At 30.3% G+C, this 72089-nt stretch overlaps 2 protein-coding genes across 5 annotated transcripts in view; one reads left to right on the top strand and one right to left on the bottom strand.

Annotated features, from left to right (window-relative positions):
• The window catches only part of LOC109806530 (GRF1-interacting factor 3), a 4392-nt gene extending 1949 nt beyond the window's left edge, over nucleotides 1-2443 (bottom strand). Inside the window, exons 1-3 of the mRNA XM_020368963.2 lie at nucleotides 2266-2443; nucleotides 2048-2154; nucleotides 1789-1920 (exon numbers count right to left, since the gene is read on the bottom strand). Coding sequence (XP_020224552.1) covers nucleotides 1789-1866 — 78 coding nt within the window. The 5' untranslated portion in view covers nucleotides 1867-1920; nucleotides 2048-2154; nucleotides 2266-2443. The remainder of the gene's footprint in view (nucleotides 1-1788; nucleotides 1921-2047; nucleotides 2155-2265) is intronic.
• A 60533-nt stretch (nucleotides 2444-62976) lies between these two features.
• On the top strand, nucleotides 62977-70830 carry CIPK9 (CBL-interacting protein kinase 9). 4 transcript variants are annotated; one of them, XM_020367909.3, is made up of 15 exons: nucleotides 62977-63300; nucleotides 63497-63559; nucleotides 66667-66738; nucleotides 66899-67006; nucleotides 67152-67226; nucleotides 67492-67545; nucleotides 67644-67769; nucleotides 67848-67937; nucleotides 68140-68262; nucleotides 68412-68519; nucleotides 68735-68854; nucleotides 69414-69470; nucleotides 70097-70171; nucleotides 70411-70485; nucleotides 70598-70830. In XM_020367909.3, the coding sequence occupies exons 1-14, from the start codon at nucleotides 63121-63123 to the stop codon at nucleotides 70471-70473; spliced, it is 1314 nt and encodes a 437-aa protein (XP_020223498.1). In that variant the 5' UTR covers nucleotides 62977-63120; the 3' UTR covers nucleotides 70474-70485; nucleotides 70598-70830. The 4 variants fall into 4 exon arrangements, with proteins under 4 accessions (XP_020223498.1, XP_082931002.1, XP_020223497.1 ...); XM_083074876.1 differs by having other exon boundaries at nucleotides 70411-70515; XM_020367908.3 differs by having other exon boundaries at nucleotides 62978-63300; nucleotides 70595-70830.
• Nucleotides 70831-72089: the final 1259 nt, after the last annotated feature.

Below are 72089 nucleotides of genomic sequence, written 5' to 3'. Positions count from 1 at the left end.
AAGATAAGGCGTTCAATTTATGAATGTGAATTTCCTGGTCTTTTCAAGGAAAGTGTAAAATATAGAGCTTACTTAAGAATAGGTGATAGAAATTTTCCAGAGAAGAAAGGAAACAAACATGAGCCTATGTAGCAAATCAAAAAGGTAACCTAAGCATCACTGGCAAAAGATTAGTTTAACAACCATCTCCTTTGCTCACTTTAAAATAAAAAAATCTCCATGTAGAATCACAAAATAGAGCCCTTTCCAAGGATTTCTCTCTCAAGTGTCTATGGAAGATGACTGTCATTGAATTAGAAAAATTGCACACAAGTCTCAAATTAATAATAGGTCCTCAAGATATGCTGCTCATCATACAACTAGCCAATCTGAATATTTAAATAAGTTTCACATTTTAAAAACTCATACAAACTATGACAAAGCCAGCCTGATAAGTACAATAGGAGATGGTCAAAGAATGGTATAAATTTATTAAGATATGCCTATAGGCCACTGACAAATAATCAACATCAAGACATAGTAGTTAGTCCCGGATTGTGGCACAGAGTAACCAACCCCAAAAATGAGATAGCATGATGACCGCTATTCTAATACTTTTATTTATTATATAGATGTGTGCGCGCGCATGTGTATGCTTAACAACTTAAGGTAATATAAAGAAAAAACAATGCATTAAAGAAAGAATCTAAAACAAAACATAGATCCTACTTTCCCATGAACATAACACACCCCAAATGATGTAAACAGAGAAACGTGTCTCAGTGTTTCACAGTGTGTAGGTTTGGCCAGAAAATCTTATTGGTGTGCCATGGGTTTGCCGGAAACTCCATCAGAATACCATGAGTTGGCTGGAAACATGGTTGGGATGTCTGAGTCAAATGGTTCATGTCAAAGAGAGAAGAGACCTGCGCCAGTTTCCCTTCAAAAGGCGTGAGTGGGAAAACAGGGTCAGATAAAATGAAAGGGGGTGAAATCCCAAGATTGCCCCACTACAACATCACCAAATGTAGGCGGAAAAAAGGAGAGATTGCCCCACTTAAACAGCACCAAATGTCGTCATTCAAGAGGACAAAAAAGGCGAGATTTCCCCACTTAAACAACACTAAATGTCATCATTCCAAGGGTGAAAAAAGGTGGGAAAAAGGGGGTTAGTATCTAAGCCAGTAGCAGCCGTTAATGGCTGCAATAATGCTACAATTCATTCTACTCCAAGCGCAACACTAAATTGCGATGGAATCATCAGAGAAAGACAGATGAGACTCCTTTGTCTATATATTCATTAGTTGTGAGTTTTCTATTTGAAATGGCCTAGGCGCTAGAAGCCTAGAACATGGCTCTTATCAAGATGGACATAATAATCAAACGATAAGCTACATGATTAAATTCGTTGCAGAATATCACAAATCCAAATTATTCTCACTTATATTGAACAAATGTCATCCCTCAACTTCCAGAACAACAAAATAATAAGACCAATGTTAACAACACACTCTCTTAACATAGTTTTTAAAATAATTATAAATAAAAAATAAAAATAAAAACTTTTTCTGCAAACTAAAATTTATTAGAAATAACAAAATTGTGAGAACCCTACTCCCTATTAGAGTAATCACAGTCACACTCTGATTTCGGGATTTGCAATAAATTTCAACCAATAATAAAAAGTGAGTTACTCGTTGCTACCAGTCCTCTACGAATGATAATAAACCCAGGAAAGACAAAGAAACCTTAAAGTAAATTCAACAATTAATGAGGAAAACAATGGGATTAAAACAGCAAAAAGCATACTTTTTGAATCTGCTCGGTGGTTATGTTTGTAGGTGGGAATGAAGGCATCATAGGAATCATTGGCGGTGTCTGCTGCATCTTCTCAGCCTCGTTAACCTCACTGAAACTAATTAAAAAGGAAAACCCAAAACCCTAATTCCCCCAAAATCACCAGAATCAACAGTTACCAAACCCAAAACCCCAAAAGAAAAATGTTACAAAAACTCAAATGAAAAGGGGAAAAGACAATAACTTTGGCAGAAGGAGAGAGAAAGAGGACCTGGGTATGGTCCGAAAGTGGGTGAGTCTGAAACACGCTGGAGAACAAGGGTTTGTCTCTGCGGAGATCCTTGTTCGATCTTCTGGGGTACTGTGCAGACGATGTTACTGGAATTTGAAGACAAAGCAACAACATAAAAACAAGGAATAGATTAAGGTAGTTTAGCAGTGTGGAAGAATAAAAAATGAAAATAAAAATAAAAATAAAAATTACCATACCAAACAAAGTGGCTAGTTGCTAGATTTGGGGGCGTGTGTGGTTCGGCTTAGGCAGTTCCAATTCCAAACTAACAAAGACAAGGCACAAGTGTTCACTATTTATAGGTCCTCGCGTTCTCCCTGTGTTGAGTTTGACTATTGGTGCTGCGTTTTGAGGCCGGTTCGGACCATTGTACTGTTGCACCACATGAATGGGATAAGCACAATGTCTTGTTATTAATTGTTTTTTGTTTTTTTTGGGGTGGATTAGAGTACTGTACTACCTCCTTATTCAAAGCCCAATTTTAACTTTGCAGAAAATTAAAGCTGGGGCTCACACTCGGGTTTCAATTCCACTCAATTAATTGGGGAGAAGTGTTTAAGTGTTTAGGTTTTTGGTGGTGGAATAGTGACTTTTATAATAGGTTACTGTCCACATGTGTACTAGTTAGGAGAATGATAAAAATAGAGCAATTAATATTTGATGAAATGGTAATCGATGGTGATCTATTATATATAATGTATGTATGTATCATAAGAAGATTTTGTCACATAGGTAAATGTCATGTCCCAATACCATATTATTTTTTCTTGCTGAATTATTTTTTATTTTTCATTTCATGGAATATATAATTATAGTAATTACATAAGGGTATATTCTGATATAAAATAAATCAAATAGTTAAAGAAATTATGATCAACATATTGTGATTATGATATAATAACTAGTAACCGTATCCGTGTTATAGTAAATAATAATATAATTAAATTTTAAATATATTTTTAGTGTTTATAAAATAAGTGAGTTTCATTTATAGTTTTTGAATTTTTTTTAATTTATAAATATTTTTTATTTTTTTTAATATAATTAAGCTTTAAATATATTTTTAGTCTCTAGAAAATAAGTGAGTTTCAATTTTGTAAGAACTACACCCACAAGTAGTGTTTTAAAAACAGGATCGAACTAGCCGGTCGGACCAGTTGGACCGGGAACCGGTGGTCCAGCCGGTCCGAATCTTAAGTTAGATCGGTTATACAATCGACCCGTTTCAAAACGGATTGGACCGGTCAATTTTCCGGTTCAACCGGTGAACTGGTAGGTCAAACCGGTTCAACCACACTTTTTTTTAAGGGACTATAAACCACAAAAATAATAATGAAAATTAAATCTCTTAATGGAAGAGCAAAGAGTCTTATTAAATATAACAATGACTACTTGTTCTAATGTATTTGTTTTTTTTTTTAGGGAAATGTATTTGTTTGTAATATATATAACTTAAATAACTTTTATAGTATATTATTAATTTTAAATTATATATTTAATAATATAATATCTATGTAGATATTACATATATTATTTTGTGATATCAATTGTAAACATATTATATTTTTAATTTGTATTAATATACGGTTTAACATGTAATTTTTTTTATATATTTTTTTAAAAATAAAAATAAAAATAATTTTAAATACAATATAAAAATTGAAATTTAAAATAAGATGTGAATTTATTAAAATTTATAAGTATAAAATATATTTAACATGAATATTTTTTTAAAAAAAATAATAAAAATCGAGTCATGCGATTCAACTAATGACCCACCAGTTCAACCTTTAACCCACTAACTCAGTACCTTGACCAGTTTGATCACCGGTCCAGTTTTTAAAACTATGCCCACAAGCTCTCTCTCTCATTTTTCCTTCCTTCTATTACTTTATTCTCATTCCTTTTCTTGGCTGAACCATGGGTGTTGGTGTTTGATTTGAAAGGTTGAGCTGGTGAGAAGCAAGGAAAGCAACAAGGCTAGTGTTGGGGTCTTCTTCCCCAAAACATTTTCATTTTCTTCTTCTTCTTCTTCTTCTTCTTCTTCTTCTTTATTTTCGTAGGCTCGAAGCTCGGATTTTCAATCCGATAAGAGGTAAGGAAAACTAGAAATCGAATCATTGTTATATTTTGGATTGCATGCAGTTGGATCATTATCTAGGATGTGATTTGGGGCTGAGTAGTTGAGTTGGGTAGGTTGCATGTTGTTTGGGATTGTGGTGTTCTTGGATGAGATGGGTAAAAATGAGTGATCATGAAATTTGATGCATGCATGTTGAAATTTTTGTGGTTTTTGGGTTGCTTGAACGAATGTAGTAGTAATTATGGGTATAGATCATGTTTAGAGGGGATATTGGTGAAGAAAAGGTGAGGATCGGAGGTGAAAGTCATGGAAATGAAAAAAAATTTGCACCCATCGTTGTAGCCATGGTTCATGGCCGCAACCATGGGGTATAAGAGAGAATGGTAGAGACCCACCACTGTAGCCATGGATCATGGCTGCAACCATGGAAAAAGAGAGAATGGCAGAGATCCACCCTGTAGTTGTGGTTCATGGCCGCAACAGTGGGGAGGAGACTGAGTTGACAGAAATCCAATGCTAAAACGCTAATTTGTGCGCTGCAGCGGTAAGGGTAAATGATCGAATTTGGTCTTGAGGTCTTTGTGAAAGTTGTAGCCTTGGATGTTAGCTTTTCAATGGCACTAGAATCACCCAAAAAGGAGGTCTAGAACTCCAGCTATGATCTTTTAGTGAGCAAAGGTCAAGCTGTCGAGATTTAGGCTAGTTGTTGTGGTTTTTACATTTTTAACAAGGTAGATGATAAAATTCGAACTGGATGTCTTCATGAGAGTTGTAGGAAATCTTCTTATCTTTCATATGAGCTAAGGATAAGAATGATAGGAGTAGTATAACTTCATATATGCTATTTTATGTGAAGGCTGCCATTTCACAATAAGTGATTTGATTAAGTTGAAAGTTGTTTTGAGTGCTTAGGTTGATTTATGTTGTTTGTGTGTGTAAGTTGGCATGATATATGAGTTGTAAACATGTAGTATGAGTTGTATTATGTGATGAAAATGTTGTGTGTTGATAATAGATGATAAAATATTGAATAATGATGTTGTTGGTGATGCTTTTGTGATGAAGATGGGATGTAAACGAGATGTATGAGTAGCTATTATGTGTTGTGAATGTTGTAAGTGGTTAGAGATGATTGCATAGCATGGGTTGATGTGTTTTATGTTGAAAGATGACGTTGTGTAGCATGATGAGGATACTTAATAGTGAGATGTGAGATGCATGTTGTAATTGAGTTGTGAAGTTGTGTCATTGTGTAGAAGTGCTAAATGAGTTGAAGAGTTACACATTGAGTGAGTTGTGCTAAATAAAAATGTGTTGAATATGTGGTATGTTGTTGAAGTTGTTTACAAGTTGTGTGTTGACTAATTTTATGTTGTGAAATATGATGAGATGATATAGTTGAGAGTTGTGAAGTGCATGATGATAATGTTGTGAGTTGTAAGAAGCATGATGTGAAGTGTGTAAATGTGTTGAGATGATCCAAAAGTTGTTAGTAGATTGTGTTACTAAGTTATTAGATGAGAGTTGTATGTTGTTATAAAATTGTATCTTGTACTATGTGTTGAAAATATGTTACTTTGTGATGGTTGAGCTGTAAGTTGTGAGTTGATTGTGTCGTTTAAGGTTGAAATGAGTTGGTAGTTGAGTTGATGAGATGATAATTACATTGTTGTGCTGTGATGATGAGTTGTTGATCACTAGGACTAGGGGGGTTGTTTTTGAAGTTACTCATCCCATTATGTGAGTTGAGAGTATTGTGGTGCTCTAAGAGCCCAATTTGTTGAAAAACCCTCCTTGGAAAGTTGTCCCTTAGAGTGAATGATGTGTTATTCTCCTCTAGGACTTAGTTGATCTTGTGTGTGGGCAAGGTCGAGGCACACGTATATGAAACGACCACGGTATAGGGGTCAGGTCGAGCTATACCGATTACAAGTGGTTAATTCGAGTAAAGTACAAAGTTAGGAACTTAACTCCTAACCGAGTATCGGACGATTGTAGTATTTAGAGGATAGTCAGTTGGCTAATCCCATATGTGGCTTAGTTGAGCTAGCTAATGTCGTGATAGGCTTAAACTCAACTATTTTATCCCAAGGCTACAGTGCCCAACTTGGAGTTATAGCTCCAAGTTTCTGCGAAATCAATTTCTCTTAGGGATGCAGCGCCCAACCTAGAGCTGCAGCACCAAATGTCGACCACCTTTTTTTCTCACCCAATTCAACGCTCCCCCTAGCGCTTCAGCGCCAAGTGTAGAGCTTTCTGCACTTCTGCGGCTTCCCCTTCGTTTTTCACCTATAATCCATCAATTTTTACTCTTAAACATGATCCACCTTCATAATCTCTAATCATTTTGTTCATACAATCCAAAAAACACCAGAAATTCAACATGCATGCAGCCAAATTCAAAGAAAATCATCAATGTTAAATCTTCTTTTAAGACAACCAAAGTCTCAGTTTTCAACATGCAACCAACCTTAAATTCACCCCAAAACTCAAATTTTTAGAACTAATATTAAGTTTCAATTCAAACAACAACCCAAGATTCTAGCTTTCCTTACCTCAATCCCAAGCTTCCCGAGGAGGAGGAAGAAGAGAAGAACGGAGAAGAAGAAGAGAATTGAGAAGATGACACGTGCACACCCCTGCTTGAAGTCTCCCCTAGTGATCTAGAGCTTGGACTTCCTTACTCTTCTAATGATCAGCCTTTGAAAATGGTAAGAAAATAAGAGTTTAAAGAAAAATGAAATAGAAAGAAGAATAAAGAAGGAAGTCAGTCATATCTTATAAAATATATATGTATACTAATTTTAATTATAACTTATATTATTAAATATAATATTTATTTATATATATAATTTATTATAAAATTTAATTATATAATAAATATTTAGTCTTTATGACAGGCTTAAAATATTAGTAACTGATAAAGTGAGATATGATCGATAAATGTGTTATATTTGAAGTATGAAAACAAAAGATTAATTCTTAACTTTTGATGTGAATATCTTGTTTTAAAAAAAGAAATCTAAACAAATTTTGAAAATTTTATTATATTTGTTTTTGACATGAAAACTCGGGTTTTACCCATTTTGACCCCGCTTGGCCACGTTATAAGTATTGATGGAGTTATTGGACTAGATTGGTACAGAAATTGAACATGCAAAAGAGCCCAATTACACCAACTCGTGTGCAAGCTGATTTAAAGCCCACTTCTTTTATGATGTACTTTTATCATTCGACAAAAGCTGCCGCATGCGGTTCATGCTTAGAATTAGCGTGTTAGGACTAAATAATAGTGAATTCTGTTATTTAGGTCTTATTTAAAAAATTTACAAATAATTTATTTATTTTTATCTTATATTATAAGTATTTATGAAAATATTTGGATAAATTTATAAAATATTTTATGGGTAGTTCATAAAATGTTTTGAATTTATTTTTATAAATTGTTTAGTATAATTTATTATTCAATTTATAGGAAAACTTGTCAAAAAAAATCCAAATTCAAATCAAGTCACTAACATAAATAGTTTTTTTTTTTCATTCTTTCGTTAAAATAAATAAATATATATATATATATATATGCATATTTTTTTTTCAATTACTCCTTCCAACTGTTTTTGTTTCTCTTTATGAAAGTTTTGTTTCTCTATATTTTTTTTCTCTTCTCTAACTTTTTATCTCTTCCCCCAAAATTCACATTTTTCTAATATAAAAAAATATTGTAACTCTTTTTTTCTCTCTCTAAAATAGCACATCTAAAATAGTTTTGTTGTTAATATTTATTCAATAATTTTTATCATGATTTTATAAAATTTTATAAAAACATATATAATTGTTTTTTAATTTTTAAAATTTATGCTTCTTAATTTTTAATCATAATTATATATATAATTGATTTATTATATTTTATTAAAATTGATAATTTTATTTTTTATAATCTAAAATTAGGTGAATAGTAACTAGTAATTTTTTAAATTATTTTTAATATTATTGTAATGTATAATGTCATTTTTAAAGATTATTTAGTATCTTTTTATATTTTTATTTGATTTAAATATGTTATTAATCCCTCTAAAATTAGGAGTTTTGGTTTTGATCATATATATATATATTGTTTTTCATCTTTCTAAAATTTAAAAATATTGTTTTTGATTCTCATAAAATAAATAAATTTTTGTTTGATCCCTGTAAAATATTTTTTTTTTATTTTTATCCCTCTAAGATTTAAAGTCGCTATTTTTGTTCCTAACAATTATTTTAAGATAGATGAATAACAATTATTTTAAGTTATCTATCAAAACAAACCCTTAGTTAAGTTATTTAAGGTTCAAATTATAAGGTTAAAATATTTTTTAGTCCATATAATTTATTTACATTATCTTTTGATTCCGATAATTTAAAATAGACATTTTTATTCCTTATACTTATATTTTTTGCTTAATTACATTTTTGATCCCTTAAGTATAATTATTGTGCAATTCTGGTATCCAAGATTTTAATTGGGTAATTTTAGTCCTTAAAAGATTGTAATTGTGTGATTTTAGTCCCTCGATTTTTAATTGAACAATTTTAGTCCCTCAAATATCATAATTATACGATTTTAGTCTTTTCCATTAAAAATTTAATAATTTAAAATATATATATATATAATGTTTTAAAATTATACAATTTTTTGCTTATTTAAGTTAACGTATATTATAATTTTTGTTAATGTATCAAATGATATATATTTACTATTACTAAATAAATAAAATTTATATATTATTAATATTTTAATATTATTGATAAATTAATATCAATAATATTTTTAGTATATTTATAGATAAATTAATAATTTGATAAATATAGCTTAGTATATATTAATATACTTTTACAAATATATATATATATATATATATATATATATATATATATATATATATATATAAGATAAGATATATATTTCTAATTAATATACTTATATCTTTGTAAAAGTATATTAATATATAATAATTTATATTTATCAAATTATTAGTTTATCTATAAATATACTAATAATATTAATTTATCAGTAATATTATAAAAATAATAATATATAAATTTTATTTATTTATTAATAATAAATATATATCATTTGATACAATAATGAAAATTATAATATACGTTAACTTGAATAGATAAATAATTGTATAATTTTAAAACATTTTATGTATATATATTAAAATTATTAAATTTTTAATGGAAGAGACTAAAATGACACAATTATGATATTCGAGGGACTAAAATTGTTCAATTAAAAATTGAAAGACCAAAATCGCACAATTGTAATCTTTAAGGGACTAAAATTACCCAATTAAAACTTTAGAGATCAAAATTGCACAATTGCAATACTTGAGGGATCAAAAATGCAATTAAGCCTATATTGTTTTAATCATTTTTGTTGTCCATGGATACTCAATACACAAATTACAAGCAGAGGATACAACATAATCTTTCTAATACTAGACTAAGGATGCAGAACTCTCATGCAAGTTCTTCAGACATAATAACATGATTTTCTCCATACTAAATTGATGATGCAGAACTCACAAGTTCTTAGCCCATAAAAGAGAAAACAGAGAAGAGAGCAATGCTTAGTCTCTCTAGCTCCTATTAATTCTCACTATTTATAGAAGGGGATATTAATTATTGTGGCTATAATTAATCACTATAATTAAAATTAATTAATTTTAAAATATTTGATAATTAAAACTAATTAAAACTACAATAAGTAGGTTATAATATCTCATTAAAATTGATATTAATTAGACTTTAAAATCTATAATTAATAATATAATTATTTTAAATTTAAATTTAAATTTAAAATAATTTCATGAATAAATTAACCTTTTGGAATATCTTAAAATGTACAACAATCTCCTGTATATTTCAAAAGGTTTAGAAAGACATTCTAGGTTCATATAGAATGTAATGCATCAGATCTAGGGTAGCAAGCTATTGAACCAAACATAGATTGATAAAACTTAACATAGAGTGTAATAAGTGTAGCAAACTATTAAACCCAAAACACTTGACATGAATCAGAGGTTAACCAATCACATCCCACAGTCTTTATCATTATCACTGTGTTGCACTTTTAAGTCATATGCGTGCCCGATATTCATGAGTGTTACACAGATCTTACCAATATCCCATACAAACAGCCTTAGTTAACATTAATTCATCAAGTGTGTGCTATAAATCATATACCACCCATAAGGAATATGAAAATCATTAAAATCTTTATAAGAGACCAAACATTTTTATAATCACATAAGACTTAACTATAAAGATTATCCTCTCATTAATACAATTTAGTACTTTTTCACACCATAGGATGAGATTAAAAAATTAAAATTGATTAAAATCAATTATAGTATTAGTGACTTGTTTTTCCCATTGAACCTTCTCCATGGTATATTCAATCATAAAGGTTGAGTTACCATCACTATTTTGTTTCAATGACTTTAATAAAATCTCATTCTCCCAGTGTTTATAAATAACTCACGATATTTAGTAAATAATATATTTCTCAAGGGTTTAAAGTTAAAGGATCGACCAAATCTATTATTGACTACAAATAATAATTTTCAATCTTTTTAAACAATTGTGCTATCACATTATTTCTTATTTTTATATTTCTAACAAAATATTTACTAAGAGGTTCTTAACCACTAAGCCTTATAATCAATCATCTTTAGAGCAAAAACTCTAATTTAACAAATATATATTTGGTTGATCTCAAAATAATTTCACTACAACAAAGTGTAATGACACAAGATTAGTAAATTTTGTCTCATATGGATCCAAAACTCAATTAATCATCATTGTATTTTTTAATATAGTGAATATCCACAATATTAAATACCATAATTTATGGAATCTCTTTAACGTATCATGATATCTAGCAAAATTGTTAACAATTCACATTCTTATACTAAAAAATTGGCTTCTTGAAGAAGTGATTGAGGTTCCTCTTCAAGTTCCACCTTCACGGTCCTCTTCTTCTCTTGAGGTCACAAACACGCCAATGATAGAAGCAAGAACAAGCTTCAAAGCTTGTAGAAGCAACTAGGAGTGCTCGGTTTCTTCCTTGAGAATTAGGAAGAAAGATGAAACCAAGGCACAAAGGAGGAACTCCTTTGTGAAGGTCCTAGGGGAGAAGTATTCTCCACAGAATTAGAGACTCTTGGGAAAAGAGAATTTGAGAAAATTATGATTTCATATATTCCAAAAGTGATTACAAAGGTTAAGGAAAAGAATATATAGAAATAGATAGCTTGTGGAGCAAGCTAAGCTTAAGTATGGTTCAAGAGAACCATGGTTGGCTTAGCTTGACCATCTACCATGGTTTGGGAGACTTGTGGAGCAAGCTTCTAACTTAGAAGCTTGGGAAGCAAGCTAAGTTAGAAGCTTGTAGGACAAGCTTCCTAAGGGTGCAAGGTATACTAGTAAATTCGGCCAAGGCAAGCTTATGGAGCAAGCTAGGCTAACCATGGTTCAAGAGAACCAAGGTTAGCTTAGCTTGACCATCCACCTTGGTTTGGGAGGCTTGTGGAGCAAGTTTCTAACTTATAAGCTTGGGAAGCAAGCTAAGTTAGAAGCTTGTAGGACAAACTTCCCAAAGAAGCCAAGTGAAAAAGTAAATCCGGCCAAGGATGAGGTGGGCGGCCAAGGCATATTTTCCATACTTAATCCAATCCAAAAATCTTGGAATTGGTATAGTTAGGTTCACCAAATGATAGTGAGGCCTAGCTAAATCAATTCCCTATAAAATATGGAACAAAATAAGCCCAATATGTAACATTTGGCCTAGGCCCAACTCTGACCCATTTACTAGTTGCACCTACACTCCTTGCTAATTACCACCCCACATCTACTACTAAAAAATGTAAAATGAGTGACCTTTAATACAAGGTCAAATGGAGCAAAAGTCTCCAAAGAACCTACCCTAAATACACAATAGAATATTCTATAAAAAGGAAATAAAGTGTCTTACAAATACAAAGGCAAAATAAACCAATACAAGTAACTTCTATGTACAGAATCATATGAAAGGTCTTCAAAATCATCACATTCCTCTTGGTTCCTTTAATGTATCACCTCTTGGTCTTCTTAGCCTTCACATGATTCCATCAATCATTTGGTGAACCTAACTATACCAATTCCAAGATTTTTGGATTGGATTAAGTATGGAAAATATGCCTTGACCGCCCACCTCATCCTTGGCTAGATTTGCTTGTTCACTTTGCTTCTTTGGGAAGCTTATGCTACAAGCTTCTAACTTAACTTGCTTCCCAAGCTTATAAGTTAAGAGTTAAACTAAAAAATCTCACATTAGTAAATCCTGAACCTTAAACCCTAAACTACAAAGGTATCAACATATATAATTAATATCTCCAAAATTAGAGAAAAAATGTCCATTATCACATTAAACCATTCACACTAAGATCAACACAATTATTTATCTATGTTGGTTCTAGGCGAGTCTCATCTCATAAAAATTATAATTTTTCTCACTATGAAGAGATTTTTAAAAATAATATTAATTACTTACACCATTCTTCTCTAAATGATGTCTCACAATTATTCTTTCCACCTCTTCACTACAAGTTTTCACACAAATAAATAAATATTTAATTCTCCTCATATTTTTAATTTAATACACAATTAAACTTCCTAAGCCATCTGTGACCTTTAAATAATATACTCAAATTAATTTTTTTAGAAGGAAATAATACCTCACCATTTAGGAATCTATCGGTGTTTGACGTGATCAAAGTTGTAACTCACATTCAAAAGTTGATTAGTTCCAAGATGCAAACAAAACACAATTAATGGTCTATCTAATTGACACCTTGTTCTCCTCCACATCTGACAGCCACAACAACACACACGTTGCATTCTCCTTTGTAGCCTCATGCTCAGCTCACATTCATCAAAAGACAACTATAATTCCTTTAGATTGTTGTCCAACCTCTTGAGGCATGCAACGCACTATCCTAAAAGGAGTTATCTGTTTCTAGGATATAACAAGATCTTCCTAATATATGCAAAATTAACAAGATCTTAACTCAGGAAAGAGAAAATAGAGAAGAGAAAATTGTGGCTATAATTAATCATGATAATTAAAATGATTTAATTTTAAAAAAATTTATAATTAAAATTATGGTGGTCAAATTATAATCTCATTAAAATCATTATTAATTGAGTTCTAAAACCTGTAATTAATAAAAATAATTTTTTGAATTTAAATTTAAATTTAAAATAATTTTACAAATAAATTATCCTTTTGAAATATCTCAAAATATGCAACCTTTTTTAGTCTCTATAATTTAAGATAGATATTTTTAGTCTCTATATTTGTAATTTTTTTTAATATTTTTAGTCCGTATAATATTTTTTTGTAACGTTGTCTGATTTGTGTTGATCTGGTAGAGATTTTCAATTTTGTGAAAATAAAAAAATGATATCTAAATAATAGATATTAAAGGTGAGAGTACAAAAGAGATACAAAGAGTGGAAAGATGTAATTTAGAATAACTTCAACAAAATAAATTTAACATTAAATATATAAAGTTGAATTAATATATTTGTTATGTTAACACAAAAGAGACAATGATATAAAAAAAAAATTAATGTTAGAGACTAAAAAGATTAAATAAATAAGTATAAGGATTAAAGAGATATATTTTAAACTATATAGACTAAAAATGATAAATATAGAAACTAAAAAAATCTATTTTAAATTATAAAAACTAAAAAATTTAATAAATAAAATTATAGAGACTAAAAAAATATTTTAATCAAATTCTAAATCAGCTATAGAATATATTACATTGAGAAAAAAAATCATCTTATATGAGTTTATGATTTTTAATGGAGATCAATATTTATTTTTAACGATTTGATTAAAAAAAATCATCTTTTGACCTCATTTGGAATTATAATGATTGCTCACTTTGTTTTTTTCGACATTTACTTATTTGCTTTATTCAACACTTCTGGTGTTGATGAGTAATGCAATTCTCTTTATTCAAAATATCATCTATGTATGCATCATGCATGTAATTCTGAATGTACCTGTTTGACATCAGTCCAACAAGAGATAAATACTCCTGTAAAACTTCCTCTGGATTGCACAAGCAGAATTTCAATGGAGTACTTACAAATATTTTGACACTCAAATCAGTGTTATAAAATTTAGAGAGAATATTGAACTTTTATAACATTCTAATATAATGAATGAGGCGTGAGAAACATATCTAAGAACAAATAGTGATTTTTACTAAGTTTGCTAATGTACTATGTATTAAATCCTAGGCCTTGTAGTTGAATAAAAGTTTGTACTACATTGTATTAGGTCTTATAGATTTGTAATTGGGTTTAGTGGGTCAACGTATTATTAGCTTTATTCTGTATGTGGGCCTACATCATTTAAATGAGATCCAGAATATTTCCTTTTCATCTTATGCAACAATCTAGATTCTATTTGCAACTCATGAGATTAACTCGGTCCTACTTATAAAAAAAATATTCCAATATGATGGTTTTGTACCTGAATGCTGAAGGCCTTTGTCAGATGTGAGGACAATTTGAAAAGTATTACTAGATGCAATTTCAGAAAACAAGGACAGGAGGGATAAAAAAATTATACACATAAATAGTATGATATAATTTAACAATTAGATTTTAAGTAAACTATTATTAAATTTGTAATTTTATATTGTTTATCAACCTATTTTTATTTGAAAAATAAACTCGATATATAAATACAAGTAAATATTCATTTTAATTAGATAACTTTTCTGTTCCTGTGTTAGGATACACACTTCACTTATCCTTGTTGTAGCGGGTCTGATCCTGGGTCTCGGTCTTCTCGTTCCTATCCGGGTAGTCCGATGTGAGGGGGGGTGTGCCTGCAAAGACACTCCAACGCTCAAGTAAGTGCTCGGCGTAATAAATGTGGTAGTTGAAAGTTAGTTACGTACCTCGCTGGTGTCCTATTTATAGTGATTCTTATTGGGCCGCGATTAAGGACTGGGCCCCGGGAAATTAGGGGGCTAATCCGGTGCATTACAAAAATTAACCTCTCCATAATTATCCTGGCGTAAATCCGTGACTTGGCCGAGCACACCGACACGTTTCGTTCAGATTGTGAGTGGTCGGTGGGCTCGGGTATTCGACCTGGTCGGCCACGAACTCGGGTATTCGGCCTAGTCAGCCATGAACTCGGATATTCGGCCTAGTCGGCCACGAACTCGGATATTCGGCCTAGTCAGCCACCATACGGTATATTTTCCATTGATTTTAAATTAGTCACTTTACTTCTAAGACTATTTCCATCCTAAAACTATCCAAAGCTGATTACATTAATCTCCCAAAAAAAGACTAATGTAGCTGACTTTTCATAGTTTATGGACCCATCTCACAATTTTTTGATATATAGTTCAAAGACTTGAAGATTTTTTTTTTTTTTTTTTAAATATGACGGTGAAAAGATTAAATAACTATTTATTTTTATGTATATTACAAATATTGAGGGGAGGCCGTTGTTCCCTGTATGATAGTTGCAGGTAGGACTTTAGTTTGTATGGTGGATGCCAAAATGCTAAGCCACCATTGCCCTTTTTGTGAACAGTGATGGAGTTACTTGTTTGGTTAAAGAAAGCTATGGCCACCCAATTTTCTTTCTTTCTATTTTTCATTTACTTTTACATATTATTTCTTAAGTCAAACATTTATTGACAAGGCACTACTCTTTTGACTAACCCAATTAAAGAAATTTAACTCCATGCTAAAGAGTTTTTCTCAGGATAAAATTGATATCCAACAATACTCGGAAACTTTGCCATATATTTTCTCATGGAAATTTTATAATTATTTGACATGGTAATGGATAGTGGATTTAATAGATACCCACAAAAAAATTGTCCATATTGAATAAGATAATTATTCAGTTAATGAGAATGAGGAACAGATAATTAGCCACTAACCACAAATTTTAGGAATAATAATAATAATAATAATAATAATAATAATAATAATAATAACAATAATAATAACTAAAAATACTCAATAGGATACAAGTAAAAATTTATAAATTTATAAATGTATTATTATGAAAGTTTATTATAGTATTTGTAATATTTTTTATTAAGTTTAAATATGTTTTTAGTTCCTTAAATTTATAAACAAAATTGTTTTGTCCTTTAAATTTAAAATTTTTGTTTTTAGTCTCTGTAATTTTGAAAAATTTTATTTTAGTCTCCTAGATCACCAATGATATATATGAAAATGATAAATTGAGGTAGTTATGCAATATCAATTATATTTAATATAATATTTTCATTAATAGAGATACTAGTAAGTAGAGTTTATGTGACAACATTTGACAATTGTTTTTTAACAAAATTTGAGTATAAGAACTAAAATAATTTTTTTTTTAAATTATAAGGACTAAAAAACTTAATTTTAAATTTGAGAGATTAAAAATAAATTTACTTTAAATTTAAGGGTTTGAAAACATACTTAAACCTATTTTATTATCATGATTATTATGTTTTGTAATATTCTTTGAATATATTTTAATTTTTGTAATGTTTTGTTTATGTTTTTTTTATAAAATAATTCTGAATTATCTTAATATAAACTTTTCATTAAAAAAATTAAATAGGGTTTAAATTTGTCGTATTTTAATTTATGTTGTTGTTAATTTTCATAGTTAATTAAAGTGCGAAAACAGCTGCTTAAGAGAGAAAGTGCAAGTATAAATTTGTTATCCACGCGATTATTGGTGTGAATATATATATTTTTTAAAGTACATGTACAAAGATGAGTAGAATAATATCTTACTCAAACCCTTTTCATATTTTCATTTTTACTCATAATTTTGTGCTACGCTTTGTAAATATGTTTTCACATGGTAATTTAACAATTTGGTGGAAATTAACAAGTTATTGATATTGATTGTATTTGATTTCATCTATTTAAATAAGATATTATATTTAAATTTTATAAATGGAAAAATATGATTAAAAGAAGAGATTCCATTAAAAATAGGCAATCAAGTTTTTTAACGAAAATTAATTAATAATCATTAATGAAAATAGTAGATATTTTGAACTAAAAAAAATATCGTTTACAAATTGAGTCTTTAATTATGATAAATAAATAAATTAATAAAATTAAACATTTAACTCTAAAAATTATATTTAATATTTAAAGTATAATAATCATGAACGATCCAACCAAATGTTCTATCATAATCCTTACACTAAATGACACAACTATTAACAACATAAAATAACTAATTTAGGAATATACATCAATATTACAAGATTAGAAACTCAAATTATTCGCCACAACTATGCAATATTTATAACACAACAACTAAATACGTCGTCATGCATTTCAATAGAATGATGCTAATCCTACGTTTGATGTGATCGAGATAAAGAGCCTCAAACTAGAATGATGCCCGATGCCATGAAGGCACACCTCACATAATATTAGAATTATGCATATGCAGAACTTGATTTTGAGCCAAAACCTGAAATCCAGTGAAATTCCAACACATGCAACATAAAATAGCTATTATATACATCACAACTAACACATATATGCCCTTAATTAGATTCAACATGTAACCACAAATTCTCTTAAATCACCCAATTCTTCATCAAGAAGCCAAAATCCCAACTCTCACTACAACCCACTATGATTTGATCCATACACAACCACAAATTGCAAAGAATTCATACAACATACAACTAACACATTATTCAAAAACTTGGCAACTCCACTAAAGCAAAAATCTAGCTCCCCTTACCTTAAAATCGAGGAGAACAGGGGAAAGAGAAGAAGGAAACTCTGCAACATGACTTCGAATGAATCTAAAACTCAATTCAAGGCTCCTGAGCACCTGAATTCACCAATAAGACAACACAATGAGAATTAGAGAAGGAGGAGATGATGATTATTGAGAGAAAAGGGAAGCTCATGGACCAAAAATCCTCTCTTTAGAATGCTAAGGAAAATAGTTTATGAGACTCTGTTCAAAATAGAAACCTTATATACCATTCATCTCGGGGTCAAACTTACCCTCTACCTAGATAAACCTTAAGCATCACTAAAACTCTTAAGGGATCCTTAGTCCCCAAAATCTTTCAACACTAATTAACAACTCAACTTAATAACACAGAACAACTTAGAATAGTTATAACACTTCCACAACTCACAGTTGTCAGAACCTGAAAGAAAATTCTGATTGGACCTCGCTGCCAATAGATGGTTTAAACCTCCGTTTGTAAAATCTCATCAGCATTAGATTGCCTAAAGACCGGACTAATCTTTCGACTAATGGTTTTGAAAAATAGTTTGAAGGATTCGTTACCAATATTTTACACAAAACATCAGAAAAAGAAAATTGTTTTTGCAAATTCAACTTTGGCTTTCACAACTAGAGTTGGGTTCGGGGGTCGGTTACGCGTGAGGAAGGTGTTAGGCATTCCACAACGCTCGATTTTGGTACCCTATGACAATTCTAGCATTATAACGACATAATTAAGTTTTTACCCCTTTATTTATTAAACATACATGGCTATTTTATTCCTATACTACTACTCTACTGTGGATTGTCTTCTTATCTACATGATGACTATCCCAAGCATACAATTAAAGTAGTAGATAAAGGAAAGAGATTGGAACCTACGAAGCAAGTTTTAATAATATCTTATCATAAAATCGTTTGGAGTGCACTTTTTGGCAACCTCTTCACTCTACAAGAACCTCACGACCACTTAATGACAAATTTTAAACAAAAAACTCTGAAATTTTAATATATTTTTTTATGTGATCATGTAGTTAAAAAACATGTCAATTCGTTATAAAAGATGTTAAATACGGTAATATATAAAAAATATTATCATAGATATAATATAATAATATATGCAGGTATATATTTATTTGACATATAATTATACATAATTATAATATTGATTTTAAACGAAATTTAACAACATATTTTATGTTTCACTATAACTTATACCCACACTTTTTAATAATATATCAATATATATTATATTTATTATGTGAGTAAAACTAACTTTTAATAATATGTATTATGTTATTATAAGATATGTGTCGACAATTTTCTTATATGATTGTTATAAAATGGCAGAATTAAAATTCACATAAAAAAAATAATAATTCAAAGTAGCAAAGTCAAACCACGATTATACTTTAGTAAATTACATTAATGTCTGCTTTTTAAATTTTAGGGCATATTTAAAGTGAGTTTGAATCCTAAACAAAAGAAGAAAAGAAAAAGATAAGAAAGAAAAGAAAAGAAAAGCAAATTCATTAGTGGTAGCACAATCAGCTAAAGTATTACGCCTAAAGCAATTTGCCTATGTGACGTAGGAGCAAATTACTAAAGTAACCATATCTTCAAATTAAAAGGAAAAATATTGATCATTGTTTTCTTTTTGGTTACAAAGAGTTGTTGTAACTCACAACACCAAAAAAAAAAAGAGTTGTTGTAACACGTTTTCAGTTTCATTCCAACCACGTGAAGTATTACTCTAAAAAGCGTACTATACTTTTCTTCGGCACTCCTACTCCATCACCAACTTGTGAACTACTCACACAATTGATACGCGGAAACATGCGAGACAAAAAGTTATGGATTTCCATATTATCCACTATGAAAACTACTTTTTTTTTAATGATCATAAGACTCAAACTTGAAATCATACAAAATTATTAATATAATATAAGATGATTAATAAAGAATTACATCTCTTAAATATGTTGTTAAAAATTAATTTTAAATTCATGTATATATGAAATAACATCTTTATTGAAAGAAATCTTAATACTTCATTAAATTAATCTTCAATTGTTGATGGGAGTTACTTGGAATCACTCAAGTTAAAAACAAGTCACAATTGTCATAATAATTTAGACACGAAGCAACGTGTTCAAAAGAATAAGCATTTGTTTCCACAAATTTCTCCCTAAACTTGTAGGAAAAAAGTTAAAATTAAGAAGAAACATTAACTTCTTCATGAATTAAGATTAACTTATTTATAAGTTAAACATAATATTCTGTACAAACTAATATGAGAGAGTTTCTTCAAATTAACTTATATGTTATTTAATTTTAATTTTTAAATAAATTTATTTTATATTTTCTTCTTATTTTCCTTTTCTTATAAGTGCTTATAAAAAAATATTAAACATACTAATACACCACCTACACTATAACTTATATACTAGAACACATTCTTAATTCCCTATCAAAGAAGTTCCGATAAAAATTCTAATACACTTTCAGATGATTGTAGTTTAAATTTTTTATACAAGTTAAGAATAACAATAAATATAATATTTTTAATAAAATTTTATCAAAATAATAAGTTCACTTTTTGAATAAATACATTACAGCTAATTATATTGGTTAAAAATTTATGAAAGAGAATAAATAAATAAATAATTAATATTATATTAGAAAGTGAAAATACCAATCATTCTAATACTTCTTTAAAACGTTAAAACTGCAGTAAGCGTGCGAGAGAGTATATTAGAGTGATCTATTTTGCAATTTACTAGTGGCTGTGTTGCGGAAACGTCTAGCAAATTTTAAACCAAAAGCAAAACAAGAAAGAAAGAACACCAAGAATTTAACGAGGTTCAGCCAATTATGCCTACTTCCTCGGACACTACCAAATATATTTCACTAAGAAATATTACAATAGAGAGAGAAGAGAAAACTACAAGCCTTAGAAGTTACAAATGAACTTGTAGTTGGGATGATCTCAAAGTGAAGGGAAGGGTTTCTATATATAGAACCTAAGGCACTACACATTCCCAAACCTATCCAATGTGGGACTAATTTGGCCACATCAAAAAAACTTATTCGATGTGGGACTAAATTTGCCACACCATATTCAACAAATCTCCACCTTGGCAAATTTCATATTTTCAAATCTCTCATCTTTGATAGTGTCTACCAATGCAGTCTTCAAATTTTGATAATATTAATCAAGTCCAAACAGTGTTGGAACTTGATTGAATCTACTACCTTTGTCAACATATCAGCTGGATTCTCTGTGGTCCTTATCTTCTGGATAGCCACTCCACCTTCTTCGATAATCTCTCTTATAAAGTGGTAACGAACATCAATATGCTTCGTCCTTGCATGGTAAGTTTGATTCTTTGCCAACATGATTGCACTTTGACTATCACAATGCACCTTCACATGCTTTTGTAGAATTCCTAATTCACCAAGCAACCCTTGAAGCCAAATTGCTTCCTTCACAGCCTCTGTCAAAGCCATATACTCTGCCTCTGTTGTAGACAAAGCTACAGTTGACTATAAAGTAGACCTCCAACATACCGGTGCTTTTGCCAAAGTAAAAACATAGCCAGTAGTTGATCGACGATTATCCAGATCTCCAGCATAGTTGGAATCACAATATCCAACCACATTTTGACCATCTTGTTCCTGCTGAAATACCAAACCAACATCTACAGTGTTCAGAATGTACCGTAGAATCCATTTCACAGCTTGCCAATGCTCTTTTCCTGGATTATGCATGTACCTGCTCACAACCCCTACTGCATATGAAATGTCAGGCCTTGTACACACCATAGCATACATTAAGCTTCCAACAACGCTAGCATATGGAACTTTAGACATGTAGGCTTTCTCTGCTGCATCTCTTGGAGATAAATTTGCACTGAGTTTAAAATGAGAAGCAAGTGGTGTACTAACAGGTTTGGATTCATCAGATATGCCAAAACGTTTTAGTACCATTTTCAAATACTCTTTCTGAGTTAAACAAAGTCTTCCCAATTTTCTGTCTCTACTTATCTCCATGCCAAGAATCTTCTTTGCTTCACCAAGATCCTTCATTTCAAATTCACCATTTAATTGAGTTTTTAACTTCTCAATTTCCTCTTTGTTCTTGGAAGCAATCAACATATCATCAACATAAAGAAGAAGATATATAAAAGATCCATCATGCAGCTTGCGCAAATACACACAGTGATCGTACTTGCTCCTTGTGTACTTTTGCCTCAACATAAACTTGTCAAATCGTTTGTACCATTGTCTTGGTGATTGCTTCAATCCGTACAACGATTTTTCAAGTTTACAAAACATATTTTCTTTTCCAGCAACCTTGAACCCTTCAGGCTGAGTCATATAGATTTTCTCCTCCAAGTCTCCATGTAAAAATGCCGTCTTTACATCCATTTGAACCAGTTCCATATCCAATTGTGCCACCAAAGCCAACAGAACACGGATGGAAGAGTGTTTTACAACTGGAGAAAACACCTCATTGTAGTCAATTCCTTCCTTCTGAGCATAACCTTTGGCTACTAACCTTGCTTTGTAGCGCACTTCTGACTTGTCAGGAAATCCATCTTTCTTTGCATATACCCATTTGCACCCAATTGCTTTCTTTCCCTTTGGAAGATTTGCTAACTTCCAAGTCTGGTTCCTTCTAAGGGACTCCATTTCTTCGGACATGGCACTTCTCCACTTATCTTCTTCTGAACCGTTGACTGCTTCAATATAAGTGGTAGGAATGTCATCACTTGCAACTGGAGATGCATAGGACACCATATCAACATAACGAGCAGGCATTATGGTTGTCCTCTTTGGCTTTCTTAATGCAATTGATTCAAGTTGCTGTGGAGGTTCTTGGATATGAACCTCTTCTTCATCTGACTCCTCATCTACCATAGGAGTTTTTTCTTCATCATTTGCTGGAAAAACAATCTTCCTTTCAAACTCCACCTGTTTTGGAGTACCATCCTTCTTTTGTTCTGTTGTCACCTTTCCCAACATGGTAGATTCATCAAAGGTGACATCCCTGCTAATGATTGTCTTCTTGGTCTCTAGGCACCAAAGACGATATCCTTTTACACCAGATGCAATCCCCATGAAAATTGCTTTCTTTGCACGATGATCCAATTTTGACTCCTTAACATGATAATAAGCAGTGCAGCCAAATACATGTAAGGAATCATAATCTGTAGCAGGTTTTCCGAACCATTTCTCTAGTGGTGTTTTGCCACCAATTGCACTTGATGGTAGGCGATTGATAAGATGACTCGCATATACAACAGCTTCAGCCCAAAACTGTTTGCCCAATCCAGCATTGGACAACATACACCGAACTTTCTCCAGCAATGTTCGATTCATGCGTTCTGCCACTCCATTTTGTTGTGGTGTGTGCTTGACTGTGAAGTGTCTGACAATGCCGCTTTCTTCGCAAGCCTTCTTAAATGGATCACTCGTGTACTCCCCACCATTGTCTGTTCGAAAATGCTTGATCTTTCGCCCAGTTTGGGTTTCCATCCTCTTTTTCCATTTAAGGAAAATTCCAAGCACCTCATCCTTAGTCTTCATTGCATACACCCAAATTCTCCGGGAAAAATCATCAACAAAGGTGACATAGTAGTGGTTTCCTGCCAATGATGCTGTTTTTGAAGGTCCCCACACATCAGAATGAACATAATCCAAAATACCTTTAGTATCATGGATAGCTGTTCCAAATTTCACCCTTGTCTTCTTCCCTTTGACACAATGCTCACAAAAGTCCAATTTGCAAGCCTGAATATTTTTCAACAATCCTTGTTTCATGAGTAAATTCAAGGATCTTTCACCAGCGTGTCCCAGCCGCATATGCCATAACTTGGCCGACTCCAACTCCTTCTCGTCACTGGATGCCACTGCTGCAGTTCCAATAATAGTAGTACCTTGGTAATAGTACAACGTATTATTTTTCCGAACTCCTTTCATTACCACCAGAGCTCCAGAGATTATCTTCATTACTCCACCTTCTGCGTGCACCGTGAAACCCTTCTCTTCTAAGGCTCCCACAGAAATGAGATTTCTTGATAAACTCGGGACAAAACGAACATCCTTCAAAGTTCTGATTGCTCCATCACGATTCTTCAATCGAATAGAACCAATCCCATGTGTGGTAAGAGGAACATCATTTGCTGTATAAACAACTCCTTCTTCTAGTTCTCTGAAATCATAGAACCATTCTCGATTAGGACACATATGATTGCTGCATCCCGAATCAAGAAGCCAAGCACTAGAAGAGCTGGTTGAACCAGAAACAGCAAGTGAACAATCTGAGTCATCAACATACTCAGCTACATTTGAATCTGCAACAGTCTTAGATTGACCTTTGTTTTTTAGTTTAGGACAATCTTTCTTCCAATGCCCCTTTTCTCGACAAAAGGCACACTCATCTTTCCCAACTTTAGCCTTCGACTTCGATCGCTTCTTCTTTCCTTTCGCCTAGATCACCGGACGTCCTCTTGCAACCAAAGCTTCATTAGCCTTCTCTGAGCTATCTTTTTTGTCTTTTCTCCTCAGTTCATAGCTGTATAGGGCTCCACAAACTTCATTTAGAGACACAGCAACCTTCCCATGGAGTAGAGTTGTTTCCAGAAACTCAAACTCTTTAGGAAGTGATCCCAACAACATTAGGGCAAGATCCTCATCTACAAAAGTCACGTCCAGGTTTAACAAATCAGCAACAAGCTGATTAAAACTAGTGATGTGATCATTCATTGTGGCACCAGGAATGTAAGTGAACCGAAACAGCCTTTTCTTCATGTGAAGTTTATTCTGACTGCTTTTCTTCAAGAACTTTTCCTCCAACTCCGTCATCAACTTACTAGCAGAGGTCTCTTTGCAGAATGCATACTTCTGCTCTCTTGATAAGCATGACCTTATTGTACCACATGCCAATCGATTGAGGGTCTTCCAATCTTCCTCTCCCATACTTTCTGGTTTCTTTCCTTCAATTGTAATGTCTAGACCTTGCTGAAAAAGAGCATCTAGAACCTCACTTTGCCACATGCCGAAATGACCGCTGCCATCGAAAATCTCTACCATCAACCTTGGATTCCCACCAACAGCTCTTTGCAAAATGCTTGAAGAAGCATTCAAAGTTGATGATGTAATTCTAAGTGGATTTTCTTCGTTTGCCATCTCAGCTCAATTCGAAAAGAGTGTTTAAAATTTGCTAAATGTCAAATAATAAAAATAGGTCCAGGATTAAGGAAAAATTTTCTAATGTGCCGACTATAGAATACCTACAGCGCACAGAGCATAGTGTTTTTTCCTTAAAATAACCTGGCTCTTGATACCAATTGTTGCGGAAACGTCTAGCAAATTTTAAACCAAAAGCAAAACAAGAAAGAAAGAACACCAAGAATTTAACGAGGTTCAGCCAATTATGCCTACTTCCTCGGACACTACCAAATATATTTCACTAAGAAATATTACAATAGAGAGAGAAGAGAAAACTACAAGCCTTAGAAGTTACAAATGAACTTGTAGTTGGGATGATCTCAAAGTGAAGGGAAGGGTTTCTATATATAGAACCTAAGGCACTACACATTCCCAAACCTATCCAATGTGGGACTAATTTGGCCACATCAAAAAAACTTATTCGATGTGGGACTAAATTTGCCACACCATATTCAACAGGCTGCACCTACTTCCACAGGCAAGTTGATATGCCATTGACCACACCCTAATGAACTTGAAAAAAAAATTTGTGTTAGTGGGTATAGCCACTGTGCCTCTACGATATGCTTATCTATTTGACTTACAACATGAGATCCATTGATGGCTTTCAAATATTAATGTTGTCATAGATGGACCCATCAACCATGGTCCCTCATTTACATAAAATTCCATTTGATATAAACTGTATTAATTACATTAAAAAAATGGTCCTTATATTGGACCAGCAAAGTTCTTGTTCTGCCGTTGTTTGCACATATGCTTTTTCGTGGAATTGGATTATTGGAAATCAGAGTCTTCTCTTGGAAATAGATACAGAAAATCAGGGGAAGGTAAGATGAGTACTTTAGCAATTCATTTGAAACCTACTATTTACTTATTTAGAAACGTGCCTTGTCAATTCCAATTGGTGATTACATGATCCAGGGAAGGTAACAACTAACATCTCTGACTTCTGACTTGCCTAACCTTCCCTTTTTTCTTGTGCTATTAAGGAATTAAATTCTTTAACACGAGGGAATTTGTAAAATGATAAAGGGAGAAACTATGACGAAGTACTTTAATTCTGATCATTATTTTCTTTCTTATCATTGCTTTACAAATATCTTTCCTTGAACTAAATTCCCACGTCACATGCTACCTAGATTCTGAATTCTCAGAGATTTTTCCCATTGCCATTTCTTTTTAAAATAAAAAACGATGTCACGTTGATACTTGAAAATTCAGTCCCAGATATCAACTCGTCGTGTTGTGACTTGTGATATGTATAATTAATTTTTTGATGAACTATAGACAAAAAAGAAACAAAGTGAATGAATACTGAAAACAAGGATGAATGAAACTCCATCAGTTTGATTAATAATCGTGCACATGTGAACTAGAAAAGTACAAAAGAACCTTTGAGTTGAAGCCTGCAGAATTAATCAAGGACCATTTTGAATTTTTGCAAACAAAATGTAGAAGTGATTAATTTTTCTAGTATTGAACAAGTCAAAATTAGAAATTTTGGAGGTAATTTCAGCCCTCACATAATAACATGTTCAAGCATACCAAAGAATCATCTCTTAAGAGAGTCATTCAGTGGATGAATGCGTTGATTCATCCTAAGAACATCCTCTTCCTTGTTTGTGGAAATACACAGATCAGAGATGATGAGGGAGAGCCAAACAATGACTGGGGTTAAAAAAAGAATGAGGCCAAAGGGTACCATCCAAAGTTGCCTATTTGTTGGATGGTATTTGTATAGCCACCACCCAAGCAAAGACCCTCCTACTATGCTTATCAACAAAGATGAGATGAACATCATCATGTAAGATGGCTTTGTTATTCCTTGGTTTTCCTTGTAGTCATACTCTCCATTCTCCACTTCTTTGGGTCTCTCCATCAAAAAGAAGACACTTGCCTTGAAGTTGAAATTAAAATTGTTGGGATTTCTGAATTCAGGATAGTCTATATATATATAGTATCGACTACCTGTAAGGGCTCTAATTTTTAAGTCAATTAAAAAAATATAAGATGATAAGAGTATCTCAAATAATAAACATGATCAAAATACCAAAAACAAAAACTTGCCTTCAAGTGCTATGTTATGATGAAGGAGGTGATGGACATGATGTGTTGAGGAGACAAAAAATTAGTGGTGAGAAGCATGAGTTCAAGGGATGAAGGAGGGGAAGAAGGGCATGATGTGGAATTTTGTGAGCATGAGTGAGTTGCTGCTAAGACATACTTATGAGGGCGAGGGTGTGTCTTGCTTTTGAACAAAGTTGTCATTGTTTATTAAATACTATAAAATTTAGGGACATATTGCATGCGTCTCAGATTTTGACGCTTATTCATGAGGTGGCGTTAACTGGGGTTGGGGTTGAAAGGAATTGATATTTTATATTTGTAATTGATGGAATTGTTTTTTATTTTATTTTATTTGGACAACTCTTTTGTTTGTTGGGATAATGCAGTGGCACGGGCCTTGTGCGAAGGTGGGTCACCATTCTAAATTGGACCTGAAAAAGTAATCTCATTTCAGAGAATTTTCTTTTCTGAAAAGAAATTCTCACCTTTTGATCATCTAATGTAGTCGGATTTGGTTTTTTTACCTTACAAAATTGAATGTAAATTTGTATGCTATATTCTGTGGACATCATGTGTTTTATATATTAGGTACAGTGAGGGTCTAATCCTGATGGCATGAAAATTTAATTTAAATAGTAGACTAGAGTTCAATGATTATGCTTCCAAAATATGAAATGTTTTTATACCGGTTTTTAATTATAATTCATTGTTATTGTAATTTTTAGTTATTTATTGTAAAATTTAACAAAATCATCATATGCAGTGATTTGTAATTGAAAGATAGTATAAAATAATTTTATATTGTGAGTATATAACCTATTTCTTTTTAATAGCATTAAGAAATGATTATTATTTTTGTTTTTATGCATAGAAAGGTATTTGTTTTCATTCCTCTTCATTTTTATTCTCTTTTCAATCCTAAACCAGTTATTATTTTTTTAATATTTTATTTTAGGATTTAAGATTTAAGATATATATATATTTTTTAATATTTTGTCAATGTATATTTGGATCGGACTATTTTTAAAAGATTATTATGCAATTGATAAAAAAAATGTTGTTAATATTATTATTCAAATAAGCCTGATAATTTGAAAAAAAAAAAAGGATTATAATTTAAACAAAGAAATATTTTTCTTATGATAAACAAAATTTTAGAAATTCTAATTAAAAATCAACATATAACACATTTTATTAGTGTAGTAGTTTAGTTAGCATAAAGTCATTTTTTTAGAGATTTGACAATTTAGGAAATGATTAAGATAGGATTTTCGGTTTCTTTCTTTTACTTTTCAAATCATGTTTTATTTGTTAAAAGTAATTAATAATAAAAAAATAAAACAAAATGAAAGATATTTCTATTATCATTTCAGTTTTAAAATTTACGTAGCATTTTCTCAATTGTTATTGTATATAATATAATTAAAATGTTTAATTTAAATTAAGTTTATAATTTAATCCAATGAAATTAAAGAAAAAATTTAATGAAAAAGCTTAGTTATACGTGACCTTCTTCAACTTTAAAATTCTTTAAATACAGGTCAATTGTGACATCTCTCTTCTACATTCTTTATATATATATATATATATATATATATATATATAAAATAGGTTATAGAAGAGTTTAAAATTACTTTAATATTGAAAAAAAATAGTTCGCAAAACCTTTTATATTAAATATAGATCAAAACTAAATAAAAGTTAAATAAGCCATTACAATTAAGGAATTAACACAAGTCTAAACATGAAGAAAACTAACAAAACTTAAAATCTTAACTAAAATCTTGATATCATATCTTATCAAAGTTCAACCATCACAAAGTATAAGGCCTAAGTCTCATCTCTAGGCTCATCATCAAGATGATGATCCTCACTTACAAAATACATATAAAAGAACAACAACAAAAGAAAGGAGGGTAAGAATTATCTCACTCTAGTTATCAATGTGAGCTATAGACAAATAGGCACACTTAAGCTATAACATATACAAATCATATATAAGCACAACATATAACATCCACGAAAACTTAGGAAGGACTCTAATAAGTCATGATTTACACAAATGTAATAGACATGGATTTCATTGAATTATATGTATATGACGCTAGTAAAACACTTCAATACTTGCTTTAAGACACATATGACGCCTATGAGAACATGCCATGTTAAGCCATCACAACACATTACACTAGGAAAACCTTCCTTGCCATCGTATTTCATATCATATCCATCACAAAAAAATTTATGCTTATGATGCACGTCACACAAGATTCGATGCATATTCATATGACATGTATTCATCATAACAAGTTCATATCACATATCACATTTAAGTCATATAGGCAACATGGCCAGACTTTATTTCAACTAAGCCTCAATTTAGACATTGCATCACGTGACCATCACATGTTCCACACACAAGCACAACACGTTGTACTCCACAAGAGTTACATGCTCGTAGTTCAAAACACAACAATGTCCATAACATCATTCAATGACACCTCAAATATAGCTTCATCACAAAATCATTTAATCATACATTTATACCTCAACCATAGTCACTAGGAGATCATCATAAAACGAAACATTTAAATTAATAACTTAACTAGTCTTGCAATGTTATTAATATCTCATATTAGCTTGTTATACATCACTATGACCAAAACACCTCAAGTCATTGACAATGAACTCACATCATAATTTATTCACAATTTCTCTCTCTCATAATTCCCCTTTCTTAACATTGATATTGATATCTCAAACTATTCCTAAGATTAAACACTTAAAGGGTAAAACTATTCACCATCATCACTTGTAAATTGTATTTTCATAACTTAATCTTTTACAATCTTGTGTGCTCTAAACACGATATCTAGAGCTATATACATGATATCAAATTGATCTTAATTTTGTTAGAAAGCTTAAAATATTATCTAAGACTTCTATGTTAACTTCAATAATTGATTTTCCCATATACTATTTTAAAAAATTACAAAATCGCATCATTTCAACCTAAATCTGACAGTTTGACCTTCATTTACTAATTTGATTATAACTTGAGTTATAGATCTCTTTTTTTTTTCTTTTGTGATTCCAATGTCATTGGAAAGCTAAGATCCAGAGCTACAATTCTTATGAGGATTACAAAACCCAATTCTGACATTACCATGCTTGACAAGGTGTTTTTCATGCCCAACATAGAGAGGTCATAATCGTCTCTACAACACCTGTACCCACATGGATCTAGTGAGAAATGTACATAGAAACAAGGTCAAATGGCGCTCAATGAGGTCCATTTGGTGCTTGACACCAAAGGAATAGGGAACCCTACAAATTATCACATCTAGCACCAAAAATCTACGTCCAACATAACACCAGTTCGTGAGAAACTTGTATAATGTGTGAAAATCACATATTACGAAACTAAAACCCTAAAATTCCAAACTAATCGGTAAAAATCATGATTAAAGCCTAATACTACTCTATTATACCATCAATTACTCAAGTCTAACATTATTTTCACCTATTCATTCAATTAACATCAATTTTCACTCTACTCTATAAATCAAAGGTTTCTATAGGAACTACAAACACTCCTAAATTCATGATTAAAGAAAATTACACAAAATTGATTACACATATAACTCAATCATCACATATAAGGCACATAAGAAAAATATGAAATATAAATTCACAGTTTATTAGTTAAAATTGATATTTATGAACAAACAAGATATTGGGGGAAATCTCTTTACATAGCATACAACCCATACCTCAAAGCGAGAATACTCACTCCCCCTTACTTTGATAAACATTAGATGAGCGTAAGCTTTCAGAGTGATTGCATTCATATTTTCTAGGTGTTTTCTTCTTTTCTAGAGAGAAGAGCGTAAGTGTACAACAAAATATAAAATTGACTAAACATTAAAACCTCTTTATATATATATATAAATCAACTCCTTTTCTCATTCTTATAAAATATAATACATAAATAAAATAAAATCATAACATAAAATACATATTTTCCAAATTACACTTAATTAAAGAATTATTTGAAACACATATTTGTCTAAATACTTACTACGACAAAATAATTTCACAAATATTTCTTTATTAATATAAAACACTCATAATTATTTTAAAATTCTCTAAATTATTTTATAACCCTCTTTAATTAATTAAAATATTCTTTTAATTATTTTAGGAAGCTTACGCTGTTACATTATGTGACAACCTAAAAGTCTAAAGATCTTTTAAAATAAAGAGTTTTATAAATTATAAGCCCCAATTAAAACTAAATTTTATAATCTATCAAGAAAGTAATTTATTTAAAAATTAAGTAATTCTTAATAGATGATCATTTGAATGTGACATTCTTTTAATCCTAGATCCTAAAGATATAAGTTGTAACAACTTGTTGTTGCTTATCTGTAAATTAAAATCATATACAATATAAACAATGAAATAATAATACAATATTTAATAAATATTTAAATTTATTGTAAAAAAATTTATTAGATAAAAAATTAATTGAATGTGACATTCTTTAAATCTTAAAGTTTAAAGATACAGGTAATGACAACTTAATGTCTTTAAATTCTTTATCTCTAAAACAAAAATATTAAACAAAAAGTAAGTTTTTAAACCACAATAACTATTATAACAAATATTATAATCAATTAAAATATTTTAATTAATTAACTTAAGTGTACACCTCTATCAATTTTATATTTTGAGATGTATTTACTATGACAATTTAAAAAATCTAAATATAATAAAAACAATTATATATATATATATATATATATATATATATATATATATATAAAACACGCACACATACACCACAAATAAATTTCATACTCTTATTTTTCATTATACATAGGGATATATAGAAGTAGGAAAATCATTTCTATAAAGTCACAAAATAAAATTCATAATATTAAATCTCCTTTCTATTTCATAAAAATATCAATAATATTTTTTATTATTAAAATAAAATAAAATTCACTTTGATAGCGTTATCGAATCACTATAAAAAATTACTAGATTTTTCATTGAATTTGTAATATAGGAAATAATCTAAGTCATTTTTTTCGAAGACACAAGTAAATATGATCCAAATTTATCGTGCATGTATTAGAATGAGCAGTAATTTCAATAAAATTAAAATGCTAAGCATAATTAATAGAAAACTAAGAGAATTCCTATTGAAAAAGTATCAATTCAAGATTTCAATCCTTACAACGAAACTGTTATGGTTCAAAATGTAATTTGAATTCAATCAACCTCAAGTCAACACAAATGTAATTAAAATGAAGATCTAGATCTAAATCTATATAATTTCGTAAAAATGCAAGACGCAATAGCGATTTTACAATTTTGTGAAATTTAAGAATAGTCAACAATTGATTTAAGTGATTTTAGATCTACATCTAAATCTAGATCTAGATACAAAATTCACTTCAACTACGATTTGATCTAATAGAAACATAGTTCGTAATCATGAAAAACAAAAATTAGATCTAGAAAAGAGAACAAGACAAAGTGAAGAATTTATACGATATAATTAAATTGTAACTCAAATTTTACTACAATTCATGGAGTCTTGAATTGATTGAATGGATTAGTCATGCATCTCCATTAAAATGTTGCAATTAATTCGTGTAGAAAGCATAGACAAAGAGAGAGAGAGAGAATTTAGAGAAATTTACAAAGGTAAAAACTCTAAATCTAAAAAATGAGAAAAAGTGTACAAAGCAAGTTTCTTAACACTTATTAATAGACTAAATTAGTGGACCTAATCAGATTAATTACGAGCCTAACCCATTAATTACCTAATAACATGACTAAGCTATTTCTAAAACAATTTCCTCTCAATACAAAGTGCAGAGTTAGAAACTTGTAGTGCATTTTTATACCTAATTAAGATGTTTGAATTGTCTGAAACTTCCGACAAGGAAGTTGTCGAGCTTTGTCTTAGCTTTCCAAGGATACCAAAATTGTTTGATTTTGAGTTCGAGAGTTCAAGATATGACTTGCATAAAATAACATGTCAAAGTAGACAAAACTTACAAAAATTAACTAAAATTTAGAATTAAAACCAATATAGTCCACTAAAATCTCAACCAATTCATCAATTTAAGATACTTATAAATGTCAAATAAATCTAGTGGAATGCACTAAAAGATGTATCAATTATGCACTATCACACTTGTCAAATAAAATATATTTGATTGTCATAATTTGTGACACCCTTACTACCCCAACACATATATTGTATAAATAAACTAAGGAAATAAATTTTTCAACGTCGGTAAAAGGGTTCACATAAAAACCTTTAGAAACATTCTTCGATATCCAAAATATTTTGAAAAAGAAACTTGGAAAAGAAAATATAAGAGGTTACAAAATGTTTTCAAAATAATAAGTACAGCTCTATTTACAAATAAAGTTCATGTCCTAAAAGTCTTCTGCCCCGATGTCACAATATCAGAGCATGCACACAACTCAACTGTTGGCATTCTAGATGCCACTCATAGCTGAATTTTCTTCACCTAAAACATCCACAAATTATACGGTGAGAAAAGAAAACATCTATATGTAAAGCACACAAGGAAAAACGCAACATATCATCTCATTATAAAATATTCATAAACATTTCAATAGATCATAACTCTATCAATCATGCATCATCATCACGTCACAATTCGCAATCACACCAATCTTCACAAATCTTGCAATCACAATCATTACAAATCTTACTATGTCAAGGTCACACTATCCTTCAGCCTAGGGTCGTGCTCACCCCTGACATCACACTATGCCAAGGTCACGCTACCCTTTTAACAGTCTAGGGTCGTGCTCACCCCTGGTCATCAGTATGAGGAACCACAATCACATCACAATCACAATCACACCAATCCATCACAAATCTTACAATTAACCCTATGCCAAGGTCACGCCTGTAGCATCTCTTGCTCAAGGTCGTGCCACCCCCGACATAAGCATTAATTGCCTTACACATCCCACCCTATGCCAAGGTCACGCTTGTAGCATCTCTTGCCCAAGGTCGTGCCACCCCTGACATAAGCATGAGAAATCACACATCCTACATTGTGCCAAGGTCACGCCTGCAACATCTCTTGCTCGAGGTCGTGCCACCCCCGATATAAGCATGAGGAATCACCCATCCCATACTATGCCAAGGTCACACTTGTAGCATTTCTTGCCTAAGGTCGTGCCACCCCTGGTCACAAGTGTGAGGAACCACAATCACATTCTCATTCACATCCACATCCACATCCACATCCACATGCACATCCACATCCACATATCAATTCCACAATACATACACAATCCACACAAAATGGTGGTTCACATACCCCTCAAATAATTCACCATGAATCCTTATCTAGATCATCAATTTTACCAAATAATATAACAATAACATTCATAAGTTAATATAATAATCAATAGAATTAGCAATTTAATACAATCTCAACATAAATAGTAAAACCCCCAATTGTTCCAAAACCTAGCTCACAAGCACTTTTCTACAATTTCGTTCTCTCTCCTAGATCATCATTCTTACAAATTAAATATATATTTATAATCCTCAACACATACAGAATCTAATGGTATCATTAATTCCTCAAACAGAAATAATCCAATTTTTCCAAAACCTAACTTACAAGAACTTTTCTATAATTTCGTTCTCTCTCCCAGAGCATCATTTTTACAAATAAATCATATATTCATAGTCCTAAATACATTTAGAATCACATAAGATCAATAATTCTCCAAACAGAAATAATTATAAAATTACTCATAATCCTAAAGGCTCTTCCTCTACCCAATTCCCTCATGTAACTCTACATATAAATAATCCCCTTTTCCACCGTACCTTAATAAGTAGTAGTTGAACCTACACAAGATCTGGTTGGTCTCCCTCGCTGGGTTCCCCTCGGTCTTGAAGCATAAAGTAGAGGGAAAGAAGAGAGAGCAGAATAAAAGAAATCAGAAAATGAGAGGTGTGCTTTTTGGGAGTGGCAGAGTGCTCTATTTATAGGCATCAGCTTCGCCGGAACGGCCCGTTCCAAATCCGGAACGGCCCGTTCTGAGATGCATTTAATACTCACAACGGTCATATTTTGGAACTGCCCGTTCTCAACTCTGGAACGGCCCGTTCTCAATTTGGGAACGCCCCGTTCCAATTTGGGAACGCCCCATTCTCATCTAAAATTTGTAGACAATTTTTGTATTTTGGAACGGCCCGTTCCAGTTTGGGAACGGCCCGTTCTGGGATACAAAATCACTCTCGTTTTAGTCGTTTGGAACGGCCCGTTCCGATTTGGGAACGACCCGTTCTGGGCTACTAAATCAACCCTATTGGGTCTTTGGGCCCTCAAACAATCTGTGAAAATCAGGCTGCTACATAGTTAATTTTGATTAATTTGGGGTGAGATAAATATTTTTAAAATTATAAATAGTTTGCTTAATTAATTATGGGTAACCATCTTTATTTTTAATTTCTTTGAATCTATTAACATTTGTGAATATTTTTTTTTGTGCTAATGCAATTTGGATTTTAGATTGCGTCAATGTATTAATTTGTTTGACGTGAGTGTAGGCAGGAGAGTTTAAGCATCCGCAAATTAATAATCTTTTTAGCCTTTAGGTTTCCACTCATAAATATATTTGAAAGATTATTTTAATTAATAATTTAAGTTGACATTAAAAATTATGAAATATAGTTTTTATAATTAAACTAATAACAATTAAATATTATATATCACATATCCCTAAATATCCTACAATTTTTTTTATCTACATACGTACATTTACTAAATAATAAATAAAATATACAATATAAACGAACCTGTGTGACACAAGCCGAAAATGAATTTAAACAAGTTAAACTCATCAAATTTTATAATTTTTAATAAATTATAATTTATAATAACAATATTTTTATAATTAAATTAATAATAATGAAATATTTTATATCATAAGAAATATAGAGAATTGTCTCGATCCGATTAATCTATGCGAGATTTAGAAGTTATATAACTGTTTCAGATCTTTTGCTTCTACCGACTATAGTCTGGAATTGAATCTGATTTCTCTTATGTTTTATATCTTTTCATGTATATACTAATGTAGAAAGTGAGATAGATAATTTAAAATGAGTTAATCACCTATATATTGTTAGTATAAATTTTTTTATACTAATAACTAATTATATCTTTTAATTGTGTTATATCACTGTTAAAAATAAATTAAAAGATATAATTAGTTGTGAGTATAAAAAAATTTTACACTAACAATTTATAGGTGATTAACCCATTTAAAATTTCAGTTAAAAATCTTCAAAAATTTGATGATTTACATAGAATCATATTTTACCTTAATTTAAACCTTTAATTAAAAAAAAAAATCTGGTTAACCCCTAGTCACTCACGCCTCTCAATGCACCATGCGTTTCTCACCTTTCAACCGTCCTCATTTTTCTTGGTCGCCACTCTCCTTCGACAATTACTATTTAGTCATGCCTCACAAACGATATTTTCCTTCAAATCCTTTGCCATTTATTGCTTATATTTATGTTTTTAATTATATATGGTTAGTCATAATTTTTGTGTTTAATTATGTGTTTTATATTGATGAATAAAAAAATTGATGAATACAAAATTATGTGTTTTATATTTAAGTTGTGCACTATGAAAGAATCTTAGTTTTCCCTTTAAAATTCAATATATTGATTATAATTTAAGAAGTTTTTTTTAATTTATTTTATATTTGATTAATATATAGAGAATAAGTTTTGTTTTAAATTTGATAAAATTTCACTTTAATACATTTTGTGTTGTTCTTTAATTGCATACGTGATTGTGGTGGATTTATATTAATACTTTCATTTTGTATAGTTGAGAATCAATGTAAAATCTTATCAAAATTTTGTCAAATTTAATATATAAAACTTGACCTTTATATATTAATCAAGTATAAAAAAGAAAAATCTTAGTGAGATATAGCCACGCCTTATGTGAAAAAAAATGAAATTTACATACATTATATATGTTTGTTCGTATCACAAAACATGGTGATTGTTCTAAGTTAGATTAATTATAAACACATGCATGTTATGAGTATGAGAACCGAGTGAAAGGGTTTTTGGAAATTTTAAAATGAATGTTACAAATAATAATAAAGTGTTTTATTATTCTTGTGTTAGCTGTTAAATGATGAGCACTATAAGTTGAGGCAATACGAGAACATTTTCAATGTGATAAGTTCCTTAGGTGTTACTCCCTTCGTTCTCTTTCATAAGCAAACAAAAAAAATCTTTTTCATTTATATTATGAAATTAGTTAATTACATACATTAAATTTTATTAATCTTGTAATGTTCATCATGAAATGTTCTTGTTATAAATGAATAAAAAAGTAGTGTAATCATTAAATGAAGAATATTTTAGAAAAAAGTATCGTTAAATACAATAAAAGTGGCTGATATTTATTTATATTTGAGAATTAAAAAATGTGACAGGTTTTGTTTATTAAAGAGAACGAATGGTGTATATAAGATAGACATACCGAGATGAATTGTTAAACATGTCAAGTGGATCTCAAAAACAAATAGAAGTTGATTTTTGACATGAATGACTAGAAGATATAATCCATAATTTTGAGCATATTTCTTTCAACAAGCACATGAGTATGATAATTTATGCAATGATATTGATTAATTGTTGTACCCAATATATATGTACTAATTTCACATAATTATTGAAAGAAATAAATGAATAGAGTGATAAAAGCTTCACAAACTTAAAGTAAATTTATAAATAAAGCATATAACGTATAATAAATAACTTAACACACACAAATGGATTTTTAGCAAAACAAATAATTGATAAATTCACAAATGAAAATTTCACCTTTAAAAATATATAAAGTAAAAGAGTACAATTGTCATATCAAAATATAAAACAATCACTATAAGAAAAATAACTTACACTTACAAACATTTTGTTATTACAAATATGATGATTGTGAATAAATCTGAAAATCACTTTTAAGTATAAATATTTAGTGTAAATAAAACTCAAATATTTGTCCTTATATTTGTTTTTTTTTAATGTAAATTCTAAAATGTTGTTATATGATTCACATAATAAGAAAAATATTGATTGTAATTCAATGTAAAATAGACATTTATTTATAAATTTTTAATTTTTACTAACAATTTTCGTTATTAATGAGTCAATTTTTTTTATAGTGAGTTATTGTGTAGGAGATATGCAATGTCTTTGTAATAAATGGACAAATTCAATCTTAACTCATCGTATGAAGAATTACACTTTCATCTCGAATTATTATAAAGAAATATGTAATTGTGCTTTAAATATGTAAGATTGAAAAATTTAAGAAAATAAACACAATTAACTACATCTATTTTCAAGGTCGGCCCTCAACCTAAGTTGAGAGGGCGGTCCCCAAGAGCTTAGGGTTGAAGACTAATTGACCTCTCGCCCTCCAAAATAAAAATATAACCAACTATGAAGAGAATTTTTTTTTAATTAATTATTAATTTTTTTGGTTATTCATATTTTTGACAATCTCAACTTCTAGACTTTCAATGTGAATAATTTATGAAGTTAGTTTTTAAAATTTAATATTTTTATATTCTCATTTTTTCATCTTGTTGATCATTCAACTATAGTGGGTCTCGTTATTACTTTTGAGTTTTTCATATGTAATTTTTTTTTTTGTTATAAGAATTCATTAGTTACTTTATTTTATCTGTATTTTAAAGGAAGGGAATAGTATTAAGATGAAAAAAAAAAAACTTGCAAAGTGTACACATAGAGTAACCTTGGAGAACATGTCATTTTACAATATTACAACACTCTACACTAAGAGAAAATACAACAGGGCGCATTAGAATAATAGTGTCGACCAAGTTACCCCCACACACAAATAGGTTGAACTAAGAGTCTCAAATTTAGTTATCCCCCAGATCATAAATTTTTAAGTTTTTACGTAAGAAGGAGCTTCCCTAGTAGCATATTCCATATCATACTCGTCACTAAACAAGTTATGCAAATGATGCATGTCACACAAAACTTTATGTGATGACGATTTTCACGTTTGATAGAATTAGGGTTTGGCTCTAAAACATGTAAATTTTCAACTCAAACCTGCATGCATCCTACATTTTAGTATTCACACATTACAAATGACTCAATTTCAGCAAAATACAACACATGCAACCATCAAAGGAAAGGATCACCAATTCCTTCTCATTTTACTAATTAAAAACATAGAAACTACATATCAAAGTATTCACTATTCAATTCAACCTCACAACTATAATTTGATGAATTTAGGAAGGATACAACTCATACAATACAACAAGAAACAATCCTACAAGTTTTCCTTACCTCAAATCACCAAGAAATGAGATAGAAGAAGAAAGAAAGTCTGAATGCCGAACTCCTGTACGATGACCTCTCATATTGATTCTCAACTTTTAAAGCTTCAAATCACTACACTACTTCTAAATTTAACTCTAGGGAAGGATCAACACGCTTTACAAGATTAATAGAAGGAAAGAAATCTTTCTGATTCTGGAACTCTTCTCTTTAACTTCTCTATAAGTTTCTTAAGGAAATAAATTTATGAAGAACAAGTCTAAAGAAGACTTTATATACTTTTCTGTAAACTTGGTTAACTTTAACCTCAACTCAAAACAATTCTTAATTAACTAAACTCTTAAGAATTCCTTAATTTTCATAGTTATAAAGTATTAAAACAATAAAACTTACAATCATTTAAATAATAAAATAAAAAAAAGTATAAAACAATGCATAATTAACTAGTTATCTCCCGGAAATAATTCACTAAATTATCTACGACTGATAGACATTTGAGTTTAATTTTTTAAATTCCGTTGTATCATCAATTAATAACTTCCGTTTGGGAAAACTTTAGCTATATACCCCCAAATTTAACAATAAGGAAAAAAGATATTTGGCAGTTAATTAATTAGAATTAAAGCCATTAATATTTATTTTGAAGGAGACCACTAGATTCTAGAATAACCTCGAGGATGCATTGAAATGGTTTGATACTTGATATCGTAGCTTGTGTCACACCACTCCTTTCTGCCCGCATCTGCTTTCTTTTAGGTTCCCCAGTTGCAACGAAATGCCACTGGTTGGAACTTACGTACAAAACATAATCCAGAAGAGAGAGAAAATTTTGGATGGGCTCATTGATGACATCATTTTATATAAAAGAAAATGGAAAATAAAGTAACCTACTATATACTTAGGTTTTCGGTTTATTTCAGTTGATGTAATTCTTATTTAATGAAAGACCATTTTTAATATAAACATGACAAGTTTGTACTACTAATTAATGATCCATGATATCATGTTAATAGGAAAATAGATTAAATATATTTTTAACTTTTGTAATTTTTTATTTTTTATTCTTAAGAAATTTTATTTGATTTTAATCTTTAATATTTTTTTAAGAACAAAAAACTTTGACTCTAATGATAAAAAAATTAATAAGATGAAAATTTCAGGAACTAAAAGTAAAAAACAATGAAAGTTTAAAGACAAAAATTAGTAAAAAAAATTATTTAGAGACTAAAAATAGAAATTAACAAAATATTAAAGAACTTAAAATACATTTAATTTATGAAAAATCTATTAAATATCCTTTTTTATATTATAAATAAAAATTATTATATTATAAAAAATTATTACATGCAAAAAATATCTTATAAATTTTATATAACTAGTATTTAACTTGTGTATTTCACATATTATACGTTTATTATATATAATTAAGATTTAAAATAAATTAGATAAACAAACAAGTAATATGATTGAACTTACAAATTATATTTAAAATTTATATAAATATATATTTTTAATATATAAACTATATTTTATATTTAAGATAAATAATTCATAATATAAAACAAAACTATTTTTAATTATTCATAATTTATTTAAAATTATTAATATTTTATTCATAAATAAACATAAAAAATAAAAAATTGAATTAAATAAGATGTTAAAATAATTTAGAAAATTGACCTGTTCAAAGATTAACTTCTAAAAATGCTCTAATGTTATCATATTGATAATTATGATAGTAATTTTTTAATGTTATCTTAAATACTAATATAATAGATAATAATAATAATTGTATGGTTATTTTGTTAGTTTTAAGTCTTAACTCTATTACAGGTGTAACACTCTCAAAATTCAAAGGTAGAGGATAAAATAGAAACTATTATTTTTTTTAATAATTACTTATTTTAGATGTCAAAATTAATTGTAGAAAATATAAAATGAGATTAAATAAATGATTTCTAATATAAAAGAAAAATTAAGAAATATTTGAAATAATTTAGTTTCTATGAGTAGTTATTATTAGTGAAAAATAATTAGTGTTTAGGCTAGATCCATTAATGAAAAATTAATAGAGAAAAATACATTAAGTGATAAATAAAATATATTAATTAATAAAATTAAGTTAGTAAACTACCCAATTAACTAGTTTAGATTTTTTTTTAATAATATAAGATAAAACCCAAGTAAGTGACTAATAAAGAGATTAAAGGTGGTTAAGAAATTTAATTTATCTTTGGCCCCTTATATAACTCAACATAAGGTTCCCAACATCCTTTTCTTTGGGTGGGTTGACCAACTTGTGGGGGAGAAAGAGAGTTTTCCTAAACTCCTCCTTAGGTTCTCTCTATAGGTGGGTTATCCTATCCTATTCTCATTATTTTCTTCTCCCTTTTCCTCTTCTACATTTTTCATTCTTCATAGAAACACTTTAGAGTATGCAAGGAGACTTTGTTCTTGATACCTGCATTAGAAAATCTTGCTTAAGGAGGTATAGGAGGGGGTTAAAATCATTTTTTGGGGTTTGTTTTAATGTTTGAAAAGACTCTTTAATATCTAGTTACATTTGTTTGTGTTTTTGAGTTGTATAGAGTTGTTTCTCTATGTCTTGTTTGAAAAACATGGTTACTCTCCAACACCATTTGCAAGGCTAAAACTTTATTTTAATTTTTCAAAATGATATATAATACATGAAAAATGGTAGTGGGGTATTGGGACTTGTTTGCACATGAAAGTAATTGAAAATGAGATTGTAAAACCTGTAAAAAAATATGCATCTTTGGATGCTTGCGGGTTGAACTATATAAATTAGAAACCATGCTCGAATTTGTGTCTGGAGACTTGGAATATGTATATTATGAATCACAAAGATGTTATAATTAATTTGGTTGAATTTTAAACTGATTTGAGTAGTGTATGAACCTAAAAGAGTGACTTTTGGCTCAAATAAATGATTATATTCATTTTTTCTAATGTTTGGACATGGTTATGTGTCTTAATTATATGTGTTTGGAGACTTGAAATATGTATGTTATAAATTTTAAAGATGTTAGAATCAATTTGGTTGATGAGTTTGGGTTTGATTGGAACTTGAATATGACTTCAAAGTGTAATCTAGACATGTTACATATTGATTTTGTTATAACAATCCCATTTCATTTATGGTTCTTAATATGGATGTATGGGATGGTATTTGATGTACTTCCATGATCTAAACGAGATAGCAAGTTTGTATATGAATGCACAAGTTGGGGTATAACGTTAAAATTCCTAAATTGATGATGTTGTTTGTATAATGTGGCTTATATGTAAGTTCTATAGTTTTCTAAGACTATCAATTATACAAAACTAAATGGATCTTTGAAATTTATGATTGTTATATAACAAAGGAATAGTGTGTTACTGTTTATACCTTCTTACATAATGAATAAATAGTACATTATTGTGCATATCTTTCACCATAGCGGGAATTCCCTTGAACCTTAGAGCACTTTTTTATTCTCTTGATAGGAGAAGAAAATCAAGATTTCACTTCCTTTAACCCTTCCTTGTACTATCTCTATCTTCCATGATAGCTAAGGTTTTAGAGAATACTTTTTGTTAGGAAGGAGATCTTGTTTCATATTAGTGGATATTTATAATTCCTTAAAATTGTTATTATCATCAAATAATGATATTCTCAGAATTTGCTTCTTTAAGCTCATTTAAAATTTATTTTTTAATTTTTTAATTATTTATTTATTAGTCTATTTATATGTCACATGTCTCTCACATGAGATATAATTATCTTACATTATATGCATGGAAATATGTTGCAAAATTATGTAGAAAAATTCACCTCATTTTAGTGCAAAAATGAATGTATTATGTGTGGAAATGATAGGTACAAATGTTGTCATGTTTTGGTAACTCATTAAACTGGTTTTGACTTTTTTTGACGATTAGAAGTATAGGAAACTTGAAAAAATTAGTTGGCTATTCTACATCCTAAAACAAGGGGAAAATATGTTTTAAAGCTTATAGAAGTGTCTGAAATTGCTAACAATAGGTACCTAAGATGTAGTGTTGGTAACTCAAGAAATTTGGAATGATTTAGTGCTGAAAATAATGAATTATGATCCTTAAAAATTGACTTTAAACACTTTGAGCGAAAATGAGATTTTCATATTATAAAATTTAGTGAAAAACTAAGTTAAAGGATAATGAGTTGAAGAATGAAGTCACAAAGTCATTTCATTTAAGTATATTCAATTTAAGAACTCTTAGAGGTGAATTAAGTGACTTAAAATAATAAGAGTTCATGACTTAGCTAGAATAACCTTTGTTGGCTATTGTGCACATTAAAATGCTTAATAGTTTTTTAGGTGAAATTAAATTAAATTTCATGTAAAATATAAGGTCAAAATAATTAACCAAGAGGAGAAATGTAAATTAGTAAAATCAAACCAAGACCTTATTCCCTTTACATGGTTTTAAGTCTTGAGGAGAGTGAACTCATTTTTAAGTTAAATATTTAACTATCCTTATTTCTTGAAATTTTTGTGTATGCAATATTGATGTGGTTTATTATAAGGAATGTATAATCATATGAAACGAAACATGATGAAACATGGAGTATGATGAGGATATGATCCCTTTTTATAGTCACATATCAACTATGGATTGGTTTAAGCTATTTTTCATTGTTTTGACATGTCTCATAAAGTTGAGATATGGATATGACGTGTGAAATGAAATGAGTTTCAATGGTGACAATGTGAGATGTTGATTGTATAGATTGTTATCGATGATATCCATGAGTCCTATACTTTGATTTTGAGATGGATAGGCCCAAGTTGTGTTGTGAAAAGTACCAAAAAACAAAGAAGACTTTGCCAAAATTTTGAGGAGTTTAAGGAGGTATTTGAGTTGTTATCATGAGAGTTAGTGACATGCATTATAGTTGAGTCAAAAAGAGAAATGAATGACCGACTACAAAGTGGTAATTGAGGTATGTCATTTGGCCTCAGGTCTTTAGGGTTAGATAATATGCTAAAGTTGTGATATCTTATCAGGGCTGAGGGGCTCATGGAATAGGCTTGATGTCCTCAACACATACGAAGCATAACCATAGTTGGTGAGAATTTTTTTTATTGAGTATCAGGTAGGACATGTACTCTTAATAATCACCCAAAGAAAAAGTTCATGTAAGACCTTTGATTTGGATGCTCAAGGCATTGGGGGCCCACATGCATGAGTCGGATATAAGTTAGACGAAAACAAATAGGTTTTCCCTTGCATTGATTACATACAATCATTATAATGTGACTTTGAGTGGAATCGTAAGGTTCTCGTTGCTTGGTACCCATTTATATGAATAGTAAATCTCACTTATTTTTTTGTGTATGTTTACTTTCAATATTTAGTTGATAACGATGGATTGCTTCACTCCGGTGTTGAGAATGACTCTCTAATGTACTAACAAAGGTCATTATACCTATGATTTGTGCTTGAAGGAGGATCCTGAGGAGGACATTATGCATATTGTTGTTGTTAGTATCGTATAAATAGATGGGATACAAGGCATGGTTTTTTTTCTAACTTTGGTTTTACCCTTTCTTGTTGTATGATATTTTTGTAGTAGACTTGAATTGGTTAATTTGAACGTAAATGACAATGTGGATCCTTCTTTATTTGAAAAACCTTTACAATTATGTTGTATGTATTTATAAGGTATGACATTCTTTTGACATATAGTGATATGTTATGATATATGATTATTAGTTCACGTGTAGGTGATAAGGATGTTTATAATTTCAAACGTTGTATAAATTATTTGAAGTACCTTACATTCTATGTTTTCAAGTTTTACACTTTCATGTATAGATACGATTTATTGATTATGTAACCAATTCTATCCATTCTTTTATGAAACACCAAAAAGAGCATCAATGTTTCTATTAGATTTATTACTTTTCAAACCTTATTAACTAAATTATTTTCAAAGCTCAAAATTAGAAGTTATATATATATATTAACTAAAGGAGGTTATAACAAATATCATAATTTAAAATTATTAAAAGGTCTAAATATTATAACTTATCTTTTTCATTTTTTTGTTTTACTTCATCTTTTCATTATTACCTTTCATTATTAATTTTTTTTTAGAAGTTTAAGTATTAAGTATACCTTATATTTTAGAGAGATGTTCACCTTAGGTAAGTAATAAAGTAGAGGTATTAGATTGATTTTTAGATGTTTTTAGTTTGTTAATAATTTCTTATTTGTCCGATCGAAATAAAACAACAAGGAATAAGGGCAATCTATGATCAAAATATTTTTCTTATATAACAAAGGAATAATGTGTCACTGATTTTGGAAATTTTTTTTTAGATGTTTTTAATTTGTTAATAATTTCTTATTCTAATGCTGTTATTGTGAATTTTTTCCCCCAATATCGGCGTTTTTGAAAGTTAATTTGAGTTCAACTAATCAAAATCTCGTTGGTGAGTAGCATATAGAAAAAGCCACTTAATATATTTATAAATAAAATAATATGTTACTAGTTTATTTTTAAAGCCATATATTATAATTCATATCAAAATTATCCATTCCATCTCATTATTTTACTATCATTTTTACTAGTTTAATTTTTTTTCATCAAAATTGTAATAATGACATCAATATTTAAACTAAACTTTAGGTAGATATTATTCCAACCACTTATTCTAATTTGCGAAACAATAATTTGTGCTAACAAATAGAAAGTACAAATTTGAGCTAATATTCCCTGGTTATGATTATTGTGCCTTGAGTCTCGGGCTCCTTTTTTTTTTTTTTTTTTTGTAATTATTGTTTGTCTCTTAAGTTTTTGTCCTAGAAGTGATATGACTTGTCTGTTTTTTTCGTAGATACATTCTTAACCAGACACATACGCTCTAATCTCACCAATCTTTGGTCTTAATCAATTACGATAATTTTTTTCTCTCCCTCACGACTAGTTTAAAACTTAATAAACTATAAATCAAGGAATTAAACCGTGGTAAAAAAGAGAGTAAATTAAACCAAACTAAATCAACTGATGTTCATGTACATGTTGGAATTGATATTATATCATCTAAACTTAATATTAATCAAGAAGATTTCAACTAAGTATTTCTTTTTGATAAAAGTTAACTAAATATTTATATACTTAATTTTATGTTAGATGGAACGACTTATCATGTTTCTTATATTTAATGGTTCAACTACTAGTAATAGAAAATAAAACTACAATTATCTAGGATTAATATATATAATATCTAGATATGTGTACAATAATTCAATACCAAAAATAAAAAAACATTAAGTTGATTAAACAATGACTAAATTGCAAGTCATCCTCCAGCATGGTCTCATACCTTTTGTATAAACCTACTATACTCCTATGTAAACATAATCATCATAGTCTAACCACAAGGAAACATGTAGAACAAACTAATATTCAAAAGAATAAATATAATAAGTATAGAAGTAAAACAATTATACTACCAACAACATGATGTAAACCACATAACATCACACCTCATGGATTACAACATAATTAATATGGCATCAAACAATTTCGAAAGATAAACAACTCAATCATTTCAACTTACACCACAACCATGTCATTCGACATACAAATCCATATAATATGATGGAGGTAGGATGGAGCAATGGATAGTTTCTTGTTCCTTTAGGCCTCCTCCGAATGCACGATCTTCTCCTTGAAGATTCCACCGTTTAGATTGATGAAGAAGAAGAGAGAAACATGTAGAGAACACTCCTAGACCATGGACGGAAGCATCTAGGCTAAAGAAGCAAAAAGAAAGCTCACTTCAAGGTTAGGAAAAGGTTGGTTTTCCTAGTTCTAAGGTGAGATTTTCGATGACCTTTGAGAGAGAATGAAGCTGAAGATTTTTCAGAAAATTCTCTTATCATTCAAAAGTGATTTTACAATGCAAGAGTGAAACATATATAGGTGCGGAAGTGGCCTAGCTTGGCACCAATCCGTGGCATCCAAAATGGCGCCAAGTTTGAATTTCAAATTTGAATTTTGAAATTCAAACTTGGTTAGCCATGTGCTTAAACCGGCTCTCCTTTCATCTTGATGTAATTTGGAAGAAATTTGGAGTGAATTTGTGGTTCACATGGCCGGCCATCAACATGCTAATCTATTTGACTCAAATTCAAACCAAATGTCTCCTAAATGACATCTAAATGAAATCTAATGCACCTATTAATGCATTCTTTGTATAATCCTATTCTAATGGCCTAAATACAATGGCCAATCAAATACAATGAAAAGGAAATATTACAAGAATGAAAATGAGCCCAATATTGGGTACTAAAAGCCCAAAGGCCCATGAAGCCTAAAACTAGGCCCAATAAGCCTATGGTCCAAAATGCTACTCTATGTGGTCCAAAATACAAGACAAAATTATATGAAACCTATACTAATATAAAAATAATGGATACATCAATGTATGGCCCATGTGAAACTCATATTGGGCCTTCAAAGCCCCCCGGGCCCATTGGGCCTTGACTGGCCCAAACCTTCATGCCTAGCCCATTCCTCTTGGATCTTTCAAGGTGTCACCCCTTGCCTTCCTAGGCATGATTCCATCATAACATATGAACAACACTACAATAAACACATTATATGCATTATACCTCAACTATATACGTCCTCACACATTCACTTTTAGAGGTGAACAATTTAAGTGACTTGACCTTACCAAATAAACACAATCTTTTTACACATACTAGATCAATAGTCAATTTGGATACCAATACATAACAACATGGTTCCTCAAGTTTCACCACTTAAATTAGGAAGTCTAATGTTTTTGTCATAGTAGAATAACTTACGTATGAGTCTATCATGACAATATTAGCTTGCATAACTAAGTCCCTTATGGAATTAGTTCGTCGACTACCCTCTAAATATTATGCCCCTATTGTACTTAGGGATTTTGGCCCATGACTTTGTATCTTAGTTGATTGGTCACTTTATATACGTATGCATCGACCTTACCTATATATAGATCCACATTGGTTACTTATAATCGGTATAACTCGACTTGCCCCTATATTGTAGTCACTTATAACCAATATGCCTCAATCTTGCCCAGATACCATATCAACTAAGATCCTAAAGAAGAGTCAACTACTTAAGAAGGGTTTTCAACAATTAGACTCGTAAAACACTATACCAATATCCTCACAATGATATATCCAACTTTAGAAAAACACCTTCTCCTCTAATCCTAAGTTAATCAACACAACATACCCTGATGCCTCAAGCATTCTCAAGACCATCGCCTCAACAATTCAACAACCAATCATATATATACATTATCCTAGATCAATGTATATAGAACCAACACCATTCAACGAAATTCAACTATCAACAATTAAATCATCAATATATATTATCCTAGATCAATGTATATTGAATTAACATGTATTAACATATAACATGTAATAGATTCAACTAACTTACATATGTTCACTAATTCATCAATAAAACAACACATTTTCATAAGGCAACATGCGCTGGTGTTATTCTTCCCGTGCCGAACGTGAATAAGGTAGAGAGCCTCTATTGCAATTATGCCTAATGTGGCTATACCCATGTTCGACCTCATTTCACGTAGAGAGTCTCTAACTAAATCTCGCCTGGCATTACTAAACTAGCACCCAATGTTGTTTAAGCAAAAAGACTCTGTCTTGATCATACATGGCACCTTTTTCCACTAGGACCCAATGTCACCAGTTAGAGACGTTTCTTTCTCTTTACACATAATTTCATTCGACCCCACGCTCAACATTACCAAGTCAGATATTTTTCTCTCTCCTTATGCCCGATACCACTAATCTTACACTTGGTGAGAGTGAGACAAAAGACCCTTGATTTGTGTCACGCCCAACACTATGAAGGCGCACTCGATGCGATAGCGAAATCTGCACATAGGAGATTCATGAATTTGGCCCATTTGCACCTGAAACTCAAAAAATCCAACAAAAACTACAACAATCCATATAGACTCATCATAAATAACTCATATTCATGCAAACTATCAACATGCAACCATCAAATGTCTCGAATCATCAAAATTACCTCAACATTCTTCAAACATCCAAAACTTCAATTTTACTCCAAATTCATCAACATAACCACGAACTTAGATGCAATCCAACAACAGACACAATCAACAATCAACAAAGATTCAATTATGGCTTCCTTTACCTCAAAATTGAAGTGAACAAGGAAGAAGGAAAAAGAAGAAATCCATTGAGGCAATTCCGCATTGTAGTCCATACAACTCAATTCTAGGCTCTCCAACACCTTGAATCCAAACACAACAAGTTAGCCACGTCCAATGAAGAATCAAGGGCTCAAAGAGATCAATTAGATAAGGAGAAATCTCACTAACTCTAGCGCGTTTATCTCTACTCTCTTTCTAAGGTTCTTTAATAAATGAACTTATAAGGCTCAATTCCTAAAAGAAACCTTATATACCTTTCCCTCAATGTCAAACTAAACCTCTGCCTAGAGAACCCCCAAACGCCTAAAAACTCCTCAAGAATTCCTAAATTTCTAGAGTCTCAATAACAACACCAGCTCATTACAACAATTAATTTAATAAAATCAATCATAAGTAGCAAAAATGCATAGTGTTACAATTCTCCCCAACAATAAGAATTTTTGTCCATAAAAATAGACTTACTTTGGAATAGAAATGAATATTGATCTCTAAACAACCTCCCAAGTAGCCTCACCAATAGCTGCATCCTACAAAACTTTCACCAAGTTGATGGGCTTGCCCCTCAACTCCTTTAGCTTGTGATCAACCACACAGTTGGTCTCTTTTCACAAGTCAGGCTCTCTCTAACCTACACCTCATCCATCTCCATCACGTGACTCAGGTCATGAATATACTTCTTCAACTAGGAGACATGGAACACATCGTGTAGGTTGGACAGAAATGGTGGCAATGCCAATTAATTAGCCATCAAACCTACACGATGAAGGATCTAGTAAAGTCCAATAAACTTTAGGGCTAGCTAGTTTCTTTGGATCTGATGTCACCTTCAGAAAGACATACTCTCCCTCAGTAAACTCCAGATGCTTCCTTCTCTTATCAACATAGGACTTCTACCTGCTCTAGACAATCCTCATCCTCTCTTGTATCGGCATCACCTTCTTAGTGGTCTACAGAATCAACTCTAGTCCTACCACCACTGATTCCCCATCCTTGTACCAACACAAAGGAGTCCTACACTTCTTGCCACAAAGCCTCAAGAGGTGTCATTCCAATACTAACATGAAAACTATTATTGTAAGTGAACTCCACAAATGATAAGACTTCCTCCCAACTTCCCAAATGATCACAAGCCCTCAATAAATCCTCCAAAGATTGGATAATTCTCTTCGACTAACCACCAAGCTAAAAATTGGATCTTAGGGTCAAACTAGACCTCCAATCAAAGAACCCCAAATGTCCAAAAACTTCTAAAAAATTCCTAAATAATTCCTAGAGTCTCTTAATAACAACTCACTACAACAATTAATTTAATAACATCAATCATAAATAGAAAAAATGTATAGTATTACGTTAGACAAATAATTTTGAGTCCAAAAATAATTGTAAATAATTTTTTATATCAAATATCACTAACTTATTTTTAAAATATTTTAATATATAACACATTATTTCTAAAATAATTTTAACTAATATTAATTTTATTTGAAACCAGTTTTTTAAACGCACACAAACTAACACTACCTTTATTTAGTGTTGTTGTGACGATTTATTTAGTATAAAAAGTAATATTTGCATAAAATCTAATATAAACAGAGAATATTCGTGAAAAAAAAAACTAGCTCCATTAAATTTGCAATGATATGTATGGTACAATGAAGGATAACCACAAAGGTGGGACCATGATCGAAATAAATATCTGGTCCGCTAGATACGTGGACCATGTACCTTTGAATTGTGACTGTTGTCCATGTTCATCCCACTGTGTTGTCCATCTTCGTCCATAAGCCAATAATGTCCATTTTTGGCCTTTCTTAATTATTATTCAGAAATCCCTCTTAGGTACAAACATATACTTGTTCGTAAGGTATCGTCTCACATTTTTTTTTATTTTATCTCTTAAGCTACAATAAGATTGGTATATATAGTAAGATATTTTAACCTCTTCAAAACATGTCATTTATGGTATACGCCGATTAAAAAATAAAACATGAAAACTTTTATGATCTAATTTTGTTGTATCATAAGATATTTTACCTCTTCAAAATAATGAAATTAGGATTGCAGCTTGTAGGTTTCAGTTTTTAATACTGAATGGCCGAGGCCATTTATGATATATGCTGATTAAAAATAAAACACAAACTTTTATGGTACAATTTTATTGTATCGTAAGATATTTTACCTCTTCAAAATAATGAAATTAGGATTATACCTTGTAGGTTTCGGATTTTAATACTGAATGCCTCTCCGTCCTCGACCTGGTGTAATGTCATCGCTATGCAGCAAGGATCAGACTTATTTGTCCAACCGAACAGAATATATCCCAAGGTCGAACAGTCCTTGGCCTGGCAAACACATTTTCATGTAATAGGAAGATAGATGTTTATTTTATTTTATTACGAGTTGGTGAACAGTTAAGTGTAAGAACAATGGTTAGTCGCTATACATCTTATTTTCACCTAAAATTTAGGGGAGACAATTTAAAACAATTATGCATTCAAGAGTCAATTTACTCAATGAAGAGTTTTAAACTTTAGACTTTGAGAGTAACACAACTTATATTCATATAATGAAATATATATTTTAATTTTTTAAACAACTTAATTTACCCTTTATTAGTTTTTATGTATCTCAACTAAAACATGTATCTCATTATCACATGTCTACACAACTTAAAACCTTTGAAATCAACTAACAACTCAAACAACTTCTATTTAACTATCAATTTACAACTTAACAACCTAAAACATCATTCTACATCATCCTAGATCAATGCATAATGAATTAGAATCATACAATATCATATGGCATGTAAGTAATATACTTCATATGTTCTAATCCCTTGTACAAATAATCAACAATTTTTTGTCTAGGAAATCACGCTTGTGGTAAATCTCACCTAATTATGGTTTTAAAAAAGATAATTATATAGTTTTAAATTCTAAAAAAGAATAGTTATCGTTTGTGTGCTAATAAGATTGTTCTAGTGTTTTAACAAAATTAAGACTAATCAGAAGGCTACATGAGAACATGATTTCTTGAACATTAGAAGAGATTCATAAGACATCCTTATATCAAAGTAAGAGAAGATTCGATTTTAAGGATTGTTAATTACCACAAAACACAATGTTTGTCCCAAGCAAGAATTGAGTATCCTAAGTTACTGATCAGGAAGTTTCAAGTAAAACATTTTTTCTCAAAAGAAATGTCTCGAAAACCTAGTTCAAAAGATTAGGACTTCAAGCTTTCTATTAGAAGACTAATTAAAACAATGCTTCTCAAAAGACTTGTATTGAATACCTGATTCAGAAGGCCTGAAGTGAAGACTTACTCAGAAGGCATCACATTTATAAAAGTTGATAGATACAAAAAGTAAAGTATAGTGATGTCAGCATCAACCTTAAAAAATAAGCAAGCTACGATGGTTCTTTTATCGAGTGCCTATAAAGGGAAGACACATGTCTTTATTTGAAGCAAGCAATATCAAAGAAAGAAAGAAATTACTCAAGCTTAACAAAGCTACATTCCTTGCTTCATCCTCTAAATTTTTCAAAGACTTCCACTTCATATTCATGTATCTATTTTGTAATAGAAAAAAGTGTGAAATATTCCTTAGTGAAAGCTTCCTTGTAGAAAAGTTACTTGTGGTCTTTGCAATCGACAAGAACACAAAAACTCATTCTTATAAACACTTTCCCTACCTAGAACTGAGAGTCCAGTGACGTAGGAAAGTAAAAGGAAATCACAACAAGAGTTGTGTAATCATATAGTAGGTGGTTGCGAGGTTGTTTTCTTAATAGGTGGTTGAGCAAAGAAATCTCAATAGGTGTTGAGTGTTTGCTACGAATAATAGGTGATTGTATAGTAATGTTTTGTATTAGTAGCTGGTTAAGTTCTTGAATAGTAGCTGGTTGTGACTTAATGAAAACCCCACAAGATTGTGTGGGGACTGGATGTAGCCTAGTTGGAGTGAAATATTGTAAATTTTATGTCCTCTCTCTTTTCTTATCTCTTTACTTTTTTATTGAACTTATTGCATTCATTTTTATACTATTGCATAATCTGAATCATAAACAAGTAAACTCAGAAATTGCTTTTAGAAAAACACACACAATCCTAGCACTCAAGTCTTATGAATAATAGAAATAAAAAGGAAATTTTTTTAAAAGGAAATAATTCAAACTCTCTTCTTGTATTTTACCATTCACTTCAACCCAATGCTAGTTTTTCCATACCTGACATCATTTAGGTAGAGAGTCTCTGACTCACTTACGTCTAATGCCAAATCACCTACGCTCGATGTGAATGTGGCAAAGAGCCCTAGTGCTAATCACATTTGGCATAGCTAAACCTACGTCTAGCCTCATCCAAGTAAAGAGTCTTAGCCTGACTCATGCCCGATGCCACAAAACTAGTGCTCGACGTCATCTAGGTCGAGAGCCTCTGTCTTGATTATGCTAACGCCACTCATCTTGGGGCCCAATGTTATCAAGTTAGAGAGTTCCTCAAGTAATCATGTCTGGCGCTACCAATCTTGCACTTGGCAGCGTCAAGGTAGAGAGTCTCTAACTTGAGTCACACCCGATGCCATGAAGGCACACCTGACATGATGAAGATTTTTGCACTTAGCAGAATTTCATTTTGCTCAAAACCTTCAAATTCCTTAACGAAACCAACATGCAATCATATTTTCAACATTTATTCAACATATATAACTTCATACCAACACAAAATACCACATGCAACCATCTTAACAAATTATCTTAATTTCAATCAATCTTAACCACAAATGATGATTTCAAGTAGAAAACAACAATCATAATCAAAAAACTTACAATCAACAAACTTCCCTTACTTTGAATTGCTCAAAAATCAAGGGAAAAGGAAGAAAACTCAAAGTCTTTGGGGATCATCGCACCACTTCCTCCAACTTTAATTCTCAACTCCCAAGGCCTTGAATCACCATTCTAAGAACTCAACTTAATTGCAGGAAGGATCTAAAATGAATTAGCAAAAGCAAAAGGAGAAATAATTTCTCTGGCTCCAAATTCTCTCTCTCTCTAACTGATCTCTACTTTTCTTAAGACATGAACTTATAAGGTTCATATCTTAAGAAAATCTTAAATACCTTTCCTTAAGTTAGACCAACTTAATCCTAACTAAAATTACCTCAACAATAACTTAACTCTCAAAGGTCGTCCTTGACTTTTAAAGTTGTAAAACAACAACAATTACAACAATTCAACATTTAATCAACACATATATATATATATATAATAATTAATTAATAAAGCTAAAATCATAAAATGTTACAAGTAGTATGCATAAGCCTATATGGAATTAACTTGCTAACTACCCTTCATTTATTGTGCACATTTTCAGTAATTAGTTAAGAATTTTATCCATCAATCTCATACCTTACTCAAATTAGATGCTTCTAAACTAGTATGGTTTAACTTGACCCTCATTAAGTATCCAGTAAGGACATAGACTCAATAATCTACTTCAAGAGACAATAAACTCATAGAATAATTTTTTAACATTTAAACTCTCAAAGCACCACGACACTTATCTATTCAATGAGATATTTCAATTTTAAAACAATACATCTCTTTTAATCCTAAGTTCACAACATAGTACAACAACATATCTCATGTATATCACATACAACTCAATACAACAACATACTTTCAACATTAAAACAAATTAGTTCTTTATATATAATAGTTCATAAATCATAATATTCATTCAGGACACTCGCACTCAATGTGATGAAACCCGCACCTGACTTCAAGTAATATAGACAACCTCTGAAGCACTTACGTTCGACTACACTAATATCAAATTATGGGATATTCCAATTTAACTTGCATTCTTGAATTTCAAAGATATAGTTATGTTAAATAATTAGAGAAAATGCTTTGTCAATTTCACTCGAGAACTTCTATTCATGTTTAGCACATTTTTTTATATATAAATATATGTACTATCTAAAAATATAAGTACATAATTAAAAAATTATGAATATATTTTTCAGCCTAAAACCGGCATTTAGTTATGCAAGAAAAAAATAAATATGTGCATATACTTGCGGATTCAAATGTAAACCATATATATATACTGATGATCACGATAATAAAAAAAAAAGTGAATATGCCAAAAGAATAAGATATATACAGAAGTTTTGACTTCAAGTTTTCAACCTGAAAGCAATTCTACTATATAAGTTTCTTACGTCGTAAGAGCAATAATGCTGCAAGATAAATATTAAAAGAAATCATATTTTTGGTCCGATTAATCATTGTTGAAAGGGACTACTTCCCTGCTGGCTTATTATAATCATGATCGTAATTACAAAACTATCCCCAAAACTTGTTATTTTAATTCCTAACAAATGGTTATTTCACGTTCAACCAATTTATGGTTTATATATAATGGGATCTTATTAGCTCATTTTATTTTTTAAGGCACTTTTTGAATTAAGTTTATTACGATAGAAAATTAATTATAAAACATGTAATTAAAATAATTTGTACTATATTCAGGAAGTATATATATTTTGGTGGATATTTACAAATTACAATTGAGGATTTAGTAGTTATAGATAGATTGTTGTGGAGGAACGTAAAATATATTAGGCAGTAAAAAATCAAAATGAAAGTTCTCAAATGCTTAAAAAAATAAATAAAAGGCATAAACATTAATTTAATGCATTGAAAAGTTATAAAATTAAATCTATTCAATACTCTATATTTTTCTCTATTAATTTCTATTTCTATTCTTTAATAAGTAGTTGTTAATGATTATAGGATGATCAATTAGCATGAAGTTGATTCAGCTTAATCAAAGTCTTGGATATATAATTATGAAAAATACTTGGGAGGAGAATGTTGTTGTCTATAATAATTATACTTAATTTAAATAGGATTGTTTTTAATATATTTATGATATATTATAGACTAAACAAAGTAATTATTAGTAAAATTCTTTTGCAAAATAAGATAATATGATTAAATTTATTAAAAATTAAAAAAAAAGAAAAAGAAGATATAAAATTATTAAATAAGAGATAACACAGGTAATTATGTGATTTTCAATAAAAACAAATCAATAACAAATGTGATTAGAAGAATGTGACATAGAGTAAATTATTGCAAGCATTAACTTCACACACACAATTTTATTTTATTTTGATAGAAATACACATATCTCTTTTGAGAGTGAGAGCTAGTGTGAGGGGTTTTCTTTTCTCCTAGTTCATCTTTCTTTTCTTTTGTGTAGTTGGTGAGTAGTTGTGAGAACTTTTCTCAAGTTATGTTGTGGAGCAAGCTTGGAACATGCATAGCTTTTTTTCCCTTCTCCTATTGGCAGATTGTGGTTCCCCAAAGAGGTAAGGGAAGCTTGCATTGTTTTGAAGAAGATGTATGTTGATTGTTGTGTACGAAGATCCTTAATTTCGTATTACATTGTTGACTTACTTGGAGTTGAGTTGTGGGGTAGGTTTGGTTCTTTAAGTTGCCCACAAGGGGGTTTTATTTTGATGAATGTTGGAAATCTATGGTTGCATGCACTATTTTTAAGTTAATTGTAAGTTGATTATGATGTGTATGAGGTGGTTTGTGTTGCATATAGTTGGAGTTGCTGAGTTTCAGGTGAATTACAAAAGAATCGGGTTTTGCATTGTGCGGGAATTGATACCACGTTGAGCGCACCTTCAAGGCACCAGGTGTGACTCTAAAGAGGAGTCTTTGTCTCACTCACATAGGGCACATGATTGGTAGCACTAGGCTTGAGGAGAGAAATTCGTCTCGAGTTGGAATCACATTGGGCGTGGTTGAATGGATTCGGGTGTGAGGAAAAAGACTTGTCTCTACTTGGATTCACGTTAGGCGCTGAAGGGTATGACGCTAGGTGTGAGATAGGCAGAGGCTCTCTGCCTAATTAGGATCGAGCGTGGGTTTTGCCATGCTAGGCACAAGAGAGTGAAGCACTCTCTGTTTCAATCACTCCAGGCGCGAGTGGTGCGACGTTGGGCGTGTGTGAGACAAGGAACTCTTTGTCTCAATGGCTCCAGGTGCCATTTGAGTAGCATAAGGCGTGATATCCTTGGATTATCTTTGATGTTTTATTGATGAATATTGTTGACCATGTTGTATGTATGATGATATATAATGATGAATACTTATGTTGTAAGTTTATAAATTAGTTGATGATGTTAAGATGCAAGTTGTATGTTGTATAGTTGTTAAGTTGTAAAATTATAGACATGTGGTTAAGATACATGTCTTGATTAAGATACATAGATGCTATAGATGAATTATGTTGTTTTTAAAGTTGATGTTCCCTTTAGGGTCTATGTGGTTTGATATGGAGGTAGTCGAACCATATCCTAGTTGAATGACTAATTGAGTAATGTACAAAGTTGGGGACTTGGCCTCTAACTTAGTATTGAAAGGTTGTGGTATATGGAGGGTAGTCGGTGGAGTAATCTCATATTTGGCTTAGTGTTGCAAACTAATGTCGTCGTATGTCCATACCCAAATTGTTTTACCTTGACATAGTACCATACTTCCTAGTTTAAGTGGCAAAAACTTGAGAAATCAAACTAAGTTGTCTATACTTGGCCCTTTTTGAGGCTAGACGTTGTCCTATACCTAACCCGGCTAAGATAGGTCTAACGATGTGATTCAATAGGGTCAATCCACTTAAACTGCTCATCTATGTTGTAGGAGATCTCCTAAGTTGATATGTGTGACGACACCTCAGTAGTTAATACTTGTAAGTTAAGATGTTGATTATAACAAAGTTGATAGATATTGAGCAATTTGTTAAGTTGTGAGTTGTGTTGTTGTTGATATATGCTTTACTACCTTTGTGTTATTGTTGTATTTTTTTTTTTGTAAGATTACCCTTCTTTTCCTTGTGGTTGGAACTACAATGACCATATTGGGTATACAAGTATAGTAGGATTAGGTGGGAAGCTGGGGTGATGGTAGTGAGTCACACTGGAGATGACTTGTTTTGTGTGGTTTTTCTAGTAGAGTCATGTGTTGGAGTCCTTAACTAGCCGTCTAGGGGATCTTTTGTAATAATTTAGACTCTGATGTATATTGTTTATGTATTAGATTTATCTATGTTGTATATATTTCATACATTTTACTTTATGCATGTTTAGCTTTCGCTTAATGTTGATTTTCAACATTAAGTGAGATGACCTGTCGAGTCATTACAAGTTTAATTTTAATTGTATGAATAAAATTTCTTTATATCACATTTTTATCTTTCATGTATACTAGCATTTTACCTTGTGTAGTGCATAAATTAAATGTTTATTTTATATAATTAAAGTTTTAAAAATATCATGAAATGTAACACTATAATTTGTGATTAGGTTATATTACTACTAGTCATTTTATACTATAAGTTGTTAATCAGTGTTGAAAGACTTGACGGTTTAAGGATCCCTTAGGAGCTTTAGTGGAGTTGAGAGGGACTTTCTCTAGATAGAGATTCAATTCAATCCCAGAGGGAAGAGTATATAAGGTTTATATTTGAATAGAGTCTCATAAACTAATTTTCCTTAGAAATCTAGAGAGATGGTCTCTAGTCTGTGAGCTCTTTTTCTCTCAATCTTTTTCTCTTATTCTTTCAATTCTTTTCTAAGTTGTGTTGTTGTGATTCAGCTGGTGGAAACCTTGAATCAAGTAGTTGATTTCATTACAAAGTCCCGATCATTATTTTCTTCTACCTTGGACCCAAGCTACCTCGAGGTAAAGGAAGCTAGAAATTTGTGTGTGTTGGATGAATTAAGGGTTGGTAAACCATTTTTGAGTTATGTATAATGTGAATCTCATTTGTGTATGGCTGTGTTGGTGAATTCAAGAGGGAAACATGTTGGAAAAAGGGTTTTTGAGTTGTTGTCCAAATCATTGATTCATTGCCAAATCTTGTTTGGGTGTTGAATTGGAGTACATTTTTTAGTTAATTGTGATGTATATACTTATTTTTTTTGTGTTGAATGTGTTAGAAACTTGTTGGATTTTAGGTTGTGGCTTAAAATCAAATTCTACATATGTAGAGTTCTGATGTCGCACTGGGTGTGCCTTCAAGGTGTCAGGCACTAGTCTAACTCGAGGCTCTCTGTCTCTATCACACCGATGCATGATTAGTGGCGTTAGGTGTGAGGAGAGAGACTCATCTTGGGTTGGAGCAACGTCAAGCATTGTTTGAATGGTGATAGCCTAGCGAACCTTGAGAGCTCTTTAACTTGGTGACATTAGACCCAAAGTTGAGTGGCACCCAACGTGGCCAAGTTAGAGCTCACTGTGTAGATTTTGTCAAGCACTAATGTAGTGATGCCACGTGAAAATTAGGTAGAGACTCTCTACTTGAGATGAGGTCGAACATGGTGCTTTTACCATGCAGGTGTGAGGTCTCAAGGACCTCTTCCTTAGCCACTTTGGATGTAGGTTGTGTAGTGTTAGGTGTGGGTGAGGTAGAGAGCTTCCTACTTGGATGGCATCAAGTGCATGGTGTGTAGCACCGAGTGTTGGCTACTTAATAAAAACATGATGATGTAGTTGATGAAGTGTTGATTACTTATTGATTGAAATTGTTAAATAAAAATATGATGAATGAGTTGTAGAGATTAAGTAGTATGTGATGATTTTGCAATGAGTTGTTAGTTGAAAGTAGAAATGAGTTGTAAGTTGTGTGTTAACACAGTTATATGTTGAATATGTAGTTGTGTTGAATATATGATGCGTTGTTGAGATGTATGTTGATGAAATAGTTGAATATAAGCAGTGATGATTGAGTTGTGAGATGTAAAGTTATATGTTGATTTCGTCATTGTGTTGAATATATAAAAAGTTGTTGATTTGTTGAGTTGTGTTGATCACTTAGTATTAGAGTAGGGGTTTTCAAAAGTTTCATATTCCATTGTGTGGATATTATGTTGTGGCACTCCGAGAGTCTAAATTGTTGAAAACCATTCTTGAGAAGTTGACCCATGAAGTAGATGTTGTGTTGTTTCTCCTCTAGGACTTTGTTAGTACCGTGTGTGGGCAAGTCATGACACACATGTATGAAGTGACTATAGTATAGGGGTTAGGACGAGTTATACTGATTACATGTGACCAACCGAGTAAAGTTCAAAGTTGAAAACCTAATTTCTAGCCGAGTATCGAAAGGACATAGTATTTAAAAGGTATTTAGTGGACTAATCTCATAGGAGACTTAGTTAAGCTAGTTAATGACGTGGTAGGTCCATACCTAGTTGTTCTACCCTAATTGTAGTACAAGACTTCCTTGTTTAAGTGGTGACATCCGAGAAATCAATTTGATGTGTTGTGAATTTATATTCAATTTTTTGTTGATCTAGTAAGCCCAAAAAATACCCTATGTTATCTGTTCTGTAGGGTCAAACCACTTAAACTACTCACCCTATGTTGTAGAAGATCTCTTAGTATAAATGTGTGACGATACATTATAGTTGTTGTGTTAAGCATATGATGTGTTGAATATATGATGTGTTGAGTTGAATTGTGTTGTTCATATGATGCCTTATGATGTATTATTGGAAATGAGATGATGATATGATACTCTTATGTTGAATATAAGTTGTTTCTTTTTACCCTAATTTACCCTTACATGTTTTTATGTGGTTTGGATTACGATGATTATACCTGATATGGAAGTCATATAGTGACATTGGAGCTGGATGTTTTGTTGACTATGTAATGAGGGTAGATTTGTATAGATAGTAGTTGTTGTTTGACCGACAACTTACGATTATAATTTACATTTATTGGATTATTGTTTTTATAAACATATTTATTTAGTTGTTTACTTTTATATGCATGCAATATAGTACATATTTTCTCATATTTGTAAATGTATAGTCTTAAGTTAGATATTTTTAACTGCTAGTAGCTGTGTCGTATAAGTATAAGGACTAAGGCGTGTCGTTACATGAATATCATGTTTAAATATATAAATTATATTTAAAATTTGAATAACTATATTTTTTAAATATAAAAATTATATTTTAGATTTATGATAAATAATTTATATTGTAGCATAAGATTATTTTTATTTATTGATAACTTAATTTTAACATTTAATTCACAAATAATTATTATAAATTAAAAATGAGTTTGATGTGAAGTTAAAATTTTTTTTAGAAATCTCTTGTCAAATAAATTTTTTTTAAAAACACTCTTACATAAAATAGACATTTTTGTTTTATATATAAAAATTGATTTAGAGTAAATTAGATCTAATTACCAAAAGAAAAAGGTAAGTTAGGATTTTAATTAAAAAAAGTGAGTTAAGATTCTCTATTTTTATAATATTAAGTGTATAAATAACATTAGATATTAATTATAAAAAAAAATAAAAATGCATGTCCATTATAAGTTTGAGTTGAAAATATGAACATTTTTCTATGTGAAATTGTTTTTGTTTAATCAATAAATAGATTTGTGTTTGGTGAGATTATTTTTGTGTTTAATCGACAGTTTTAAATTTTAGTTTTGAAATTAAAATATTTGAAGAAAGAACTTTTGTGCATATTCCCTCTAAATAACTATTTATAATAATTTATTCCATTATCTTTTTATATATATATATATATATATATATATATATTTTAAAATTTAAGAAACACAAAATGTTTTTTTCCTCTACATAACCGTGATCTCAAATAATAAATAAAAGAGAAATAAATGAATATTTATCTAAAGCCATATTAACTAATTATTCAATGCGAATTAGGAATTAGGATTATTTAGGCAGAATCGAAAGAAGGTAAATAAGAGGGGCATTTAGGGAAAACAATAAATGCAGGCAACTTCCGAGAAGCAACGCGCGGGAGGAATGCAAGCAAATCACACATGACATGGTTGGTTGTTTGGTTGGTTCCGCATCGCATTCTTGTGTTTTTGTCTCAGCAAGTGAACGAGGGACCACTTTTCCCCACACGTTTCAAACACGCACGCACTCCACCATTCCTCTCTATATCCATTCATCTCTTTCTCTCTTCTCTCTCTCTCATCGTCACCATTTCGCTTCTCCTGCTGTGACATTGGTCAACAGAGGAACACCAGAATGAGCGCCAAGAAGCCGGTCAGACCTCGTACCCGCGTCGGAAGGTACGAGCTCGGAAAAACCATTGGCGAGGGAAGCTTCGCTAGGGTCAAGTTCGCAAGGAACGTTGAGAACGATAGCCATGTCGCCATCAAAATCCTCGACCGAAATCACGTCCTCAAACACAAGATGATGGAACAGGCACGTCGTCTCTTCATTTTTTTTTTTCTTTCCTTTTTTTAAAGTTTATTTCCATTTGTTTAAGGTTGCTCTTGCTCATTTGTCATTGCTAATGCATGAGCTTTTTTTATGTAGTTTGTGTTCCTTGTGCGTAGAATTAAAATTATTGAGCTTATATGCTTTTCTTTTTTAATCTTTTTGTGTTTGATGTTTTCAGTTGCAGAAGGAAATTTCAGCGATGAAGATGATCAATCACCCGAACGTTATCAAAATCTACGAGGTATTACGCAGTTTTCTTAATTTTCTTTTTCTTTATGAATAAGGGGAAGTGTTCGATCTTTGAACGTGCCAGCTAGAAATTAAAATAGTTATAAATTAGTATTGGAATGACGTTTGCATAATGATGCTTCTTTATTTCAATTCAAAGAAATCCTTCATTATAGGGCAACATTTTTCTTTGGTAATAATTGTCTTACCAGTATATCAAAACAAGCAATGAAACTCAAGCATCTGATATGGGGTCTGTGGAGCACGTGATAATGCAGCAGATTTTGGCGCCCGTAAATAAATAAATAAAAATAAGGTTAAGCTAATAGTGTTTGGTACCCAAGTGTGTGCCCAATATTGATTTAATTATATAATATTTATGTTTGTACTTTATATTTTTTACTCACTTTATAGATACTTTTTACTGTACTTCTAAGTTTAATTATTAAGTATTGTATGGTAATTTTTTATAATATTAATTAGCCACAATTTTTTTTTAGAATAATTTTAAAGTAATTGTTATTATAAAAAGTCAATACTTATTTTATATATAAATTTATAGTTAAGTGATAGTTTAAAAAATGTTTACGCTATCTGTTTATTTTAATTAAATTCTATATTTTTATTACTTTTTCATTTTTTTTCATACGTTTCTATTCTCTTCTTATGTGTGTGTATATATCCAGAAGAGGGGAATAAATCTTTGAAAATTTTATGAATTTTATTCAAATATATTATATCATTCGATCAAAATTGTTATATATAATAAACTTATTAGTTTTTATGATTGATATTTTAAAAAATTATCTACAAACTGATTGCTGTACATATTAATTAAATTCTAATTATATTATGCACCAAGCGTTATTTTAATTAAATTGACCTTCATATTCATCGCATCCATATGTATCGGTTCTTTTTTGAAACTTGAAAATGACGTACATGTTGCTGTCTATAAAAAAAAAAATGATTATTGTACATTTTAATTAAATTTTAATTATGTTATGCACCAAGTGTTATTCTAATTAAATTGACCTTCAAATTTATCTCATCCATATCCATTGGTTCTATCTTGAAACTTGAAAGTGACTTGTGGCTGTCTTTTCAAGGTTTACTGACATGGTACTGATAAACTGAACCCGAAAGGCTGAATCATTGCTGAAAAATCCCACCAAAAAAGTGAACGAAAAGAAATGAAATAATGCATTACGAAATTTCAATTTTAAAATTATAAATAATTATATTTTTAAACAAAAATATTTTTATTAATCTATTTACTTATTGCATAAATATAATAGTGAATACTTTTAAATTTTTTAGACATAAATAATTTTATTTTTCTTTAACATTTTATTTATTAAATATTTTAAATTTATAAAATGATAGTTTATTGTTTCTCTAAAACCATTGTGGAAATTGACCGACTTTAGTTGCCATTATTTTGATGGTACCTAAAATACAATTTTATTAGTATTTTAGTTTTTTTTTGTGAATAGTATTTATTTTATTTAATACATGATAAATATTTATATTTATTCTTAAATTTGTAATAAATAAGTGTTTTTAAATATATAAATTGTATTTTAAATTTATAAAAGTTAATTTATGTTGTTTATAAACTTATTTTAATTAATAATTTTTTTAAAATTATTAAAATTTAATTAATAAAATTATAATTAAAAGAGATACGAAGAAAATAAAATACGAGGATAGATATAAGGAGAGTAATTTGAGAAAATATTTTTTGGGCTAATTGTCAAATGAAATTAAATTTAAAATTACAAATAACTTTGAAAGAAAGAAAAATAAATGCTCAATATATAAAATTAGAATAAAAATATAAGATATGCAGTTAAATAAGAGTGAAAATAGCTCTTAAAAATATTTTATTTAATAATATTCATTTGTATTATTTATAAGTCTTGATTGAATGCTAAAAAAACTTTTTTATTTAAAAAATTAATCTAAAATAATCCATAAGTTTAATAACATATTTAAACTTTTATATCATTCTTTTAAAAAAAAAATCTTATAATTTATCGAACTTAAAAAACTACTTTAATAATAAATGTGTCAGTTCTTAAATTCAATAAATAAATCAGACTAAATGGTTAATTTGATACTTAAAGTTGTATGACATCCTAAAATCAAAGAAAACTCAGATAAAGAAATCCTGAACTTATAAAATTAATTATTTCTTTAGTTCCTAAACACACATTATTATCACTCAAGTCTTTTAGACTAGGGAATAAACTACAATAAGAATAAATTAATTTAAAATTTTAAATAAAATCATAAAAAATTCGAAACATTTTTTATTTCTAGTTTCAGGATTATATGACAAAGAGGTACAAGAACTAAATTGATGATTTACTTGGTACATTGAACTACTATCTCTTTAAAATAAGCTTAACTAGACGTGACCCGTTTTAATTCATTCAATGCCCTAATTCTTGTTACACTCTCCTACGTAAACGTTCCTTCTTTTATGGTTTTGTGTTGGAATGCGTACTAAAGTCGTCATCTTATAATATGTTTGTGATAGTTAGCATAATAATCAGCGCAAACGACACCATTGGGGGATATAATTATTTTGATTTCTTATTATTCCAATCCGTTCCATTCAATACACACTATATTCGAAGGTGGTAAAATAACCTCAACTACTCACATATGAGAACCCCAACTTGAATTCAAAGCAAATTTTAGGGGTGTTCGTTTGAAGTTATCTTATTATATTCTCAGGAATACATGGATAAGAATATGTTTTCTCATTTTTGGTATAAGGTTACAATTTATATATATTCTTGGTGATATAACATTTTTGAGAATGAAATAATTTTCATATTCCTATCATTTTATTTCCAAGGGGAAGTGAGTAAGTTGATTCTCACGATGTAACAATAAGTTTTTTTTTTTTTTTATTCATTTTAACTTTCATCACATTCACTTTCATACAAACATTCCCATTACTGACCAAACACATTTTTTTAAAATACACGGTAATGTCATTCCCTCCCCATTATTATAATAAAAGTTGATAACCTTTCTCTCCCCATGTGTGTACATGCATGTTATGAATGTTTTCATAGTCATTAACCTTTCTCTGTTTAAGCATAGGTCATGGCAAGCAAAACAAAGATTTACATTGTCTTAGAGTTGGTTAATGGAGGAGAACTATTTGACAAAATAGTAAGTTGCTCATTTGTTTCATATTATGTCTTTCTTCCTACTATTTTCTTTCTTTCTTGTCTTTTTCTCTTTATGTAGGAGGGTATTGGAATAATTATAAGTACATTACTATTTTCGTCGATCTTGCATATAAATGACTTGGTCTCTTAATTTGATTTAGGCTACAAACGGGAGACTTAAAGAGGATGAAGCAAGAAGTTATTTCCATCAACTAATCAATGCAGTTGATTACTGCCATAGTAGAGGCGTGTATCACAGAGATTTGAAGGTATATCGTTCACCATAATCCTCCCCTCTTATTTAATTAACAGATTGATAAGTCATATGTGTGAGTAGGAATCAATTATTATTTTTTATTCTTTTTTGAGTTAAATTAAGGGTCAGACTCATTCAATATTTAATATACTTTGCAGCCAGAGAATCTTCTTCTCGACTCAAATGGTATTCTAAAAGTTTCAGATTTTGGACTCAGTACGTACGCACACCAGGTATATACACACATATCTCATCTGTTTTACAATTTGCTTGTGTGTATGGTATGGATTTCTGATTTAGTACACTTGCTCAAAGTTATATCTACGTTTTACTATTTGGCCATAACATAAGTAGTAAGAACTATTAAAGTATTAAGTGTTGAAAACATCCCCCATTAGTTGTTACTGACACAGTGGAATTCCTTCTAATGTTGTTGGGAAAAATTGTTCATTTGTATGAAATTAAGACCTTGTTTAAATTCTTGATTATTTGTTGCAGGAGGATGAACTCCTCCGCACTGCTTGTGGAACTCCAAATTATGTTGCTCCTGAGGTACCTACTTTACATTGTAGTGGATCAAATGGAGAACTAGATTTATGATTTATCCCTCAAACTGCAATAAATGTAATGTGGTGTGCCATTTGTTTTAGGTGCTTAATGATAGAGGTTATGTTGGTTCTGCATCTGATATTTGGTCTTGTGGAGTCATTCTTTTTGTGCTTATGGCTGGCTACTTGCCCTTTGATGAGCCAAATCATGCTGCATTGTACAAAAAAGTAAGTAATTTCTTAATATAATCCATGAGAAGAATGAAAGAAAAGTCGCGTATGTCTAATCCTGAACGTATGTTCCAGATTGGCAGGGCCCAATTTGCATGTCCATCATGGTTTTCCCCCGAGGCAAAGAAACTATTGAAGCGTATTCTTGACCCAAACCCTTTAACAGTGAGTTCTGAACCAAAAGCTTTCTTATTTTTACATGTATTCCCTTCCCTTCTTGGGCCCTTACTCTTGTTGTTGTCTTGATTCTGTTTGTTTTGCTACTCATCCTGTAATTACCCTTTAATATCTTTTATGTAGTTAAAGTAAAGAACATTTTGTTGTTGGCATGTACTTCTCGATATTAATATTGGGTTACTTTTTGCAGAGGATAAAAATTCCTGAACTCTTACAAGATGAATGGTTCAGAAAAGGTTACAAACCAGCATCTTTTACAGAGGAAGAGGATATCAATGTAGATGATGTTACTGCTGCTTTCAATGATTCTAAGGTACTGTGTTTTTCACAATATTTATATCTCCTTTTTTATTATTATTTTAAAGAAACTACATGCACTTTGATTGTTATAATATGGAAATACAAGAAGGATTCTGTAGAAGCTGAACCACGTGTAATTTATTTGTTCTCTTTGATGTGTAGGAAAAACTGGTGACAGAGAGAAAAGAGAAACCTGTGTCAATGAATGCTTTTGAGCTTATATCTAGGTCACAAAGTTTCAATCTTGAAAATTTGTTTGAGCAGCAGACAGTAAGTAAAAAATAGTTTTCTTTCATCATGCTAAAATGTTGAGCATTTTTAAGGTTTCATTCAAATTACAAGTCGCTTTGAAAATTGTCAACTACTTGGTTTCTGAACCAAATTTTGGTTGATTTGTGTTTAATTACGATACTATTGATAACGAGATATAATTATTCTTTCAAGCTAATGATGCTTGTTTCTCCATTTTGTTTTAACTCAATAAGCAGGGAATTGTTAAGAAAGAAACACATTTTACGTCACAGTGCCCTGCAAATGAAATTATGTCAAAAATTGAGGAAGCTGCCAAGCCTCTTGGATTTAATGTTCACAAGCGAAATTATAAGGTTATAATATCTCTCAGCACTGTTATTACCTGCATTATCTATTTTCCAAGAGCTATCTTTCATGTGATCGATTTTTGTAAAGGAGGAAAAGTAATGCACTAAATTATTCTCCAAAGTATAAGTATCGAATTAATTTAATGCTTTATATTGGAGAAGAAAAAAAATCAGTCCTTGACTTTGACAAGTATTCATTAGTTTATCAGACAATTTAATTCTTGAATTTAACGACCATCACAAATTTAGTCTATAATTGACAGTCTTTTTTCGATTTGGTACTTGACAATGGGGATAAATTGATAGATACACAACAATGTCGAGGCTAAATTGATTGATCATGTATACAAAATATTTAGGACTAAAATGATAGATAATTGCTAAATAACGTAGATCAAATCAGGAACGAGAATGATTGATAGTTATCAATTCCAAGAACTATTTTTTTTCCTCATAATTTGAAGGACTAAAATAGTCGATGATTATAATTTGAGGGGTTAATGTAATCTGAAGAAGAAAACTATGTTGCAGACTATTCATACTTAATTAGATTTAAATTCTGCAGATGAAGTTGCAAGGTGATAAGAGCGGAAGGAAGGGTCACCTTTCAGTGGCTACAGAGGTACTGAGCCATACCTTTATGATTGTAGGCATTTTCTGTGGTGTACTCAGTTGGTAACGAATTGTGTAGCTAAGAATAATTATTCAGTTTCTTCTTCTGTTGCCTATTTCATCTAACTGCTTAGCTGGTGAAATGGATTCTTTATTTTCTAATTTCTGGTCAATGGATGTAATTGACCTGACTTGTGTTTGTCACCATTGAATATGGCTTAATAGCAGCAAGAACTTGTGACATTGACAGAAAACCCTGATGTGTGTGTTTAGATCGGAGGTGAGTTGAACGCACCATGATTTTTGGAAACAACAAATAGATAAAAATCATGGGAAATTCACCATAAAGCAGCTATTTGTTTCTTGAAAAATCATGGTGTCAATCCAAAGATTCCAAACACACACCAGACCCAATTTTAATTGTGGTCGATACCTTATTTCTTTTAACCAATGGCAAATTTTATAATGATTATTTAATAAACTTCATACACCAGAAAAAAAGTATCGATTATTTGATTCCTGATATTTTTTGAAAGCAAGTACAACCAAAATTGTGAAAGGAAATGTTACGATAGATTTTCAATGATTTTGCTGTGACACGAAATAACTGGTTCAACTGGTTGCCTATGGTTGCAGGTTTTTGAAGTGGCTCCTTCCTTGCACATGGTAGAGCTGCGAAAGACCGGGGGTGACACACTAGAGTTTCACAAGGCATGTGAACATTTTAATTGTGATTGTGGTTTTAGGGAACAAGAAAATAAATCTCTTCATTTTGATCTTCTTTTCTGTTAACCATTTTCTTTGGCAGAATCTATGTTTCTAATTCTTTTTCAAGCGATGGCTTCAACATTTTTTTATAAAGTCTGTTCCATTTCCTATGTATATTTTAAGGAGGGAACAATGACATCATGTCAAATTGTGGCTAACCTTATTTGTTGACTTATTTGCAGTTCTACAAAAACTTTTCATCAGGGTTGCAAGACGTAGTGTGGCATTCTGAAGCAACAACATAATGAAGAATCAAGGTATTCTCTTGAAGTTCACATCGTTTATAGGTAGAGTTAAGATGTTAGTTGTTAGCCTTATCAACTTCATTTACTGATTTTCTGACCGATTGATTCGTTTATTATGCAGCAGGGGTACAACAATGTACTTATTTTTTGTTCATGGAAGATATAAGGCTAGCTAAAACAGGAGCATGCTGAGTTGGGAGAGTCTGGTTTAGTGTTTGATAGGAAAATAAATCTTAGATCGTCCAGAACTTAGGTATATATTTCCTTCAACTTCTCATCGATACTCATGATATTTTGATGACCTTAATTCAATGAATCAAATAACTGAAAAAAAAAAAGAAGTTATTGTTGCCCAAACAGAGTGGTGTAAAATCTAGTTTTTATTTTCTTTAATAAAAGAAACTAAATCATAATGAGACTTTGAATATATAATTGAGCAATAACAACAATAAAAGTCTCATCTAGTAAGGTATTGCATTAAAAATTATATTAAAAATTAAAATTAAATAACCCACTCGCTAGATTAAAAAAAAGGGGTCATGATGTCAAGATAAAATCCGAAAATGTCACTCCTAACGTTCTCCTTTCAACATGTTTCATGCAAATAATGACTTAATGATTAGCCATATCATCTTTAATTAATTGAAATTATAACCATCACTAGACAAATATTCCTCTCTTTTTTTAAAAACTTTATAATTCTCATAATTATCAAGATTTGAGACACATTATAACTCTCAATTTAAATTGCTAATATGATTATTTTTGCCCAATACCAATTGTCATTATGCATTAAATTCAATAATTATAATTCAATTCAAATCATAAAAATAATCACGATAATTTTAATTAATATAAATTAAAATTAAATTTAATTATAACAATTAATGTGAATTAAGACACAATAATCTTCTCAAAATTATAAACATACATCCACAATAAAGATCAGAACAATAACAAACCATCAATATTGTAATTATATTCATTCCCATATATTTTTATTTTATAAATATGTTCGATTAAAAAACATATCAATTATGAAAATAGAGATTAAATATAGAAGATATATACATTTAATTGAAATAATCCAATACAATTGAACTCTATAGTCACCACAACTGAAATTTTAAACAATATACAAATTCATTCATTTAAAATAAAACAATAATAGATCATTGGTCATTAGCACATATATATGATTATATTCAATTTAACAATAGTAGGTATATAATCAATTGCTTAAATAAAAATTAATGGATAACGAGGATTTAATAAAAAAAAGAAATATACAATACTTGATAATTTAAATTAATAGTTAAAATAAAAATAAGTTAATTAACAAGACTATAAAATAGACTCTAATACCAAATATAAGAAAAATAAAACCTTAGTCCATAATTTATAATAACAAAAACATACCTCTTGTAGTCATTGCTATCAAATTATTAAATATATAACAATATTTAAATATTTAGAGAAATAAAAAGAGTTCTTCTAATTTTTGTTAGAGACCCTCTACTTTATTATTATTATAATCCTTCATTAAAAATTAATAAAATATATTTATTATGACCTTTAATAATTTTTATATTATTCTATAATAATTCTTTATTATC

The sequence above is a fragment of the Cajanus cajan genome, chromosome 5, assembly GCF_000230855.2.
Source record: "Cajanus cajan strain Asha chromosome 5, NIPB_CcT2T_4, whole genome shotgun sequence".
NCBI classification, from domain to species: domain Eukaryota; kingdom Viridiplantae; phylum Streptophyta; class Magnoliopsida; order Fabales; family Fabaceae; genus Cajanus; species Cajanus cajan.
This window is presented reverse-complemented; position numbering and strand designations above follow the sequence as displayed.

Bases quoted from the DNA above. Each gene is read 5' to 3' on its own strand.
- CIPK9 (XM_020367909.3), top strand. From the start codon at position 63,121: ATGAGCGCCAAGAAGCCGGTCAGACCTCGTACCCGCGTCGGAAGGTAC. The intron at 68,263-68,411 runs GTACTGTGTTTT...TTTGATGTGTAG, and splicing joins CTGCTTTCAATGATTCTAAG to GAAAAACTGGTGACAGAGAG. The intron at 68,520-68,734 runs GTAAGTAAAAAA...TAACTCAATAAG, and splicing joins ATTTGTTTGAGCAGCAGACA to CAGGGAATTGTTAAGAAAGA.